The 71656-nt window shown below is 47.1% G+C and overlaps 1 protein-coding gene across 1 annotated transcript; it reads left to right on the plus strand.

The window, feature by feature from the left end:
- Nucleotides 1-14927: 14927 nt before the first annotated feature.
- Nucleotides 14928-55204, plus strand: PIGU (phosphatidylinositol glycan anchor biosynthesis class U). The gene is made up of 12 exons (XM_024195330.3): nucleotides 14928-15057; nucleotides 19280-19344; nucleotides 20691-20750; nucleotides 22139-22201; nucleotides 24157-24266; nucleotides 26327-26427; nucleotides 29098-29195; nucleotides 31501-31655; nucleotides 32863-33006; nucleotides 37556-37680; nucleotides 41018-41160; nucleotides 53111-55204. Exons 1-12 carry the CDS (start codon nucleotides 14928-14930, stop codon nucleotides 53222-53224), a joined length of 1308 nt encoding a protein of 435 aa, XP_024051098.2. The 3' UTR covers nucleotides 53225-55204.
- The last annotated feature ends 16452 nt before the right edge of the window (nucleotides 55205-71656 follow it).

Consider the following 71656-nt stretch of genomic DNA (forward strand, 5'->3'; position numbering starts at 1 on the left):
CAAGATGTGTGGGTGGGCTGAGGATGAGCCTGTGTTGCATTGAGGCAGCTTGAAGTTTTGTTAGCCTCCAAACCGGGTCCATGGTTCCAGGGGTGTTCTGATTTCCCTCCGCATTTCTTTTCCTTCCCATGGGAGATACAGCTCTGTCTGTCTCAGGCATGTGTTCCCATCCTGGCTTGTGAACACTAAGGAAAAGGAACTTTTAGTTTTAACAGATGCAGTGCCTGCTTCTCTTCCATCAATCAACTTCTCTTGGCATAAAATAAGAGCCCCACTGTGGCCAACGCTGAATTCCTTCTGTAGAAGAAAAAGATCCTATTTACCCTAAAACCTTCATTTATGGTGGAGTGGCACACACATCCCAGACATACATCTTAACCTTCCCTTCCGTTTCTGCTCCCTACTTCCAGTGCCATTCAGTGGATGACCCTCCACCTGAATAAAGGTTTCTACAACCCGGAGGCAGTATATCCATGGGGAGCATGGTAATTGCCATGCATGGTAATCTGCACTCAGGTACCCTGCTGCTGGGAGATCAGATAGACAGACAGACAAACAGTTCTGGGAACCTTCTGGATGAAAGATGCTATGGGAAGATAAAGTATTGTTACAACACTGGGATGACAGTCCTATAAATAACGAGGAGTCCTTGTGGCACCTTAGAGACAAACAAATTTATTTGGGCATAAGCTTTCATGGGCTAAAACCCACTTCATCAGATGCATGAAGTGAAAAATACAGTAAGCACTATATATATACAGCACATGAAAAGATGGGAGTTGCCTTACCAAGTGGGGGTTCAGTGCTAACAAGGCCAATTCAATTAAGGTGGACGTGGCCTATTCTCAACTGTTGACAAGAAGGGGTGAATATCAACAGAGGGAAAATTACTTTTTGTAGTGGCCCATCCACTACCAGTCTTTATTCAGGCCTAATTTGATGGTGGCCAGTTTGCAAATTAATTCCAGTTCTGCAGTTTCTTGTTGAAGTCTGTTTTTGAAGTTTTTTTGTTGAAGAATTGCCACTTTTAAGTCTGTTATCGAGTGTCCAGGGAGATTGAAGTGCTCTCCTACTGGTTTTTGAATGTTACAATTCTTGATGTCTGATTTGTGTCCATTTATTCTTTTGTTTAGAGACTGTCCACTTTGGCCAACGTACATGGCAGAGGGACATTGCTGGCACATTATGGCATATATCACATTGGTAGATGTGCAGGTGAACGAGCCCCTGATGGTGTGGCTGATGTGGTTAGGTCCTATGATGGTGTCCCTTGAATAGATATGCAGACAGAGATGGCAACGGGGTTTGTTGCAGAGATTGGTTCCTGGATTAGTGTTTTTGTTGTGTGGTGTGTAGTTGCTGGTGAGATACCCCAGAAGTCACCTACTATAGGACAGGCCCAACAAAGAAAGTAACAGAATGCCACTAGCCGTCACCTACAGCCCCCAACTAAAACTTCTCCAAAGCATCATCAAGGATCTACAACCTATCCTGAAGGACAATCCCTCACTCTCACAGACCTTGGGAAACAGGCCAGTCCTCACTTACAGACAGCCCCCCAACCTGAAGCAAATACTCACCAGCAACTACGCACCGCACAACACAAGCACTAACCCAGTTTTTTATGCTTTTGTTAAAAGAAAAAAAAGTTACACTCTGAATAAACTGCCTATAATGTAAATGCATTGCACAATACTGACCTGAAAGAGAATTATTCATGCACTGGGTGGTGTGGTTAAGAAGAGAGAGAGAGATGAATAGCATCTTGAAAAGGTGTATTTGTGTTTGCAGGCTATCTAGATTACTCATACTTCTGTACACAGCTCAATACCTTTCTTTTTCCATCTATCCCTCCCACTCACGTAACACCTGAAAAACTAGCTAAATTTTGCTAATAGTTGAAGAAGGCCTTGATGCTCTGCTCGTTGACTTTAATGACGTAAGATCAGGACCTAAATAATGAGCTGATTAATTAGTCCTTGGCAGCAGAATAATATAACTGCTGCACACACGCACAATGCAGGGAATGCACTACTCTGATAGCAGAACACTATAACTGCCCATGCTGCATACAAGGACTGCACAGTAACAATGCGTTTTCATTTGGAGCAGAAGAGTGACGAAACTTAACCATGAACTTTTTGGGAAGATTCAGATCTGACATTTCAGACACTGGGTACATCTTCACTACCCGCCAGATCGGATCGGCGGGTAGTAATCGATCTATCGAGGATCAGTTTATCGCATCTTGTCTAGACACGATAAATCGATCCCCGAACGCGCTGGAACTCCACCAGAGCGAGAGGCGGTAGTGGAGTCGACGGGGGAGCCGCGGCCGTCGATCCCGCGCCGTGAGGACCCGAGGTAAATCGATCTAAGATACTTCGACTTCAGCTACGCTATTCACGTAGCTGAAGTTGCGTATCTTAGATCGATCTCCTCCCCAGTGTAGACCAGCCCACTGAGTTGTGCCCTGGGATCACAACACCACAACCATCTTGCAAAATGTTTTTCGAAAACCTGGAGCAAGAATGCAATAGAAATGAAAAGTCATCTGTTCCAATCTGATTACCAGTGGGATTCTGGAACATGAGTGTGCGCTGTAACTTGCAGACTTACCCTGAGCTGATTGGGTCTACCTTGGACAAGTGACTTACAGCACTTGCTCTCATTTACCCTTCACTTGTGGAACTGGTAGGGTCAGTACAGTATTACTGCCTCAATTGTGTGTGACGTTGTTATGTGGAAAGGTGCCAATGGCTGTCCTCAGGTGAGTCTTTGATCCAGAGACACTCACATACTTACTCAGTGAATGTGCCCCGGGCTCTGACAGGCCCTAAGAGTCCATCCACACTTTGAGATGGGGGGTGTAATTTCCAGCTCGAGGAGACACCCAAACACTTGCCTGGGGTCTCAGATGGGGATGTACTCCGGGCAGCTACCCTCTCCCACCACCCACGCTGCGCTCTATTTTTAGTGCATTAGAGCTAACCCTGGTGTGACATTTGAGATTCATCTGGGCTATTAAGGGGGTCAGTCAACAGTGGCCTTGCAACTCTGGGTGCCTAGAGTGCTACAATGCTGTGGCTCACTGCCCTGACAACCTACTGCTATCTGACACGCATGGAGGTCTCAGCGAGGCTTCCACTGCCCAGTTGCTCTTTGCGGGGGGACCTCAACAACCCTTCCACCCCCGAGTTGTTCCCGCAACATTCTGCGGTGTACGGCCTCTCTCACTGTAGCACTCTCAAAACCTTATCCAGTTCACGGCTCCTTTAAAGAGACAGTACACAGCAGCCTTTTAGCTTACCTGGGGGTTAATACACTCCCCCCTTCAATCAGAGCACTGAGATGACTTACAGTAAAAGTCAAAGACGTTTATTAACAAAAGGACATAGGTTTAACTGGTACCGAGTAGAAGGAATAAGGATAGAAATGGTTACAAACAAACAAAAGTGAAAACATGCTACTAAGACTGAAACTCAACCTAACAAACTAGTGTCTTTTGTTCACAGATATTTCCCCACCATAGTCAATCTTCCAGCATGGCTGGCTAGTCCTTAGCCAGGATCCAAAGGCAGAGTTCACAGTTCTTGGTTTCTTTGTCTCCTCAGGCGATGGATAACTTAGGGGTTCTCTCACCCTCTCTATATAGTCCAGTAAACCTTAGACATGTGTCATCCAGAATACACTTCAGACAAAGGTTCCTTTCCCCTGCTGGGTGTAGACACCATGCTGGCTTCTCTTCCACTAGTGATTGGGGAGATTGGTCATCAATGCAGATGACCTTCCTGCAATCTCCAATACAAATGAATAGCCCACTGTCCTTGGCCACATCTCGCTTGAGTTTCGGCCCTTTTCCTTTGCCTAGTTTAAACACATTTTAGTCACATATTTCCAGCACATCTGTATAATTCTTTGTAGGTTAACTGTATACACACCATGCAAGAATATGAATGATCAGTGAGTTATTGGTTTTCCAATGATATATTACACACCACATTATGGATAAATATCATGACCACAGTGTGTGAGGTGCACTGAGATGGTCAGGCCAGCTGAGACTCACTGCTACATACCAGGGAGCTCCTTGCCTTCTGGCATTGGGGTGCCCTCAGGGTCACAACCGGTATGTCTCCTTGAGCTGGAAATCACACCTCTAGCCCAAAGTGTATACATACCACACAGAAGGAGCAATCAAGCCCCTTTATGTCGATGAGAATGCTACAAACAATGGAGGGACCACCCAAGGCAGACGGCAGGTTACAGCTAAATGGCGTGGGCAGCTTGCAAATGCAGGGGCTGGGATATGGGTTTTGCAGCCTGGGTGTGCTGGAGACAGAAGCCTGGAGAAGCAGCTCTGAGGGAGACCAACCAACCAGGAAAGTTGACAGCCATTTCCGATTTTGCTGCATTGTGACTGTGCTTGTTCCTGACTTTCAGTCAATATATTCAAGCGACTGAGAACTCTGAATTAGGAAAATCCTACTGGGAGCAACGCCCTCTTATATATCGTGATCAGCTGCATTTCTTAGCATATGAAATACCTAGGGATTCATTGCCTGTTGTCATGTGGCTGCCCAGATTGATAAAGGCAGTTTGCTCTATGCAAGTAGAGAAGACAGTGAGAGGATGGATCAGCTGCTGACTGAGTCTTTTAAGAAATAATATAATTAGGGTTTCTGGTTTTAGATTTTTAACCTATGAACACTGATAAAAAAACCACTTCTGATACAAAAGAAAAAGAAACTGTTGTATACCCAATAAACACTGAAAAAAACCTGGACATTTTTGTTGGCTTCACCACTTTCCCAATGCAGTTTGTATAGGCAATATCCCCGTTCCCTGGCTTGTACCTAAGGACTTGTCTAGATGGAGCAATAATGCAGACTACAGAGGTGTGATTTCTGAAGCGCACTGACCTGTTACACATTAATTGATCCAGTAGATTCTGCTGGTGCACACTAAAGGTGCTCTAGTGTACCTCAACGTAGTGCTGTTTGAAACAGTCTATGTGTATATACAAAGAGAGAGCCTTGTAAAATCCCAGGTTTTAGACACCTACAAAGAACTCAAAATTTGCTAAAAAATACCCCCCAAAAATGAAATTTATAATCCCTGAAAAACAGAAACCCTATACATATTTTTAAAACCTCACATTCATACAAAGTGATGTAACTTGTCTGTAAAAAAAAATGTCTTGGAAAGAATTAAGGCTGAAATTTTCGAAGCTCCATTCGGCAGCTTACAGCAACTTTTGTATTGTCCTTCCCCTAGCCCCATGTCCAGCATATAGCAAGGTATAGTGTGGGTAAGGGGGGGACACACTTATCTAAAGATCTCCAGAAGAACAGCCACAACGTTTTTGTGTGAACCTGCTTTCACACGCAACGATCCATATTTACACACACAAACCAGGTTCGTGCTTGTCAAACTACCCAGCATGTGTGTGGACAAGTGCCCACTTGTGCTTGCAAAAGTGCATATTGTTTGCACAAATGGCTGTGCTCACACAATGTTTATATTCAAGTTTACGAGCCAACCCATATTGGTCTTCAGGCACGTTGCTATAAAAAAAAGAGTTGTGTAGTAAATTCTATTATAGTCTATATAAGTTCTTACACCACACTCATCACTGTAGTATCTGAGCCCTGTCCTCAGTAGTGCAAGAGTGACCTTTGGCAAGTCACTTAGCCTCTCTGTGCCTCAGTTTTCCCATCTGTAAAATGGTGATGATGATACCCTCCCTTTGTAAAACACTTTGAAATGTACTGATGCAATGCACTAGATAATAGCTGGGTATTATATTATTATTATTAATTAAGCAATGTAAGCACATTGGTCACATTATTCGTTTTCTCATCCTCTCCCCAGCAGAGAAGTATGTGCAAGGGAGTGTCTTGTTTTGGTATGGACTTTTGTTTCTTTTTGTTTTTAAAATATACCTGTTGCTCTGTGTATATATTAGAGAGGGTAAGGTCAAAGAAATGCACCCAGCACTTGGAGCAGAAGTGCGGGAGGTTGGTAACGGGCCATAGTTCCTGAAGGAATTAATTCCACAATCTCGGCCCGGCCCATGGAGGACGTTCTGTCTCCCAAACAGACAAGCTTTACCATGATTGTTGAGCATTCTATCATGCCAGAGGAGTGGAGTTGTCAACCACAGCCTCTATCTCGGAGCTTTAGACTCTTTTTTAGTATCCTGGGCCCAAGCCATGACATGCTTTGAAAATAAGGACCAAGACCTTGAACTTGTTTTGACATTCTGTGAGAAGCCAGTGTAGGCAGCAGAAGACAAGCATGATGTGCTCATGGTAACCCATGTTGCTGAGGAAATGTGCTGCCACATTCTGTACTAGTTGGAGTTGCCTAAGCACTGAAGGCTTCATAGTGAGGTATATGACAGTGGAGAGGTGACCGAGGTCTGAATAAGTGAGGCCAGCTCTTGGTCCATCAGTTGGCTTAGGAGACTCCATGCCATCCTGAAGATGGTAGAAAGTGTTACTCATGGACACTGCTATGTGACAACTCAGCATCAGCAAGGAATCTAAGAGCATTCTTAAACTATGGATGGAATTGACCGATTGTGGGTGTGTCTCTTCAACCAAAGGAGGCTGCACTGTGGCTGCCAGCTCTTCAAAACACTTCCCGCTGCCCACCAGCATCCCCTCTGCCTTGCTTAAGTTCAGTATCAACTAGCTCTTCTTCATCCAGGAGCTGACTTCATTCGAGCACTGGGCCATCCTGATGGTTGTGGTATGCTCCTATGTGGTGAAGGATAGGCAGAACGGTGTGTCATTTGCATATTGCTGGCAGCTTAGTCCATGTCATCGGGCCAGTTCACCTGGCTGCATGTAGATGTCAAAAAGGACTGGAAAGAGAATTGATCCTTGTGGGACACCATTAGGCAAAGGGTCTCGGGGGGAGGGTGGGGGAGGTACAGTTTCCTATCACTACTCATTGCATGGGTTCCTCCAGCAGTGACTCAAACCACGTTAGTGCCTTACCGGGGACCCCTGCCACCTCTCTCAGGAGAGACAGCTGTATCTCATGGCCAACCGTGTCAAATGCGGCAGTGAGGCCCAGGAGGATGACAGGAGATCACCCATCCAAGTCACTAAAGCAGTTTCGGTTCCATGTCCTGGTCAGAATCCAGACTGTGCCAGATCTAGAATACAGTAACAACTTACATTAGAGGTAGTTGGGGAAGCATCAGAATCAGGAAAGCCATAATTGGCTCACTGAGGTGACACCCCCTCCGATCCTGCACTGAGCAGATCTTGGTTTATCTGAGCCAAAATATGTTAGTATAGCAAGGATGATGGAAGGCCAGCAAGAAAAGGATGGAAAGGTCAACAGGAGACCAAATTGGGCCATCCAGGAGTGGAAAACAATCCCATCGCAGTTAGTCTAGCACAGGGGTGGCCAAAGTGCAGCCAGTTAAGTTCTATCACGTGATCTGCATCCCTCCATCCTTCTGTATATGGAGATGTGGCCTGCCAGGATCAAGGCAAAGTATTCATTGCACAGCTGGGACCTGTAGTCTCCACCTTTGCATTACAAAGGAGGACAGCTGTGAAACCTGCCCCACTTTATGCGAAGTGCAGCCTTTGGTCTCTGGGCAATATCTCAATGTGTTCCTTGACTAATCCCACAAGTGCTTGAGATCTGCATGTTCTAATGCCTGATCCAGGACCAATATCCTAATGCCATTTAGCTTATGAATACCAAGGAGGCAGGGCCATCAGAATGTCCATAAGACATTATATATATTTTAACGGTCGTTTTGAGACAGATACACACGTGCTGTGACTAACATCTCATGCTACAAAGCATGTGGCTCTCTGAATAGCCCTGGACCTTCTCCTCCTGAAATTCAAACTTGAGCATTTTTATTTAATAGCCACTTTTTCTTTCATGTGCAGCAGTAAGATAATTAAGCCTCATTGTAAGCAGCCATTCTACAGTAATTACCCAGTCCTCTATGTGGCTACATTAGTGCCCCTTTGCGGCCTGAAACCCTGTATCTGTGTTTGAAATGTGAGTCTTACACTCAAAATATCATTCAAGGGGGTGGAGTATGCATGTGTCTGAGTGGTGGGGAGGGGAGATGATTTCCTGATAGGAAATTTGTCTCTTGGTAGGATTCTTCCACTATTATACTGGAGTGGCAGCACTGCTATAGTTCAAGTTGAGCATCATTTTCTGCTTAAAGTCGACTATTCCAAGTGTTCTAAAATGTACATACCAACTTGGATTGTCTTGAAATTTGCTATGTCTCGTGAGGGTGTGGGGTAGGGTTAGTTATCCAGATTTGGGGTAATTTTAGGAAGGGGTTCCTCAGATAGAACCCCCCACCCAAAAAAATCAGCTGTTTACAAAATCACCTGGTTCCTCTAACTTTTTTTTTTTTGCACACGTATGGGAATCCAGCCATGGCCATAATCCTCCCCAATTCATTTCAGTTGCTCAGGACTTATTTCGGCTAGCGCAGGGCACCTACTGCCCCTTTGAGGAAGCAATATTGGAAAAGTTATTAAGGGTAAGTTTGTAAATGTTGTTGCCATGAGCTAGATGCTCCTAGAAGAGGGAAATGTGCATGTGCAGCAAGACTAGGGCTCTGGTAAAGCTAGAGGATTTGCAGGCAGTCCCTTGTCAGAGAAACTGGGTGACTCATGATGACCTGCTGTGGTCATTGAACCTGAATTGTACCCATGCAGTGAGAGATCAAGCCCCACCCTGGGCAGCTTTCAGAGAACATGTGCTGTGCGCATTCTGCAGGGGCTTCTTTTGGAAGTTTTCCCTTGAAACCAAAATTTCAGATTGAAGAGCACTGTGTTACAGTGCTCTGAGATCCACAGACGGGCTCTGGTTTTACTTTAGTTAATTAAAAAGACAGAAGATGCTGACACACACACTAGTACTTTGCCCCTCACTGATGCTCCCGAACACTTTGGGAACAGAGCACATGAGCCCTGCAGGCCAAAGTCTAACGTCTCCTCTTTGCTATGGCTGAACTTGGTTTAAATGAGCAGTAGCAAACAGGAGCTATTTGCACCTGGCCCACACCCAAACACTGAGTTCACTTCACACAAACTGTCCCAGGCTTGCAAAATGTTACTACCCCTTTGGCCTTGCCCTGAGGATTCACTTACCCCTCACCAGGGCCGGCTCTAGCTTTTTTGCTGCCCCAAGCAGCACAAAAAAGCGCCGCCCCCGAGCCCCCTCGCCGAGCGCCAAGCCGCCCCCCCACCGAGCGCCGCCGGAACCCCCCCCAGCGCCGAGCCCCCGCTGCCCCCCCCCACCGAGCGCCGCGCCGCCGGAGCCCACCCCCGCCCCCTGCCGAGCGCCACCGGAACTCCCCCCAGAGTGCCGCCCGCCCCGCAGAGCTCCGCGCCGCTGGAGCGCCCCCCGCGGAATGCCACGCCGCGCCCACCCCGCCGCCCCTTACCAGGTGCCGCCCCATGCATGTGCTTGGGTGCCTGGTGCCTGGAGCCGGCCCTGCCCCTCACTGTCATGCCTGCCACCAGAAAGCTGCCAAGCCCCATGGCAAGAAGACATCCATATACATCTTCATTGACATGGCTCCCGGGCCCCTCCTGTTCCAGCACCCCTGCACATCCTCAAGGTCAAACCAAACCAACAAAGATCTTTAAAAGTGAAAAGAATTAGACAACGTGGAAAGCAGGGCTACCGATTTGAGAGGAAGGATTATATCATGTGGTATAGGCACTGAACTGGGACTTATGAGCTCTGGGTTCAGTTCCTAGCATTGCCTTCTGGTGTGACTGTGAGCAAGTCACTTGTGGGAAGTTTTCCAGTGCACAGAGAAATAGGTACCTGACTCCCACTGAAAGTCATGGGGCATTAAGAGCCAAACTCCCCTTTGTGCCTTTAAAATCTGTGCAACTCAATTCTCCATCTGTAAAATGGGGGTGATCATCCTTTCCTTCTCCCACCCATTGTCTGCCGTGTGTAAGACTGGGAGCTGGTTGGGAAAGGGACTGCCCCTTTCTGCATGTGTGCACAGTGCCTTGCACAAGGCCGATCCAAATAATAACTGAGGGCCTTTTCTCGCTAGGTCCTCAGTTCAAATGGGGCGTGGATAGTGACACGGTGGTGCTCAGAACAATGGCCTTCTCGACAGTATGTTTCTAGGCTTACCATTTCCCCCAGGGTGGAGCAATGAAGGGAATGCCAGCGTAGACTGGTAGCTGGTGTTTTAATCACTCTGTTTTCTAACCCTGCTAGGAGAAGAGCTAGAGGATGCTGCGGTTGAAATGCCAGCAGCTGTTAGTGATCGGTTTACACTATAGCTCCCATTGTTGCTACTGTCATTGGAGCTGCACCAGTAGTAGCGACACTGAGAAATTTTTAGAAAAATCTTTAGTGTAGACAAGGCTAAAAAGCACAGGCACCGACTTTCCAAAGACTTTCTGCTCCAGGCCCTGCCCTCACTCCACCCTTTCCCCCAAGGCCCCACCCCCACCCCCACCCGCTTCTTCCCACACATGCTCCACCCCCCTCCCCTGAGCGCGCCGCATCCTCGCTCCTCCCTCCCAACCTCCTGCACGCCGCAAAACAGCTGATTGTGGTAAGCAGGAGGCGCAGGGAGGGAGGGGGAGGCGCTGATCCGCAGGGCCCGCCAGTGGGCAGGAGGCACTGAGGTGGGTGGTAGGGTGCTGCCAGTGGGTGCTCAGCACCCAACATTTTTTCCCTGTGGTCTCTCCAGCCCCGGAGCACCCACAGAGTCGGCGCCTATGCTAAAACGTACAGCGTAAACACAGCCCAAGTGCATTCACAATGGTGATGTGAAGCCCTGTGCACCACTGCAGGCACTCTTGTGTGTGGCTGTGTGGTGCGTTACAGGCATGCTCGGCAGTGTTCACCAATGCTGGCAACACCAGAGTGCTCTCGTTTACACAAGACTAGAGGGATTAGATTAACAAACTCATTCCTAAAGAGGCTATAGCGAGTAGCCTTGCCTACAAGAGCTTTAAGATGAGATCTTCCATTTGTGGTAGAGTTAGGGGAACCCAAATGTAGACCAGCCACTGGCATTTTGTCTGGGCCTGCAAGCACTTCCAGCCACTGATGGTAGTGCAATGATTTTAACAAAAAGCTCAGTGCATACCTAGCCAGTCTGTAAACCTGCTCAAATGCTTTGGGATCTTGGGATGAAAAGTGCCCGATAAATGTCCGTTTTTAATAATATTGTAACATTCGTAGGTAGCAAACATTCTGCATCAGTAAGCTACACAACACGTTCTTCAGGAGATGAAGCACAAAATAACTTCCCCAACTGAGTGAGTTTCAAGGAGGAAGAAGATGATCTTTCCTGTACACCTGTGGCAGGAAACTGGGGCAATTCCCAAAGTCTTGCGAAAAGAACCATGGGTCTTTATATAATGACAGGTTTCAGAGTAGCAGCCGTGTTAGTCTGTATCCGCAAAAAGAACAGGAGTACTTGTGGCACCTTAGAGACTAACAAATTTATTAGAGCATAAGCTTTCGTGGGCATCCGAAGAAGTGGGCTGTAGCTCACGAAAGTTTATGCTCTAATAAATTTGTTAGTCTCTAAGGTGCCACAAGTACTCCTGTTCTTTTCATGGGTCTTTAATAACTGCAAGGGACCAAGGTGTTGGTTAGCCCTGGGATCTCCTACTGGAGGAGTATTTGAGCAAACCTATGCTCCAGAAATAATGGCTGCATTTGTCATGAATTACTCTTTTGACCTTTATCTCTAGCTGGTTTTTGTGCTCCAATTAAGTAAAAACTGCTAGGGGCATGATTTTCCATCTGACGCATGGGCTCGTCTCTGGGTTATTTCTATTCCCTCTCATCTCTCAGGGACGAGTCAGTCTGTGCTTCTGCTGCAGCGCACATGGTATCTCTGAGGCTGTCAAAATCAACATCAATGTGGTGGGTTTAATCACGACACTGTATTCTGGCTATTCAGCAAGGTAGGGTTCTTAGGCGATTGCTATCCATGAAGCTGGTTCGGAATTGTGTTATTCAGTTAGCAATCACTTCTAGAAAGGACAAATATGAGCTTGATGAGAAATCTCAGGGGAACATTGTTAACAAATGTGAGCAAGGTGCTGTGCTGCAAACAAAACAGTCAGCATTTTCTACTCGCTCTTTACAAATGCCTGCATGAGTAAATCAACTAGAATAAATCAAATCTGACTCACAGAATATGTCAGTCCTGATAAATCCTTGGGGCCATCTAGTCCAGTATGCTGCTTCCAGCAGTGCCCATGCAATCCCCAGTGCTAATAGGAGGCAAACTCTACAAATTGCTTCCACTGCCATCATGATGCACCAAGCCATCTGGTCCTTGTGAGGAACGTTTCCTGCCTGCCTAAGTGAACTGTGTTCCCCCTGAAGCATGAGAATGATAATCCTTATTATTTTCTGGCCAGATTGTATCTGCCATTGTACAGGCACAAAAGGGGGAATGTAACCAGGATGCAAGGAGCCATCTGCTCTTCGTGCACCCATGCGGGAAGCAGATGGACTATGGGGCAGATGGGCTAGCTTCCTTAGAAGTGCTCCATGCCCCAAATGGGGAGTGGCTGGATGTTTGCAGGTCCCTGCCTACCATATAATTATTACTATTTGTATTGTGGTAGCACCTAGGGGCTCTGATCATGAATGAAGGTCCCTCTGTTCTAGGCGCTGTACAAACATAGAACAAAGAGATGGCCCCTGCCCCAAAGAGCTAACAATCTACCTTCTACATCCATTAGCCTTTGTAGGCTGGTGGTGGGGAGAACGCATGCAGCACCCTTTTAAAGGATCTTGCCTCTGCTGACTTTGTCCCAGAAGCATTCTGCCTTTCTCAGCAACTGCAGGGGCGCAGAAATGGTGCATTTCTCCCTCTCCATCCGCACAAGTGGTTGAAAATCTACAATCTAGATCTGAAATTGCATAGCTACAGTACGAATATTGTGGTCAGGAATAAATTTATAAATGCAGCCGCATTATATGACCGAGAATTCCACAAGATGACTGGATGCTATGAAAATAAGTATTTTCTTTGACTGATTCAGTATTTTCTTTGACTGATTCATGTGAAGTATTTCTCTGTTTTTTAATATCTGAGTAAAATGGATGGGCTGAAGTTTTTACCCTGTCTTTCAGGTTTTTTTAATAGATTACTTAAATCCCTTCTTATTCTCGTTTCCAGACTAAATGATTGGTCTCATAGTTTTGGCAAAAGTACCAGAAAATTTAATCCAAAGAGCTTTCTTAACAAATATCCAGGAACATATAACATCAGAGTTTTCCATTTGCCAGTTATAAGCCTCTAAATTAAGAAAATATATCTTACTTATTAATAAAGGGCAAACTACCCGCCTTTATGTGCCGCTTCACAAAATGCTGAGATCCAATCCTAAATCACCAGTGGTCTGTGGAAGGATGTAACAGTACTTGGGTTTTGAGATCTGAATAAAAATTGGGCTCTTTAGAATCATTTCCTTCAAATATGAAAAGACTTGAGTACCTTGATTCAGCAAAGCAATAAAGGACATCATTTCCAAACCCTATACTGTCCCTGCAACATAGAGATGACAGGAATTAAATGGATTACACTGGCTGGCTGGCTGTGGCTTAGAGATCTCATCTATGGAAGGTCTGCAGAATAAGGACATGATGCCACCTGTTGTCAAAGCAGCAGCAATACACAAAGCTCTTCCAGCCCAGGTTTATCCTACAGGCAGATTGTTTATCAACATCTGAAGAATAAACTAGAAACGGTGGGTTTGGGATTTTACCTTGTAGATTCATTTTCTAGATGAGCCCCACCCCACACCTCACTACCACCAATTTTGGAATGAACTGGGTTTTTTCCCCACTTCCTTGTTGAGATTTTGGTTTCCCTGGCAAGAACTTGTACCGCTTTTACCAATCTAACCCAAGATTACCCGGACTGAGACTCAGGTGGGTTTACAGATTTGGGGGTATCCCACTCAGAAAACATATTTACAAGTAAGACCAAAATACTGCTGTATGTGAGAGAGAAACACAATGGGCTATGCCTAGCAGTACCCACACCAGCACCAGGAGAGCAGACCATGGAACTTCTTGGACAATGGTTCCCAAGACTCTAAGCCCAAAGGCCACTGTTCCAGATGCACACTCATACTGGTGAATGAAGGGCTGGATGGAGATCCAGGTTGCTGCCTGGCAGAGCTCAACCATGAGATGGCCTTGTCCTGAGCTGAGGGAAGCTATGTCCTTACTGGAATGAGCTTTCATACCCAGGGCAGAAAGGGAAACTCAAGCCAAACAGGTTTTGTTTGTCCGTGTGACCAGCGACTCATCTCTTGCTGACCTTAATACTTTCCCTCCTTTCTGGGACCTCTGAAGAGCACCTAGTCTGCGGTGGTCTCTCCACCTATGCAGACTAGAGAGCACTTTAGTGCTCTCACCCCACCTGAGGTATACGCCCCAGAGTCTTGTTGGGTGCAATGGGGCCAGGGGGCAGACAGATGGCAGCTGATTGCTCTGAGAACCTTGTTGAACAATAAGAACAGTGCAAGAGCCTCCCTAACTGCCTGGATACAAAATGTGTATCTGCATCCGATCTGCAGATAGGTTTGCAGGGCTCTAACCAGGGGCACTCTCCCTGGAAGCCCCTCGAGGCTGAGAGGTTCCCCTCCTGCCCTAGGTGTTGCAATCACACTCCGCAGAGATTGGGAGCAGCTGGTCTGGGGACCCCCACTATTTCGCATCCCTCCTAGGCTTGTCCTAATACGCTGCCCGTAGCTTGCACGAGGTCTCGGGAAGCGGAAGGCGACCGAGTCGCAGAGGATCCTGGGAGTTGTAGTCTTTTGTACGAGACTGACCCATAGGCGCCCCGCTCCTTAGCCCAAGCTGGGAACTACAACCCGCGCCGAGGTCGTTGTTCCCCCGCTAAGATGGCGGCTCCCTTGGTGCTGGGGATTCTGGTGGCCGTCACGGTCCGGGCCGTGCTGTACCGATCCAGCCTGGCCGGGTTCATCTCCGAGCGGGTCGAGGTGGCGTCCCCTTTAAATGCCTGGAAGCGAGGTGAGACCTGCGGGGTAGCAGGCCCCCGCCCGGCCCTGAGGGAGCAGCCTTCCCAGCCCAGCCCAGCCCAGCCTAGCCTAGCCTAGCCTTCCCCCCGGGCCCGGGCTCGATGAATGGGCTGCGAGACCTTGCCCCGGCCCGAGGCGAGCCCTGCAGGGCCGTGCGCCTCCCTGACAGGACGGGGCACGGGCTCCCGAGCGGCGCAGCGCTTTGCAGACAAGCAGCGTGACAGGCCCCTGCCAGCAGGACTTCCTGGGCCGGGGGGTTGGTGCTAAGTTGCGAGGGGCTAGAGCAGGGGTCGGCAACCTTTCAGAAGTGCTGTGCTGAGTCTTCATTTATACACTCTGATTTAAGGTTTCGTGTGCCAGTAATACATTTTAACGCTTTTAGAAGGTCTCTTTCTATAAGTCTATAATATATAACTAAACTATTGTTGTATGTAAAGTAAATATGGTTTTAAAAATGTTTAAGAAGCTTTACTTAAAGTTAAGTTAAAATGCAGAGCCCCCCGGACTGGTGGCCAGGACCCGGGCAGTGTGAGTGCCATTGAAAATCAGCTCATCTGCTGCCTTTGGCACTCATGCCATAGGTTGCCTACCCCTGGGCTAGAGCCTGCAAGATGTGGCTTTCTCGAGCTGGAAACCAGCGTGTGTGTTTGTAGCTGGGTGTGAACCCTTGGCATGGGAGTAGAGATGGGATCAAAGTACCCCCTGTAGGCAGGAGGCCAAGGCTCTTCCCAGAAGCAGAAGCCCTTGGACTGGAGCTAGCAGTCTGGGGGGGGGGGGAGAGACAAGAAATCATAGGGTACATCTACACTACAGGGGGGAGTCGATTTAAGATACGCAAATTCAGCTACATGAATAGCGTAGCTGAATTCGACGTATCACAGCCGACTTACCCCGTTGTGAGGACGGCGGCAAAATCGACTTCTGCGGCTTTTTGTCGGCGGCGCTTACTACCACCTCCCCTGGTGGAGTTAGAGCGCCGATTCGGGGATCGATTGTCGCGTCCCGACGGGACGCGATAAATCGATCCCCGAGAGGTCGATTTCTACCCGCCAATTCAGGCGGGTAGTATAGACCAGACCTCAGAGTAATTTCCTTGTTTCTGGTTCTTCTTATAAAACCCAATTCAGTGGCCAAAAGAGGCTTGATGCAGTCTCTTCCTTCCTGGTCTGGAACAGCTTGTGAGCCCCACCTCAGAATAGGCCAGTGTTTAGAGAGCTCTCCTGGAGGTGGAAAACCCTGTTAAAGTCTTTTCTCCCCCTCTGGCTGCGAGGAGGGGAGGCAAAGTGAACCTGGGTCTCCCACATCCCAGGTGAGTGCTCTAACCACTAGGATTAAAGTGAAAAGGTGGGCAGCACCACCTCCTCCTGCTATTTTGTGTGGCGCATGATAGGTGCCTAACTCAGGGGAAGCCTATATTACAAAATTAAGTTGACTTCAGTTATGTTGACTGGGCTGAAAGCTGGAGCCATGGGCTGATGTAAACAACACAGTCTACACTGACACTGCATCAACCTCACTACATCAACCTAAGCACAATGCCTCTCGAGGAGGTGGAGTTATTAGGTTGGTGACTTACATCAGTGGGAGCAACATTGTAGTGTAGGTGCTTATGGAGTTGTTGACCTAACTCTGCAGTATAGACCGGGGCTTGTTCTCGGAAGAAACACCTTAGACACCTAAGCTGCCTGACTCCAGGAGAGGGGTTCCTAATTGTGGATCCCTAGCAGAAAGAGGTGACTAACTCTGGCTGAGAGAGGAGAGTTTTAGGATACACCCCTCTTCTTGACATCTTCCATTGGCTGGCCAAGGTGGGAAGCCACAAAGCTTGCTGGCTTGTATGGATTGCATTCTATAGGTTCCTGTCTCTTCCTATTCGGAGCCTAGGTGCCTAACTCATGCTTTGTGGATCCCACTGTTGTTCCAGTGATTTTTCTAGTGCCTAAAAGTTAAGCACCACAACTCTCAGCATTGCAACACCTAAGTCCCTTTGTGGCTCTGAGCCCATATTCTTCAAGATTTTACAACTAGTAGATTTCATCCTCTCACACCTATTTTTTACTCATATATTGGAAGAGTAAAACAAGCTTTCCTGCTTTTTCAGCTCCTGGTTGGCTTCTTAACATTGAATGAAATAACCTTTGAACTAAACTAGTTGAATAAACAGAAATGAAGAAAATATTCTCTGTACCTGTGGAAGAGGATAATGCTGTCCAAACCTGGTTTAGCACTTCACCACACTGGTTCCAGGTGCTTAGCCAGTGACTTCCACCAGTTCAGTAGTTTGACTTTCTTTAAAACCTCAGCAGCAATCATGTACAGCTTAATATTATTTTTCTTTAATTTTAATGATTTTAAGAGTACAATAAGTTTTATGCCTTAACAAGTTGTCTTAACTTCATATTTAATTTTAAATTGCTTTGTTTTTAAAAGCAATAATATATTTACTTTTAAATAAAAAATCAGATTTATTTTAATTACTAATTATTTTTTTCATCCACCCTGTCCTGGGCCCAGCATGGAGGTCATTGAGAGCACAGGACAGTCTCAATTCCAGTGCCCACGCTGCAGCATCTCTGAGCTGCAATTACAAGGAAGATTGTGCTCAGCTCCAGGCTGGAGCTTGCTCAGTGCAGCTGGAATCTTTTGGAAATTTAGCTGTGAAGCTCTAGCAAGTTCTTACTGAACATATGTGATGATTTTTCAAAGGCTTATAACTTGGCCAACTGGTTCAACAAAAGACACATCCCTGACACTACGGCTCTGCTGCCAAATTTCAAGATGGTGCACTAAAGCAGGGTTCTCAAAGCCGGTCCGCCGCTTGTTCAGGGAAAGCCCCTGGTGGGCCAGGCCGGTTTGTTTACCTGCCACATCCGCAGGTTCGGCTGATGGCGGCTCCCACTGACCACAGTTCACCACTCCAGGCCAATGGGGGCTGCGGGAAGCGGTGCAGGCTGAGGGATGTGTTGGCCGCCCTTCCCTCAGCCCCCATTGGCCTGGAGCGGCAAACCGCAGCCAGTGGGAGCCATGATCGGCCGAACCTGCGGACGCGGCAGGTAAACAAACCGGCCTGGCCCACCAGGGGCTTTCCCTGAACAAGCGGCGGAACAGCTTTGAGAACCACTGCACTAAAGCATGGGGATAAGAACAGCCATACTGAGTCAGACTAGTGATCCATCTAGCTCAGTATCCTGTCTTCTGACAGTGGCCAGTGCCAGATGCTTTAGAGGGAATGAACAGAATAGGGCCATTTTGAGTGATTCCATCCCCAGGCATCCAGTCCCAACGTCTGCAAGTTGGAGGTTTAGGGACACCCGGAAAATGGGATTGCATCCTTGATTATCTTTGCTAATAGCCATTGATAAGAATACAGAGTTTCTCAAAGAAAAGGTCACAGGAATTTTTTAATGTGGGAAAAAGTACATATTTTTTCAGAAGCCTCACTCTTGGAAACAGCTGTACTGTTTTAGCTGAAATTTCCTCAAAACATTCAACCTGAGGTATGCACCCATCAAGGAAAATTTCAGCCCAAATGCTTGAGGTTTGGCCGAGTTGTAAGCAACTGGAAACAGGGTCTTATAATGGGAAGTGATGGGCAGCCTTAAAAATAGGCAGTGCTACCAGCCCCACCTATAATAATTATTAATATAATTTGTTTTGTATTGTGTACATCTGGTTTAGGACTGTAAAAGTGACATTTAGGGCTGTCCCATGTCTCTCTAGCCAAACACAGTAGTTCCCTTCAAAATGTAGTTTCCCTTCAAGATGTGCAACTTACTAATGGCTTGATGCCTGCTTAGGGAATGGAAGATTTTATCAGCATGGACTAGGTATTAGTTTTGTGGGTGTGGCTGTTATTTCAGAAGAAATGTAATGTGAGAAAATCAGAGACAGTAGCATGCCTTATCAATCAGACACATGACACATTCTGTGTACAGTTAATTGAAAAACATCCCAACTGTAATATTTTTAATTGCCTGAAACAAATGGTTAAATCATACCATGTGGTGTCAATTTTGACATATTTGTGTGGTAGAAATAAACCAGAAAATACCTAATTCTAGTTGCTCTGTCAGTTTTGTGTGATCTGTTCAGACAGAGATTCATTTTGAAATTCTTATGATCACAGATATTTTAAAACCTATAAATCTACCATTGTGAGATTTGCTGTGTCTCCAGTCCACAGAATCCTAATGTGGATATCTTGTGTGTTTCAGTTGTCGAAGGGCTAGCTTTGCTGGATTTGGGTGTCTCGCCCTATTCTGGAGATGTCTTCCATGAAGTAAGTGAATGTGTTTCATTTTTCTTCGGTAATAGTTCATATTATCTTATATACTTACACAGTGCCTTTAAATGTCCAGCTATATGTGTGTGTGCTACTGTGTGAATTTCAAAAAATAAATGACTTGATTTATAAACTTCAGAACCATGTAGTTGTCTGTGTAACAAATATATGCAGTGAGTAGCCCTGCTAAAAAGTAGCGTTCATGACAGCACAGCTGGCTGTTGCAAAATTAATTGACATTGTAACTGGTGATTATTACTGCATATGCAAAATTAAAACCAGGGGAATTCATTAGCTGCAAATATTCTGTTCACATGCAAATTTTCCTAGCAGAAAAGAGATAATAGAAATGCAGATATTGGTGTTATTGGCAGTCTGAAAAGAATTGTTCCGGACAGAATTGTTTTCATTTTCTAAACATAATGCACTAGTGTATCAAGACAAGAAACAAACATCAGGTTATGACACTCTTCACTGGAGTCATCAACATATCGGTGTTGGGTTATCCGTGATCATGCCTGTGCTGTGTGTCATCCAGGCTAGCACTAGTAACACTGGTACGGTTATCGGGTGGTGTGCTCCTACATGTCCCTACATTTTGCAGTAATATCAATGCCAGCTTTGATATCACGGTGCTCTTCCTGCTCCTCCACGTGAGGGCCTTCATCTTCCAAGCACTTATGCAGCTGAGAAAATTTGTGCACATGAGTAGTTGCTTGTGGACACTGCAGCTGGGAGGTGTGATTCCTAGCATGGGCAGACAGACCCACGCTAGCTCAGCTTGAGCTAACATGCTAACAATAGCATTGTGGATGTTGCGGCACTGGCAGCGACTTGGGCTAGCTGCCTGAACTTGGACCAGTGGATTGGGTGGGCTTGGATGTGGGCGGCTAGTCTGAGCTGCCACCCATGCAACAACATCCATGCTACAGTTTTTAGCATGGTAGCTCAAGGTGAGCTAGCGCAAGTCTGTCTACCCATGTTGGGAATCACACATCCCAGCTGCAGTGTAGATACACCAGCAAAGCTAATATGTGTAAATGCTTGCAAGATCAAGGCTATGGTCAGCTGGAGGACAAGGATTCAGAAATAAACCTGTGGTGCCAGCGTCAATGTAGTGACACTCTATAAACTGATTAATTCATTGCCTTATTGGGGCAACATTTTCTTTCCTTTTTAATGGCCTGATTTTGTGAATGCTACTGAGTATAGCTCTTAATGTTGTGAGTATTCTCAATGAAGTAATTACTACTTCTCATGGTACTAAGAGTTTGCAGGATTGGGGCCTGAGTTTGTAGGGGATTGACAAGATTTGATTGTGTCTTTCTCTTTCACTCTCTTAGACCCCGTTAATAATATACTTGTTTCATTTCCTGATTGAATATTCTGAATTGGTGTTCATGGTAAGTTTTGCTTCAATCTTTTTAAAAAACAAAACAACCCATTCCAGGAATGACCTTCTTTTTAAAAGCAAAAATATATTTGATTTTTTTTAATTATTGATTTTTATCCACCAAATCCTTAGCCCAGCTGAGGGATCATTGAGATCAGTGAGGTGTTGAGTGTGCTCAGTTCCCACAGCTTCCATTCACGTCAGTGAGAATTAAGGGCAATCAGCAGTTTTGTAGATTAGGCCCCTAATGAGCCCAAGAGATATTTAGAAAGGAAGACATGTCTATACATATGCATGCTCAGTTTGTACCTCCCTCTCCCTCCAAAAACTAATCTTCATTAGAACTTCCTGCCTGGCTAAATGTCATCAAGGGGAAAAACGGGGGCTTGACACAAACCCTTAACACTGACCTTAAAAGGTAGGGGCGGGGGAGTTTTGTGCCCTATAGCAGTGGTTTTCAATCTTTTTTTTTCATTTGTAGATCCCTAAAAAATTTCAAATGGAGGTTTGGACCCCTTTGGAAATTTTAGATATAGTCTGCAGACTCCCAGGTTGAAAACCACTGCTCTAAATAAATAGGGTACAAATTCTGGTTTTCCATTGCAAGTGACCTTTAGTGAAGAATGTAGAGATTATACTTTCGAATTGTGGGCTTCTCGTTGAAGTCAATGGCAATGCTCTGGGGAGTTCAGTGGGAGCAGAAGCAGGTTCTGTCTGAGCACGTTAGAGTTAAAAACACCTATGTGTGACGGTAAATTATTTTGTCTATTGCATAATACAAATAAACAAAAATCACCCAGCTAATTTGCTTCTATTCTCTGCAGCTCTGATGACAAAGGCAATCTAGCACCTCTCACAAGGGCTAAAAATTGATTATAACACATGTATGGCAACCATTTCAAATTATTTGCTATGAGCCCTAGACAATTGGTACTGTTATCTGGTGAGCAGTGGGTCAGTTCAGAAGGCTGCTTTTCTGGTTCATTGGTGAACATGTTCTTAGCCACATGTGCAGTGTCTAACATGCTGTCTCTGCTGTGGCTAGATCAGTGGTTCTGTAATTCTTGTCGGCCACTTGATGAGAGACCTCTATTTTGTGAACAATTTCTCCTCTTCCAGTTCCCCACTTCTTGCTTCTCAAAATATTCACTTCTCTGTACCCACCAGGAAGGGCTTAAAGAAACACTGCTACTCCATGGGCCATAGCTTAAAAGCCGCAGGGCTAGAATCTGTAAAGATGTTTCCACCTCACACCCTGACCTATTACCAATAGTTACTACGGTGAATGTTCAATTCAGAGTATTGGCACAATATCGCAGCTTTCTGTGGTGGTTGCATTTGCTACTGTTTTCCTTGTTTGAGAGACCAGTCAGTCTTTGTCTGCCTTCCTTTCTTTAGATAACTGATGTGCTGACTGCTGTTGCCCTCTACTTGGCCGTCCAGGACTTCAACAAAGTTGTGGTAAGCAGACTTGCAGAATCTTCCGGTCCTTGTTCTCTCGACAAGTGCAAGTGTATTTCATTAAATGAAAATGTGAAGCAAGTCCAGGTCTACTCAGACAATGCGCTTATCGATATCTATTGATTAGCAATAGCTACGAAATCAGCAAAAAGGTCAGCAAACATGGATGCAGAATGTGGGTGAGCCAGCATGGACCCTGTTAACTTCTGCTGTTACGTGTGTTTCACAGGGGGTGGCTTCTCAGCATGATGTAGGTATTGTGGTGTTACTCAAGTTAATGTAATGGCTGTGCACATCATAGTTTTAACGATGATCTCACATGCATACCTCCTTTTGTCTGAAAGGATCTTCAAGCATTTGAGAAACTGATATTGAAGTATACCTTGGAATCAGGTCAGCCACCAGGGAAATGCAGCCACTTCTGGGGTGAAACATGGCAGCTGGTTTACAATGCACAGTAATGGGATGCAATAATTTAAGACAGGAATTGAGGACTCCTTTTCAGTTGTAATGGGAATTTTAAGTGTGCAAAACTAATTACTGTTGTAGGAATTTGGCACAACATTGGGGCTCTCATTCTTAGGCCTGTTCGCACTACAGCTTTTAACCAGTTACTCACATGGCTGGCTTTGTGTCCACATGCAGCATGGTTAATTTACAGACCAAAAAGTACCTAACAGTAACTATAAGGTTTATTAGCCTTAAAGAAAGTTGTAGTTTGAGTTCACATAATCCAGAATGGTGGAGGATCGATAATTCTGCTGCACTGGGCAAGAAATCTGACACCGGAGTGATTTAATCCCTACCAATGCCTTCAAAATATTAATAAATGGAATTTGAAGCTAGTGACTCTCCCTGAGGAGGGTGTGCATTCTTTCATAAATAACTTAATTGAGGCAATCTTTGCAAATAGAAGACTCTGTGTCTGTAATGGCAGCACAGTGTTCCCTAGTATCATGCTGGGACTTTGATTCATTACCAATTTAAAAGGAAGGGTACTACCATTTTCTGCAGCACCTATGTGTACATTGGCAGTCTCCCATCTAAGCAGGGACCTGGCCTAACCTTGCTTAGCTTGGGAGAGCTGAAGGAATAATAGCAAAAGATGCTATGGCTCCTGGCGTCTAAAAATCCTCACCAGTAAGGCAGTTCTTCAGACTCTCTGTGGGACACTTCAGTAGATTTACAGATCACCTTTTTCACTTCTCTGGAGAACATATATTTTTAGTGGGGGATATATGAAATGTATTTTGGGTGCCCAGAGGAGATCTCTGACAGATGCTCTGAAGCAACGGGCATACACAGAGGTGCACAATCCTGAGTATAGCTTAGTGAATGACTTTGTTTGTGTAGGACTTAGATGTTACATTGGGGGTTACATTGGGGGTAAAGTTCACCATTCTTTGGTGACAATGCAGGATTTAGAGAGTGCACAAAAGCTGCCATGTTGCATTTGAAAACACACTGGGCACTCAAAATGTACATAGAAATGACTCTTAATAACTAATTCAATAACTCCCTCATTTCACACACAAATTGAGCAAATGTCACTATTGCTGTTACTAGGGGCAACAAAATAAACTAAACTGGAAGCTATTTTGGAACTATGAGCTGGAAAAGCCTTAGGAAATTGTCCAGGAAGTGCAAACACTTTGTTTTTATTTGAGCTCTTATATCTTCGCAGTGCCTCTTCTGACTTGCCTGACTTGATAGTAAAATCCGAGTCTGGCATTCAGTCATGTCTCTGCAACTTCAAGCAGAATGGTTTGGGTCAGGCAAAGTCAGTAGGGAGGGGAGTCAAAATTGGGCTTATTAAGCAAACCTTTGTTCTTCCTTAAGTATAAGGTGACTAGCATCTCTACATAGACGTCATGGTGATGGACATGGTTGCAGACTCTAGATAGATACAATGTATTTCCATGTCTGACAGCTTTCCGTCATTCTCTCTTGTTCAGTTTAAAAAGCAAAAACTCCTAATGGAACTGGATCAGTATGCATCAGATGTGGCCGAACTCATCCGGACCCCGATGGAAATGCACTACATCCCCCTCAAAGTAGCACTGTTGTAAGTATTGCTTCTTGCAAGCAGATGCAAGAAACTTAGATTCCAAATCCTCCCATGTTTTAATTTTTCTGTTTAGGGGTTTCAGCATCTTAGTTAAGTATTCTCTTTAGTTGCTTTCTCTTTCCTGGTACACAGAAAAAATGTGCCAAGCACTGTATCTCCATAGTCAAGTAACAGAAAGCTAATGCTTCTCCAAATTTATGTTTCACATAGTAAAATAAATTTTTCAACCCCTTTCTATTGGAATTGACAATGTACAGTCTCTAATATGGAGAGATTGTTGTCTCTCTGTTGTTTAGATTTCTGTTAAAAGCGCAATTTTGCCCATCTTCTAACTTCTTCAAAACTAAACCAGTGCATCCAAAATGTCTGTTGTGTTCCCCTTCTAGAAGAGAACATTTTTTTGAAAGTTTGGGGGCAATTGGGCAAGGTGTTCCCAGGACATGACTGTTTTGAAAACCCAGAAATTATTTTTAAGGGTCTGAGGTAATCAGTTTCCACCTAGTTAACTTTAATAACATCCCTCTGAGGCATTATAAGAAACCCCATTATTCAGACATGCTCTAAGTTTTTGAAGTAAGTAAAGCTCTAATTAAAACAAACAGTATAGGAGGCAGATACTCAAAATCAAAAGAAACAAATCTCTCTTTCCTGATCTGAATAAATCAGATAAACCTGGAGTCTGGAATTAATCAAAAGGGATCTGCCTCTTGGCTCTCCCTTACCATTGATGTCCTTTGATCAGAAGAAGGATTTTCATAAAAGAAACATGAATGATTCTTTCCTGTCCTGATATGAATTGTATAGGTCAGTAAACCACCACCACCCCACCTCAGGTGAGAAAGCTGAAGCTTTCCTCTTTTGTTTAAAAAAAAAAAGTTAGACTATTTCTCATTTTTATTACACTTGGTGCTCAATATCACAAAGGAATACCGGAATTGTATCTTAGCATAGCCTGGTATTTGAAGTAGCCATTAACTTCAGGCGTATGAAAAGGTCAACCTCAGACTGCGAGAACCCAGTAGTATGATAAATATTCATAGGAGAGAACAGCTGGCAAGTCATAATCCCCTCTCCTGTCTCCAGGGTCTGACATGTTACAATGGAGGTTGGTTGATCTGCTGTCTTACTTATTGAATCAATAATGTACAGAGCGTTTCTTTGCTCCTTGGAGCCCAGTTAAATTAGACTGCTGCATCATTCATTTCAAATTTTCAGAGAGGAGCTGGTATCTCTAAAGTATGGTTGCACTCTGAAGAGTGACTCTCAAAGAGCATTGTGGGGTTCTGTGTTTACTGTCTCTTGGTGATTACAGCTCAGATGTGCTCAATTTACAAGTAAAAAGATGGTTTATATTTTAAACTGCTAACCTTGCAGTTACCCTGGGATCTGAGCATCAGCCTGGATTCTCTGCTTCTCGCACGTCCCACCTGCAATAAACGTTCGTCAGATCAAATTAGGCCCTGCTGGCACCTATGCAGTCACGTTGCCTTCAGCGGGGTTGCACAGGTATAACTGACTGGGACATAGGAAACAGTTCTGTTTATGCACAAGAAGAAATAGAATCCATCTTGCTGTCTGTTTAGCCATGTTGGCCCCTCAGGGCTAACAGGAGTAAAAAATGCAGCAGGAACTTATTTTAGTCACTAAAGTCAGCATATGTGACTTTGAATACAAAGCTGGAGCAGACTGGCTGAGTAACATGGGCCATTTTAATTTGATCACTTTTCAGAACAGAATTGCATTTTAAATGGGCTCTTTTTCCTCTGCCATCTCCTGCTTCCCACTGGGCTCTCCCACGATCACCCCATCCTTCGCCATGACATGTTTATACACAAGTGCAGCATCTGATTTTGCACCGTTTGAAAGGCATCAATTCAGCTGGATCCCTTTGAAGTTGAGAGGAAAGCATACAATGTAAACATTTAAACAATCAAAAAGAAACAGCAAATCATTTTCCTTTGATATTTCTCTCTTTGCTATGGTATTTTTCTTTCTTTCTTTTCTTTTTTTTTTTTTTTTAATGGCATGAGTGTAATTGAGTTTTTATTCTTTTTCAGTTATCTCCTAAATCCATACACAGTGATGTCTTGTGTTGCAAAGTCCACCTGTGCCATCAACAATACTGTCATTGCATTCTTCATTTTGACTACAATAAAAGGTAATGCACTGGGAAAATCTTGCTCCGACTCATATCTTTCTGTAAATATTTGAACCATAAGCTATTGGAAATGCAGTTAATAGTAGACATATCACAGACTGGGTTAAGGCAATGTCAAAGGTCTACTTGGAATCACTGAAGCAAAAGGCAAATGCATAGTTAAGTACAAGGTCTGTCATCCCAACATGTATAAAAGTCTCCGGTCTTGTGAGGTGTGTCTACACTAAACGCTAAGCCCAGGCTTGGACTCAGGTTTGAGCCGAAGCCATCCTTCCAACCGCACAGAGACACACAGCCTGACTCGGATCAGCAAGGACTTGGGACCCTGGGTCCTAGCACCCTGGTAGAAGTGGGAGGGTCAGAGCCCGAGTCCTGCTGTGACTCGAGTCCATCTCCTGTCATTTTGCAGTGTGGACACAGCTCAAGCCACAGACCCAGGTCAAAAGGTCTGCATGGTGCAGTGTGGATGCATTGGCACAGCTGTGAGATTCAAGTCCAGCAATTGCAGTTATTTACAATGCAGTGTGAACACTCAAGCGCAGCCTGGGAAACGAGTCCACAAACCTGCATCCGAGTTTACAATGCAATGAAAACATTCCCTAAATATTGATTGATTCTTAGGCCGGTGCCCTCTTTTGGACAACTTTGATTATCTTTCTATTTAGAAACCAATCTGCCTCTATCTTTTATTTCTGAGGGGGCGGTGGGGCACTGTCGCTTCCTCTTTTTTTTCTTATTAAGGATATTTGCATGAGAGTTCACCTGCTTCTATTGTCTAACTCTCACCTGCAATCATAACCTTGTTTGATATCAGCAAATTGTGGTGTTACAAACATCTATAGCTTCAGAAGAGGGATAAGCAGCAGGAGCAGATGAACTCTAAAGGAACATTATGCCAGTGTCTCTAATTTTTTAAATAGTAGAAGATATAGAATAGATTACAGTAGGCTGGCAGCTACCTTAATCTCATAGCTGCAGCTAAATTTCTCTTTCCAGTCTAAGGTCCTATCAGCAGAGCATCTGGGCGGCTCTGTAATATTCACATAAGAACATAGGGATTTCTCTAGTGGTCAGTCTAGTCTGTTATCTTGTCTCCAGTAGTGGCCAGTACCAGATGACTCAGAGGAAAAAGGGACAAACTTCAGAATAAACAATTAGAAGCTAATATACCTGTAAGGGAAGGTTCTTCCTAACCCCTATTTGGTTAGTGGTTGGATTATGCCATTGAAGCAGGAGGATTTATATTTGAAACTACATTTGCAAAAATAAGTGAACAAGATCCACTTTGGTGTAGTGCTCTATAATTGTTCACCTACTTAGCAATACAGAAAGTTGAATAATTCCCAGTGAGCTACTCTGTAGCAGTGTTTCCCAACGACTGGTCCATGGACTGATGCCTGTCACTCAGATCTCCTTGACACAGTTTAGAAAGACAACAAGCCAGTCCCCGGTATCAAAAAGGTTAAAAAACACTCCTCTGTAGTAATTGTCCCATGTTCTTCTTTCCTGAATCGGTGTGTGGCAACCTCTAGTGTTGAAAGTGTGTTTAGGGGGAGAATCAGATTATGGGTAAAAGATTTTCTTGGGAGTTTTTTATGTAACGATAGATTTCTGCATAGCAAGCCTTTGCACATAGATATTTCTAATCTAACACTCACTGAAACAGAGAACAGGTAGGTTTCTGTCTAGGAGAATGTAATTGTGAAAGGAAGAGGATTCTTCATTTTAGAGATCCCAGTGAAGGGTCTGTGCTGCTCATTCTCTTAAAGAGGATGGAAGTGAAGGAGAGAAGCTTATTTGTGTTAGTGATGCGGAGTGAACTAGTGTGATCTACTGGTTAGCCCTTTGGACTGAGCCACGACTTTGGCTTTCCAATCCTGTCTTTGTCACTAACTTTGAGCAAATTAATTAGGCCAAAATGTTGAGAAGTAGCTCCTGGTCAGGGATGCTTCCTTTTATTGGTGTCCAACTGGAGATACCTTGGGCCTGATCTGAGCACCCACAATTCCAGCTGAAGTTGATGAGCAGTGTGAGTGCTCAGCAGTTAGCTCAGCCCAGAATGTCTCAAATTGGGCAACCAAAAATGTAGGCATTCAAAATTAGAAGTCACTTTTAAAATTTTTAATTAAGCTCTGTACCTAAATTTCCACATCTGTAAAATAGGGCTAATGCTACTTCCCTACTCAGACTTGTGAAGCTCAAGTAACGTTTGCAGAGCACTCTGAGACAGTCCAGTGAAAACGGGCTCTCAAGTGCATAATATTAATAGAACAGCTGCTTCATGCAGAAATGACTCCAGACTGCACCTTCTCCCACATAAATAGTGACTGACATCTATGTATGAGACTTGGGTTATATGAATCTCTCTAGGTAGATTATAGGGATATAAACCAATTGCATCAATTGCTGTTTCATGCTATTGACTCTTTGTCAGAGCCCTTCTTCTTGTCTCAATGTCCCTGTAATACAGAGAGGGACAAGCTCCAGAACACGCTGAAATAGTTATTTTTACCCCCTCTAATTGCTTGTGGAGTTCTGATGATCACAGCTGGTACTGTGCAGTAGTTCCCCCTATTTGAGCAGTGACTCAATATTTAAAGGACTGTTTGTTTGAATATGACCATCTTTATGATCATGGTTTGTTAACTGAGGTTTGTTTCCTCCCTGCAGGTAGTACCCTCCTCAGTGCTATATTCCTGGCCTTAGCAACATACCAGTCACTGTATCCTCTCACCTTGTTTGCACCAGCATTGCTGTATCTTCTACAGGTAAATATTCTCTTAAGAGTAATTGTATTGGCTGTAACCTCTGATATCCTATGCATGGCCAATTCCTATCAGCCAGCAATGGTTGTCCTGTGTCTAGGTGGAGGGAGGAGATACACTGTGAGATTCAGTGGCCAGTTCTCAAGATCTGGAAAAAATAATCTTATCCTTCCCCAGGCCAGTGGAGGTTTAACATCTTGCAGTAGTCATGTGGATAGAAGGAGGAAAGCAGAAACTCATTTACTCCCTGTCTGCAAATTTGCAGGCAGTTCTCCTTACTGAAACACAAAGCTGCGTTTGGTGTCACGTGACCACCAAAGAGAATTTTGGAGCAGCAGAGTTTCTTCTATAGTGACTCAGCATCAGTGCCATGAGGTATAGTGACAGTCCTTTTGCCTGAATCATCCAGGCCCAACAATGCACTGCAAAAGACAGTGATCATGTCTAACTTGCCCCACAGTGCTAGGCATGCACTTGTGGTACTTGCAAACATCTGCTTTCCCCAGCCTCATTCCTCCTCCATTTACAGAATGTTGATCAGATTGTACCAGGGATTCTGAAGAAGATGGTATCCTTAATTATTAATGGATGCCCAAAGCCCTGCAAGACGAACACTGAACCGCAAAGCAGTTTAATTTATCTTTACCAAGACTGGAAAGGGGTATTAAAGCAGAGGCAACTCTTCGCTAGTGATGTAAAAGACAAATGCATGCTGATAGCTACTGCTGAGAGCACAATGTTGTGGAATAGAGAGGATGATGTAAAGAGACTATTCATGTTCACTGGAAGAAGAGATAATTCATTGGAAATGGGTGTCTCCCTACTAATCTATTCTGTTCCTTTAGGTGCTTCTACCGTACCCATCACCACGGTATTCAGTATATCCCTTTCCTTTCCCTTTGTCTGGGGTTTCAGGTGGCTTGATACCTGTCTTAAGTCTTCTGCTGATATTGTGAGAGTTGACTGGAACAAGAGCCTAAATCATAAAGGTCCTTATGGAAACTGATCAGTTTCTCGTTTCATCTAGTTGGGAAAGCAAGGGGATGCTCCAGGGAAAGGCTATGGACACTAGTGAAAGGACTCTTACCCAGCATCTGTACAGAGATTTATAAGTAGTGTCTGAAAAAATCTTGCCAGGTCCCAGATGACTGTCAGTCATATATTTCCACTGACATGCCTCACTCTGTGATTTTACAGTGGATGTTCATTACAGAGTTCTCTCTCTCTCTTCCCTGAAGCCCATTCTCAATTTCTTTAACTCTGAAAGAAAATGGAGAAGAGTCACTTACACACTCTTCCTCCTTCCCCCTGTGTACATGTCTTTCATTTTTCTCCAAAACATCCAGGAAATTTCATTGTTGTTTTAAATCTTTGCCGTAATGGAGCATCTACAAAGTCAAAACTATTTGTTAAATCTGAAAAGAGACTGTGCTGTTGTTTGGGGAGCAGTGAGTTCCCTGCAGATTGTCCCAATTGTGCACTTCTCTTTATTTTAAGCAAAACATCTGCATGACGGTGGCAGAGCATAAGTATAGTGTTTCCAGAGTTGGTGACCTGTGATGATACACGAACACCTAATGCCTTTGGATTTATAAGGGGACTTTCAAAAGCATTCAGAGCTGCAAAAAGATGTCTGTTTATCAGGATTTGTTGTTGAACTTCACTGCCTCCCTTGTGAAGTTTGTACCGAATTAAATGGCTGCTCTCCTGCACTTTCTGTCTATCCTGCCAAGAAGTCTGTGTAAATTGGCTTGAGATGTTCCAGAAAGTTTTCTGATGTTAAATCTGCCATGGTTCAGAGGGACAGAGCACCCTTCCATCAGAGCCCTTTACAGCCTGAGTCAGTATTGCCTCTCAGGACCCTGGCAAGGCATGTAAAGTACAAATGTGGGTGCCAAATGGCAATGCAGCTTCACTGATTTAGAGCTGCTGAATTCTGGTGGAGCTTCTGTCAGAGGTGGCCCAGATTTCCAAACCTGGCGTGCTTGCTTGGCTGCACAGTTACCAACATTCTGCACATACATCAGGGAATCTCACACACACACACACACACACACCCCACCCCACACCCCGTTAGGGTTACTTGAATGTGAAATTACCTGACTTTTCAGGCACAGTTCTGAAAGTATTGGGCAGAGTGTGTGATTTGATTGGCCAAGGCAGAGCACATTGGAGCAGAGTGTGCTGAATGCTGTTACTCCCATTGTAGCAGGGCCAGTGTTTGCTGCTTTCTGTCAGCAGGGCAGGTCTTGTTAATAGAAGGCCACAGGATGTCCTCTTATTTTCCTTGTTTGTGTTTTGTTTCCAGCGTCAGTTCATACCAGTGAAACTGAAAAGCAAAGGCTTCTGGTTGTACACCACGCAATATGCAGCACTGTATCTCTGTAGCTTGATGGTAATTGTCTGCCTCTCATTCTTCCTCCTCAATTCCTGGGACTTTATTCCATCTGTGTATGGTTTCATGTAAGTAGTTGTAATTTGTTTTCTGGGAATGTCCATACTGTGATAGGCGTTATCCACGCATACGGGAGACACATTCCCTGTCCCAAAGAGCTTTCAGTCTCAGGAAAAATTTACCAGCAATTCAGGGGAAACAAACACACTAATAACAAAAATATATAACCCAAGTTCCATTAAACCATGACAGCAAGAATTAGAGCAGTAGTACTCAACCAGGGGTATGTGTATCCCCCCGTGTACAGAGGTCTTCCACGGTGGGACATCAACTCATCTAGATATATTTGCTTAGTTTTACAACAGGCTACATAAAAAGCACTAGTGAAGTCAGTACAAACTAAAATTTCATACAATGACTTGTTTATACTGCTCTATGTACTGTACACTGAAATATAAGTACAATATTTATATTCCAATTGATTTATTTTATAATTATATGGTAAAAATGAGAACGTGAGCAATTGTTCACTAACAGTGTGCTGTGATACTTTTGTATTTTGATGTCTGATTTTGTAAGCAAGTAGTTTTTAAGTGAGGTAAAACTTGGGGTACACAAGACAAATCAGACTCCTGCAAGGGGTACAGTAGTCTGGAAAGGTTGAGAGCCACTGATCTAGAGAAGACGAACTAGGTGGGGAGAAGATACTGGAGTTTCTTCAGTCTCCCTATAATTAACTAGAAGTGGATCTGTTTCTTGGCATGTGCTTTGGATTAGCCAAATTGACCGCAGTGGGTGTCACTGATGATGGACTCCACAGGAGTAAAGCTGCATGTGTGTTTAACTGTATAAAATGGCCTTAAAGTGACATTAAGGAAAAAGTTAGGTGCTGCTTGAGAAAATAGTGATCAGGATGTTTAAATATCTTGGGGATTATAGGTGTTCAATAAGTGGATGCAGCCTTTTCTTGTCCACTCTGCCCCGGTTTCATGTGTCACCTTCAGTTTTGTACTGCTTGATGAACTCTCTGACTAGTTAAATATGTAACTAGTGCTGACAGCTAGAAGCACTGACACCAACTATGGAGGGTGATTTCCCTCCCTGAGTTTTCTCCCCTTTGGTTTCCTCACAATGCATTCTAAGACATAGCCTCCCTTTCCCCTCCCCCACCTCTCCTTCCAGTAGCGCACAATGGTTCAATAATTTCATAGAAGCAAGTAAGTCAAATACCAACTGCTTTAAAATGTTACCTTGATTTTTCTCTTTAAATTTCAGCCTTTCCGTTCCAGATCTGACTCCCAACATTGGCCTCTTCTGGTACTTCTTTGCTGAGATGTTTGAACACTTCAGTCTGTTCTTCGTGTGTGTATTTCAGATCAATGTCTTCTTCTACACCATTCCCTTAGCAGTAAAGCTAAAGTAAGTGGGTTTATTTGCTATCCCTTTTGTCTCTGTGATCTGCCAGCCTAAGGAGTTGCTACTATTCTGTCTCTGTTGGCAGGAGTGGGAATGATAGAGACTTTCTCTTCTTGATATACTTCCTACACCAAAAATGATTTCAGCCCACAAAGCCCACTGTCATGTTACTGTCCAGTAGAAACCCATGCAGGTCCGTGTCAGACATCTGGAGCTGTGAAATGAAAGAGCAGAATTAGGTTTTTATCAACTCTTTCCTTCTCACTTCCTAAAGTGACAGTGTTCTTCTCTCAAGGAGGGAAGGGTGTTAAGCCTTTGGTGTACTGAAAATGTACCTCATATCCTTTAAGAACCCTGCATGTTAGTGCATTTTTTACTTGTTCCCTAGAATAGTGGGATGCAGCTTTTTTTATAGAGAAGCACGTTGCTTCATGTAACACTGGGATACCAGGATACCTCAAATATTCTGGGGAGGTAATACGCAGAATGGTTAGAGCAAGGGACTGCTTGCCAGGACTTCATGGATTCTGTTCCTGGCTCTGAATCAGCTTTGTGGCCTGGAACAATTTTGCTATCTCGTCCTGTGCCTCAGTTTCCCCATCGATAAAATGGGGATAAAAATATACCACCTTTAAGGCAGAAGTTGTGTGAGGCTCAGTCCATTAATGTTTGTAAAGTGCTTTCATGAAATGCTCTGTGCAAGGACAAAATCATCTTAATATCTGGTTTTCCAAGGAAGGAGCTGCTCTCATTGCCTGTGTCAAGGCTTGGGACTCTTGCTGCTCCTGTATGGGGAATCATGGGAGCTCCCACGCTTCTCCCCTCCTAGCATGCATCGTCCTCTTCTGCTATGGAGCTGTGAAGATAGTTTCATTGCAGATTGCCTTAGAAGTGCAGGCAGTTTTCTGAGATAATAGCTGATATGCGTTCCCCGCTCTGTTGGAGCCAGGCCATTCTCTCTCTGTCTGTCAGTCTGGAAGGCTAAGAATAGTGTGTGGTCATGGGTGGTGACAGGCAAACACAACTGTGTCCTGAGAATTCAGTGTAAGGAAACATCTTCATATCTCTTGGCTGTAAGGCATTAGCATCACTATGGGGCCACAGGTGCTGGAGCCAGGGGGTGGGAGGGAGTGCCGATGCCCCTCCACTTTTGAGAACTTAAGCTTGGCAGGGGCACAACAAGGGGGGACCCTTCACTTGGCCCTGGATCAGAGCTGGGTGGCATAATGGCAAAGTCCCTTCCCTGCTGGTATAACAGAGGGACAGCTGGGCCAAATTAGAGTGAGTGGCGTTGTGACCTGGCGCATAGGGTCACAACTCCAGTTGTTACCCCCATTTTTGCAGTCCTTTCAGCACCTCTATGCGGGGCTTCCCAGGACCAGCATTTCCCAAGAGGCTGCTGAGGTGAACCAGACCACTCCAGGATATTTCACAGCATCCTCTCTCCTTCTTCACCAGTACCCAGAATAGCTGTGGTGGGCCCATTCTTACTCACAGTTGTCTGGGAATGAACTGGCTGCTGTCTGTGCTTCAGGAGTCCTCTCTCCTTAAGAACATGTCAGTTCAGTTTCAGCCTCGCTTTTTAAATGTAGTATAAACAGCTCTAAAGACCAAAAAAGAGAGCTCTCATTGTGCCTGAAGCATGCAAGGTTGCCCAGTGCCGTAGTCTGAAAGTCAAATATGAAGGTCATTCTGGTACATTCAGTGTCTCTCTTCTTTATTTTAATTTTTCTTCAGTACTGCAAAGCCAGTTCATTTGTATTAAAAATAGGGCTGTCAAGCGATTAAAAAAATAATTGTGATTAATCACGTGATTAAAAATTAATCATGCAATTAATCGCACTGTTAAACAATAATAGAATACCATTTATTTAAATATTTTTGGATGTTTTCTACATTTTCAAATATATTGATTTCAATTACAACACAGAATACAAAGTGTACAGTGCTCACTTTATATTTATTTTTAATTATAAGTATTTGCACTGTAAAAAAACAAAAGAAATAGTATTTTTCAGTTCTCCTAATACAAGTACTGTAGTGCAATCTCTTTATCATGAAGTTGAACTTACAAATGTAGAATTATGTACAAAAGAAACTAAATTAAAAAATAAAACCATCTAAAATTTTAGATCCTGCAAGTCCACTCAGTCCTACTTCTTGTTCAGCCACTCTCTCAGATAAACAAGATTGCTTACACTTGCAGGAGATAATGCTGCCCACTTGTTTACAATGTCACCTGAAAGTGAGAACAGGCGTTCTCATGGCACTGTTGTAGCCGGCATTGTACGATATTTATGTGCCAGATGGACTAAAGATTCATATATCCCTTCCTGCTTCAACCACCATTCCAGGGGATATGTGTCCATGCTGATGACGGGTTTTGCTGGATAACAATCCAAAGCAGTGCGGACTGATGCATGTTCATTTTCATTATCTGAGTCAGATGCCACCAGCAGAAGGTTGATTTTCTTTTTTGGTGGTTCAGGTTCTGTAGTTTCCGCTCTTTTAAGACTTCTGAAAGCATGCTCCACACCTCGTCCCTCTCAGATTTTGGAAGGCACTTCAGATTCTTAAACCTTGTGTCAAGTGCTGTAGCTATCTTTAGAAATCTCACATTGGTACCTTCTTTGCGTTTTGTCAAATCTGCAGTGAAAGTGTTCTTAAAATGAACAATGTGTGCTGGGTCATCATCCGAGACTGCTTAACATGAAATATATGGCAGAATGCTGGTAAAACAGAACAGGGGACATACAATTCTCCCCCAAGGAGTTCAGTCACAAATTTAATTAATGCATTATTTTTTTAACAAGCATCATCAGCATGGAAGCATGTCCTCTGGAATGGTGGCCGAAGCATGAAGGGGCGTACGAATGTTTAGCATATCTGGCACGTAAATACCTTGAAATGCCAGCTACAAAAGTGCCATGCAAATGTCTGTTCTCACTTTGTGGTGACATAAATAAGACGAGGGCAGCATTATCTCCTGTAAATGTAAACAAACTTTTTTCGGAGCGATTGGCTGAACAAGAAGTAGGACTGAGTGGACCTGTAGGCTCTGAAGTTTTACGTTGTTTTGTGTTTGAGTGCAGTTACGAAACAAAAAAAAATCTACATTTTTAAGTTGCACTTTCAGGACAAAGAGATTGAAAAATACTGTTTCATTTGTTTATCATTTTTACAGTGCAAATATTTGTATTAAAAATAATATACACTGATTTCAATTACAACACAATACTATATGAAAATGTAGAAAAACATGCAAAATATTTAATAAATTTCAATTGGTATACTGTTGTTTAACAGTGCGATTAAAACTGCGATTAATCTCGATTAATTTTTTTGAGTTAATCATGTGAATTAACTGCAGTTAATCGACAGCCCTAATTAAAAACAAACTGTGCTCCAGAACCTGATGCTTTCTACACACTCTGTAGCCCTCTGTCTCGTGCTTGTAAGGGAGACAAGATGAGTGAGGTAATATCTTTTATTGGAACAACTTCTGTTGGTGAGAGAGACAAGCTTTTGAACCACGCAGTGCTCTTCTTCAGGTCCGACACAGCTACAACTACTCATGCTTGTAAAACAGGCAGAAAGCTGCACTGTGGAGATTCTTGTAAATATGTCTCTTACACATGTACCAAATATTTGCACTGTCATAAGTTCAATATATAGGTCATTATTTTGGCCTACAGGCCTTTGACTGTGACACATACTTTCATTCATGGAGGAAGAGGTCTATTTGTGGAATGTGATTTGTAAAATACCTACGCGTGTTATGCTGGTTTTGGAGTAGTTATGCAGGAAGCTGGATGAATATTTCTGATTGAGGAGCTGCTATATGCTTACCCTAATACCTATTGACCCATAGGTAGGGCTATGTGTCATACAGTAGTCAAAAACATGGACTTGGGAGTGGAGGGACAGCTGGAGGGGATGCTTGATCACAGCTGGCAGTTGAGATGGATCCTGCTGTGGATTGGACAGCAGGACACTCAAAGCCAGTTCTGTAAAGTAAAAGGTTCAGGAAAGATACTAAAGGGTTGTGATAAGAACTGTGCCATTCTGTTTGAGGGCAGCCCAGTAACTGTCTGGATTTCAGATGGGACTGTTATGACGACTTGGAATGTATACAGCTGCTGCTCTGATATGCCATAGGGTGAATCTGCCAGGCAGTGAGCTTCTCAAAACAGTCCTCATGGGGCAAAAGCATCTCAGAGTGAAGTAGCATTGGTTGCTCTTCCTACCACAACAACAGAAGGCAGCACTGGAAAGGCCTGGACACAACAGGATGATCGTGTGTATGTGCCCAAAGTATCCATGTGTAGGTACACGAATGCCCTGGGAATATTCCTCTCAAATTGGCTCAGTGCTTGCAGCCCAGCACACTGGGAGACTTGCTGGGCAAACAGAGCAAGAGCATGAAAGCTTGTAGTAGTCTGGCCACAGTATGTTCGTGTGTCCCTGCCGATCCTTGGCACCAGGTTCTAGAGACAAATGCTGCTCCTCCAGTACCTGTTATGTCCAGTCACTGCCTTTTTCCTTTCTCTAGGGAGCACCCCATCTTCTTCTTGTTCGTTCAGCTTGCCATCATTTCTATCTTCAAGTCCTACCCAACTGTGGGAGACGTAGCGCTGTACATGGCCTTCCTTCCACTCTGGAGCCACCTTTACAGATGTAAGTTCTTTGTGTTTGATTCTTCCCTCCCCGACACCCACCCCCACAGTCCCTGGGGCACTCTCAATCCAAACCTTTGTTTGTTGACATGGCTGAGGTGAGGGGCTTAACTAAGGTCAGCTCTACACTACAGGCTTATATCGGTATAACTGCGTCACTCGGGAGTATGCAAAATCCACACTCCTGAGCAATGTAGTTGTACCAACCTAACCCCCAGGGTCAACAGTGCTATGTCAGCGGGAGAGCATCTCCCATTGACATAGCTACTGCCTCTCGCGGAGGTGAATTAACTATGCCGATGGGAGAAGCTCTCCCATCAGAGTAGGAGCGTCTTCACTTAAGCGCTATAGCGGTGCAACTGCACCAATGCAGTGTTTTAAGAGTAGACCTGCCCCAAAACTCTTCACTGCAGGATGAAGCTAGGAAAACCAGATGTGGCCTGGGGCTGTGCAATACAACTGCATGCCACAAGGGGCACTGTCCTCCTTGGACTGTCCACTGTCTGGAAGGAAACAAGTCTGATCAATACAAACCATGAAGTGTGTGGGGAGATTTTATGACTTTTGTGAGCAACTTTCCCTCCTTCCTTGCCCAGGTTGTTCTGAGGATTAAATGCTTGTGTGTAAAGCTCTTTGAGATCCTTTCATTAAGGATACTTCATGAGTGCAAAGTATTTATTATCATATCATTGATATAAAATACAGGCACCCTTTGAATTGGGTTGGGAGTGTCTCTAATCTCAGTTTATGACTCTGGTAATCTGAGCACCAACCCTACAGTTAATTCAGTCACTAGAACCCTCCATTCTAACACTGTTAGTTCTGTGTTTTGTACAGTGCCTGGAACGTTGGTGTCCTGGTCCAGGATGAGGGCTCCTAGGTGCTACAATAATACAAATTATAATTCACAGTTGTCAGTTTGTTGTGTGTGAGATCACACACTCAGAATGTGTGCTGACGGGATCACCCCATTTAGCTAAGCCATTGCTTAGCCTCTCTTAGACCACAAAGACCCTTTCCAGCCCCTGAGCATTGGACTTGGTGTAATTGTCAGGTAGCTTGCAGCTCATTTTCACAGACTCAGATCCCATGATGTACCACCTCAGGGTGACTTTAAATGTCTGCTGAGATAATGTTGCAGCAGCTAATAAGCTTGGCAGTGTAACATTCCAGGAAGATTTGTGTTGCTTCCTGGAGTGAGTGGTTTGGGGTGGCTACAGCAGTCAGTACCAGCCAACCCTGCTTGGCTGTTCTTTGGATTGTGTCAATCCATTGCTAACCCAAACATGACCTCAATTTCCTTAATAAGCCATTTCAGCCTTAAGACAAAGGAGCCTAGTTAGGCCTGGAAATGTGAAACCTGCCATCTTTGTTTCCCTTTGGCTTTTGTAATCCAAAACTAGGGGGTTTGGTTCACAGGACTCACATCCTGGCCTCTCTGCTCCAGTTATTTCTATGAAGCTTTTGAAATCATTACAAATTATATGTTCTTTGAAAATCCAAGCTAATCCTGAGCCCTCAAAAGGGAACAAGAGGAAGAACGAAGGGGATTGAATGGTTGTCATGTAGTCAGGGCTTCATTGAAGTGACCCATGGTTGGTTCTCTGTGGCAGCACTAGTTACTAGTAGGTGGGGCTTTTTACTTCCTTTGAGGACAGCTGCTCCTCCAGTCTTGGAATTACTATAGCAGAGGATAAAACAGCCTTGATAATATAGCCCAGTAACTCCATCAGTTAGACTTGATCCCTTAGGCAGCCATGCCTGACTGACCGAGGCAGCACGTTTCCAAAACACCTTGGTTTACCATGGGTGTGCAGGGCGCTCCAGGTATGCACAGCCAAGGGACCATGGCTACCCAAGAAAGACAATCCTCTTTCAGTACCTCATTGGAGGTTTTGTAAGAACAGGTTAGACAAACACCGGTCAGGAATGGTCCAGTTCAGGGGTCGGCAACCTTTCAGAAGTGGTGTGCCAAGTCTTCATTTATTCGCTGTAATTTAAGGTTTCGCGTGCCAGTAATACATTTTACATTTACAGGGGCCGGCGGATGGAACCCCAGACTGGCAGCGCACTGAGTGGGGCCAGCACCTGGGACCCCAGGCCTGCAGCGGGCTGAGCGGCTCAGCCCGCTGGCAGTCTGGGGTTCCGTCTCCCGGCCCCTGCCAGCTGGGGTCCCGGCTGCCGGCCCGGGGTTCTGTCCATCCAGGCCGGCAGCAGGCTGAGCGGGGCCAGCAGCCGGGACCCCAGGCTGGCAGCAGTGTGCCACAGTAAATCAGCTCGCGTGCCGCCTTTGGCACACGTGCCATAGGTTGCCGACCCCTGGTCTAGTTATTACGTAGTCCTGCCTTAAGTGCGGGGGGTGGATTACATGGCCTGTTGAGGTCCTTTCCAGTCCTACACTTCTATGATTCTATTATCCTGCAATGTCCTATTATAGTTATAAGGGAGAATGGTCTGCATCCTTTATGACAACATTGACAGCCAATTGGAAAGCTCCCCTGGGTTCCAGGCTAATCCAAAGTGATTTGGGTACCTTCAATAATTGATCACTCCAGCTCTCCTGTAGGCAAGCACAGCAACCTGATTTGATGCTGAGGTGAGGTGCAATATCCCTCTCAGAGAATGAGCTTTAATGGCTCTTGAATAACTCAGAGACACTGCCCCCTGCTGCTGTTGTGAGGTCTCCTGCTTTTGCTGTTATCAAAGCAGCACTTCCTGGAAACCAGGAGCCGCAAAATGGGAGATCCAATTAAAAATTAAACAGGCAACATTCTTTTCTTTTAAAGAAAAATCCCAGTTGTTTTATTATAGAATGCAATAGCGGGTTTAATATAGCAAATATTTATCATTATGAAAGGTTGTGCTCAGGGCCGGCGCTTCCACTAGGCGACCCTAGGCGGTCGCCTAGGGCGGCAGGATGTGGGGGGGCGGCATTTCGGTGGCGATTCCTCTGGGTGGGAAGAAAAGCGGCCGCGGAAATGCCGCCGAGAATCAGGGCTGCCCAGAGGGGTTTCTTCCGCTCCGGGTCTTCAGCGGAAATTCGGCGGCGGGTCCTTCACTCGCTCCGGGACCTGCCGCCGAAGTGCCCCGAAGACCCGGAGCGAAAGGACCCCCGCCGCTGAGAACGCAGCTTCAGAGGAGGAGTGCTGCCACCTAGGGCGGCAAAAACCCTGGCGCCACTCCTGGTTGTGCTGGTGGAGAGAACCACCCTTTAATTAGTGCCTCCAACCTGCTGGGTGGCGCTATAGACATGCTAAGCACCATCCTCAGGTGACATAGGTAGGCTGCTTGTTAGTATCTCAACTACACTGTTATAATATCTTTGTTTTTTCTTACAGTCCTTCGGAACATCTTTATCTTATCCTGTGTGCTCATTGCCTGTTCCCTGCTGTTCCCAGTGCTCTGGCATCTCTGGATTTACGCAGGAAGCGCCAATTCCAATTTTTATTATGCCATCACTTTGACGTTCAATGTAGGGCAGGTTAGTAAAATGAGGCAATTGGCAACACTTATGCAGCACAGCTGGGTGCCTGGTAACATGACTGTCAAAGAAGCGATATCTGGGTCTGCTACAGCAGCAGTTCTCAAGTAGAGGTCTGGGGCTCCCTGGGGGGCCACGAGCAAGTTTAATGGGATCCTCCACAATAAACCGAAAGCCGGGCCAGCGTTAGACTCACTGGGGCTCGGGGCAGAAAGCCGAAGCCCAAGCTGTGGGCGGGCTGAAGCCAAAGCCCAAGCAAGTTCGCTTTGCTGGCCATCGTGTGGTGTGGGGCCCCACAGGCAGTTGCTCTGCTTGCTACCCCCTAATGCCAGCCCTGGCTTTTAGTCTACTGGATATGCATAAAAACAGTTGTGGCACAGGTGGGCCGTGGAGACTTTTATAGCATGTTCGGGGGGGCGAGGGGGCTCAGTAAGAAAAGGCTGAGAACCCCGGTGTTACAGAATATGGTCCATTTTGTGCATCCTGCACTGATTGTAGCAAGCGTCCTGGCTCTCTTGTCAAGCTGAGATCTGCGCTGCCAAGAGCTTAGTCACGAGGTTCTAACACATTAATAAGAAGCAGAACTATTCTGATTACTTGAACCATATCTTAATGTTCTGTCCAGTTTATGCTGCAAAAAATACAGCCTGTAGCTTGGAAATAAAGGAAGGATCCCAGGTGTCTGGTTTGGAAGCTGGCAGATTTGTAAAACAGCAGTAAAAGCTTGTATTTAAGTTAACGTCCTACACAGGAAAGTTAATACCCAAAAGTATCCAGATAATCTTCTTTCCTTCTCTTGAGCTCAAGTCCTGCAAGGTGCTGGTCATCCCCAGCTCCTGTTGACGTCACTGAGACTGAACATGCTCAGCACCTCGTGGGATTGAGACCCTTGTCCACAATTTCTGCAACTTGCTAATTTCTTTTTCCATTTTGTAAACTAGTATTTACTGGCAATAGACAGATCCCCAAACACCATCCACACTTCTCCCATTTACAGTTTGTGTGCAGAAAACTTAAAGGAGTAACTAAGCCACTCCATATTGCTGATCTTCACTGAGCCTTGCGTCAATTTCTTTGTTCGCCCTTTGAAGAAACTGAATATTCTTTTCATGTTAAAAATTAGACCACCTCTATCCCTTTGGCACTCTGGGGGGGTGTGCTTCACCTTGTACTAGACAGGCAAGCTTACTGAGAGGCCAGAAATGAGCCATTTGTGCAGTTAAAACACAGATTTATAAAGGGTGAAAGTTCTGAAATGTGAAAGCAAACGGTGGTAAGAGTGGGAGAGATGGCTATAAAGATACTGATCAAAATAGTATAATCAGTGGGTCGTAGGAGAAATCAGGGACAGATGGTGGTTCTTTAGCTCTCTAAATATGCACTTAGCTAATATGTGAGGGGAGCAGTAAAACTGCAATTTCATGTAGCTTTGTAATTGGAAAGAAAATGCACAGAGGGTTGTGTTCTCAGTCTTACTGGATCACTTCAGACTTCCACAGTTTTTTGTGCAATTTCTGTGCTCAGAAGTTTTGTCTGTCTGTTCTCCCAAACACCTTTCTGATTTCAGTGTCAGAAACAACCAACCCCTAGTGCAGTAAGCAGTTTCACCTCTTGTGCAGAGAAGTAAGTGTGCAAGGAAGGGCTGTCCAAATCAGCAGAGATGATTGGTCTGGAGAGAGGACCACAAGGTTGAAAATCATGAATTCCTGAATTTTGTTCCCAATTCTTCCTCTGACAGTAACTTTAGGCAAGTCATTTCCTTTCTCTCTGCCTCAGTTTCCCCCTCTGTAAAATGGGAATAATACTTGCCTGTCTCACAGGAGTGTTGCGGGGACTGACTTAAATTAACAGTTAGAAAGCACTTTGTGATCCTAGATGAAAGTTGTTGTGGACATACAGAGCAGGAGTGTTTGCGTGCTAGCTGAAAGGGTCATCAGATTTAAGACAGGAATCAGTGGCCCACATTGACTAATTTATTTTTCTTTCTGGTGGTCTGGGGAGACATAACAGAAGGGTTGGCAGGCCTCCTTCTTATGCTCCCACTAGTGCTTCTGTCCAAAAACAAGCCCAAACACAGGAGTGTGGCCTCAGTCAGCACCAGTGTCCGCCTGCTGCTGCTGCTAGATGTGTGTAGCACTTAGTGATGCTAAGGATGGTGATTTAATCATGCTGATGTTATAATGATCCCAACTAAGACTGAAAATTAACAGTTGACTGATGATCACTGGAGGAAGCGCATTTGTCTGCTGAATGGCAGACTCCAGCGGCACACGTTAACTTGCCCACCATCCCTACTGCTGAAGTGTAGCCTACAGGTCCAGTGGGACCTCCAATGAAGCAATAGTAGGCAGCAATCTTCTCACATCCTATGAGATTCTGCTTGTCTGTAACACAGCACCGTGAGGGAAATTGCCCCTATCGCTAGAAGGGATGGGTTTAGTTTGTGGAAAGACCCGTATTTCTGCTGGAGTCAGGGAGTTGGACTGCCTCAACAATGTTCACAATACGTGAAGTAGCAAATTAGAGCATTAGTGAGTCATCACTTTTAATAAAAGCAAGATGTTCCCTTTGCCCTTCAGGTCACAAACAGATGATAGAGTGGTTCTGTAGCTATCACTAAGCTCTCAGAGCTGCCATAGGAGTGCTGTAGGCACTCCTACTGGGTGCCTCCCTTCCCCCCCTCCCCCCCACAGATGTTTGGGGGGAGGGATAGCTCAGTGGTTTGAGCATTGGCCTGCTAAACCCAGGGTTGTGAGTTCAATCCTCGAGGATTGAACCATTTAGGGAACTGGGGTAAAAATCTGTCTGGGGATTGGTCCTGCTTTGAGCAGGGGGTTGGACTAGATGACCTCCTGAGGTCCCTTCCAACCCTGATATTCTATGATTCTATGTCCAGTGGATCCCTGTAGTCTCCCGGTTTGTCTTGGCCTACCTTATCCCCCAATCTCCCATGTGCTGGGATGCAGGGACCCTCAGTGGTGCTGTGCTTTGTGGAAGGTAGAATGTGTGGAACCCTGTACATGAACTCCCAGAACCCTGAACCTCCATGCAGACAGGGCCACATCAGTTCCATTGCACCCTGGCCCTAAGCCAGAGGTGGGCAAACTACGGCCCATGGACCACATCTGGCCCGCGGGACCCTCTTGCCCAGCCCCTGGCCCCTCCCCTGCAGTTCCCCCTCCCCCGCAGACTCAGCTCGCTCCGCTGCCAGCGCAATGCTCTGGGGTGGGTGTCTCTCCGGCTGTCCTGTTGAAGCTGTTCCACTTCGTATAAAATTCTTGAATGGCTAATGTGCCAGACGGGGAGAAAGAGAGAATGACCTCGTATCCTGGTAGTTAGGGTACTCACCTAGAGGGAGACCCTCTCCCATCCCAGGTGAGTGCCAATCCTACCGGGCTATTGGGCATGACATCACCATCTAGGCCTTCATTTCCTTTTCCTTTGTAAAAACAAAGTTTAAAATACCCAAAACGTTTTGTCTGATCCAAAATGGAATTTTTCTGACTTTTTCAATTCATTGAAAATTATTAAAAAATTTGGTTTGAGTTTGACCCTATTCCTGGAATTGACAGCAAACTGAAAAATCAGTTACTCACACAGCTTTTCTTGTCAGACCTGCTTTAAAAGGAAGGGAGGGTAGCACCAAAGCAGTCTTGTCTGTGACCTCAGCATTCCTGTTGGCGTTGCAAGGACTCCCTTCCTGTCTTGACTTTCAGGTTCTCCCAGTTGCAGTTTCAAAACTGGCGCATCCCTGGGCATTAATCATTCTGGCCTTCAGTGCTGCCCTGCAGATAGTATGTTGCAGTCATCAGAGGGCTGTTAATGACTGGCCAAGCTGCATTCTGGCCAGCCATCATCTTAAAGTTCCAAAACACAAACACACAATACCCATTAGAGCTTTAAACAGAAATAATTACTGTCCTGAAATGGGCAGTCCATTGGAAATCTCTCTTTTTATTTATTTTTGGGAGGGTGCTGTGTCTGCAAGGTATCTAGAATTATTTTGCTATTAGATTCAAGAAAACAAATTGGAATCCGTTTTTCTGGCTGGCACCTTCAGTTTGATCAAGTGACCTGTGTAGGGTCATGCAGCAGACGATACTACTTTGTGCTGTGATGTTGTTAGAAGGTCAGGCCAGTTCAGTGCTTGAATAGGAGACCTCCAAGGGATGCCTAGATGCTGCAGGTAGTGATGCTGGAGATGTGGGCCATGGCGACACTGCTTCTTTCTGAGTGAGTGCAGAACCAATACATCAACATGGTGCTAGGCTGTTGCAGGTGCTGTCGAGGTCCTGACCACTTGTGATCATTAAAGTTCCCATGGAAATCTTTGTACAGGGAACAGTTGTAAAAGTGATTTGGCCACATTCCAGCGTGGGTAATTATGTTCTGCTTTCTTTAAATCCCTTGTAGCTTCAGCAAGACAAAGAATTCTTCTTCACTTGCTAACCGGTTGTATAGCTTTGCTGCATGTTGTTAAACAGCTTCCTTGTTTCACCCTGCATCTTATCACCACTTCGCTAGTGGACGGAGTTATCCCTGTGTATATAGTCTCCATCTCTATTTCAGTTTGCAGCATGCCTGGGGAGCCAACAGGATGAAAAATACTGTGATAGTAATGCAAGAGCATGCATTGTCTGTGTGTGACCTTTGTTTGCTGAACTGCCAGAAACTCTTTTACCCCTCCAGATTGTCGCTGTGTAAACCTTTCTTGAGATCCTTGTGCACAGATTTCCTAGCCAGCGGTACAGCAAGCTAGCAAACCTTGAATTCAAGGCAACGAATTACTTGCCCACTGATGTGGTCTGGGAGGAGCAGTGGTTTTCTGTCATTTAATAGTTATCTTGAGTTGTTTTCATATAGACTTAGAAATGCAGCTGGCCAGTTTGGAAACTTCCCCCTCCTCAGCAAGATGCATTACCAAGAATAACAGCAGTTACATAAAGAATAATACCCAGGGTGGTCATAAAGCTATAAATACTACGTGTCTGCATCCATTGAGGTCAATGACAAAAGGGCCATTATGAGACTTTTGTACAGGCCTTATGAGACTTAAGTACAATTTCAAAAGAACCTAAGTTACTTAAGAGCCAGAGTCTCAGAGAAAATCAACAGGACTTGGGCGCTTTTGAAAATGTTTTCCTTAGTCATCTCATCACCCAGGAAGTATGTGTTTGTCATATGAGAACCATCTATCTTACAAAGTTATTTCTTTAACAAAGAAGGATCTTCCGTTTATATTGCATTAAACCCATTGATCAAATGCATTTTAACACAAAATAGAATACAAAGTAAATGTTTGTTTTGTGAAGATTCTTTCATCAGTATCCTAAAATGCTTTTCAGAGTATAAATAACAAGTAAAGACTGAGAGAAATCAGATATATTAAGCAAGGAGAAAAGATCCATTTTCAGGTAGGTTATGGAAATGGAGGAGTTCTGAGTGATCTTAGAGTATGAGTGGATGAGACATTGAGGTACAGGACTCCAGGGGCTGCATAGGAGAAGGCTCTTGCGTCGACAGCGGCAAGATTGTGTACAGACAAGATTTGCACAACTTTCCTTTTGTTATGTTTGTATTTCTTTAACTATTCTTCGATCAGTTGTATTTCACTTTAAGGCATAAAATGCATTCAGGAGGGCTTAGACCACTTTAATCCAAACTCTGCAGATTGCTGGGAGATTTCATCAGTTTTGAGGAGAAGCCAGAAAAGATGACGGATTTTTTTTTTTTTTTTTTAATTTATATCAGGAGCAAGTTTTAGGCAAAAATCAGGGGTGGGGAAGATTGGAACTTTCCCCACAAGTAGCAGCCTCTCACACTCTGTCTAGCTGAAGGAACAGTGGTTGGTTGTTGTGTGTCAGTATCATACGGGCTCCTAAAACCTCTACTGGACTGTATTCATTTTCTAAAGGAAGAATGAGAGCAATCTCTAAGCAAAAAGCCTAAGGCTAAAATCAAACAAAACATTGGAACCAGTTTAAAGCGTTTGCTGTCCTGCTCAAGATACATTAGAAGTTGCCTGTTATCCGCGTTCACATCAAATCTGTTCCCCGGGGTGCTGTCCTGTTTTAACCTGTGGGCTTTTTGTGTAAGGTGGGCGCAGCAGTTTTTCCACAAGCTGCAGCGTATCAGCATTAAGTTTAAAGGGTGTGGGAAATAAACCACCTCTTTGTAAGATCCCATAACTCTCTGGCTGTTTAACAAGGAACCTGTCGCTGTAATGTCACAGGCTGACTTCTTTGGGAGCCTTCACAAAAAGGAGCTGCTGCTAGCGCTTTGGTTACTGTCCGTGAGAGCAAAATGTCACCAAGGGCCGTAAAGGATAGGAAAGAAAATAGGGATTCGCAAAGGGTTGTTTCTTGTGTCCTTGTTTTTGGCATGCGTGATGTCATCATTCACAGTGGCGGGGAAGCCAGGGCATCTGCAGCTTGACTTGGCCAGAGCTGGTTATCTGAAGTGACTGGCCTTGCTTCTCAGAAAGGCAAAGGGCTGCGAGGAATGGCAAAGGAGCACAAGGTTGGGATTCGGGAAGCCCTAAGATCTAGCCTTGGCTCTGTCACAGGTGTTTTTAAGAATTTATGTGAGAGCAGCACCTAACAGCCCCAGTCAGGGCACTGTATGGTCACAGAGTACTGAGGAGTTACTGTAGCCAAATCGCTTCATCTCTTTGTGCCTTAGAGTCGTCATCTGTAGACTGTGGATAACAACGCTCACCCACCTCCCTTGAGAATGGTGAGGGCTGATATTCCGACCGTGCCTTGGCCATGGATAGGGCCATGGGTCTATTGCTGAGCGACTGGTCTTGGATTACTTTTACCATTATTTTGTGAACGTCAGGCTCCTCTTAGGCCTGCCTTTTCCAGGGAGAAGCCCTCCCCACTACTTGGGGTTGAGGGCTGCAGGGAGCTGGCCCACCCTGGGACTCTACCTGTTCTGTCCTCCTGTCAGGGCAGCAATATTGTTGTTTTCACCGTTACTCACATGCCAATCAATACCAGATTGGAGCTATTGTTGTATGCAAAAAGCTGTATTAGTGCAACACTGGGACTTCACTTTGATTTCTGTGCCTTTATAATCTGTGTTCCCTGCAGCAGTCGTAACTCAGACCCCTTCTGTGCATTAAAAAAGTTCCATTAAAATCAGCACTTCCCAAGAGATACCATACCATGCTGTCTAAGGTACCGTGCCTACCTCCTGTTCTAAGTATGCTGCTGTGTGGTAACTGATTATCGACTTTTTCTAAAGATGGTCACGGTATAAAATTTGTATTCTAGAAAGTGGTGACTCCAGGGCTTTTAATAGAGTTGTGCTGTTCCTGTTCCTGTGGGAAGCATGACTGCATGTTCCATGAGGGGGTGAAATCTGAAGGGAGGCAGGTGAGAAGTGCCTGTGTGATAGGGGACTGTGCGATTAGCGTGAAAGATTACCCACCCTGTGGCCACGTGCCCCCCCATCTGAGCTTTGCAGTGCCAGTCCCTTCTTGGGTCTGGCAGCCTTTTTGCTGTGCTGTCCCACATGGGAGATTCAGCCCCAGACCAATCTGACCTTGAAATTAATGTGTGATCATCAGAGTACCCACTCATTTGTATATTTATTTCAGCAGACAGCCTGGTTGGTGCACATTAAGATGCACTGTCACTAATAATAGTACCTAGCTCTGATGTAGCGCTTTTCGTCAGTAGATCTCAAAGCAATTTACAAATGAGGTCAGCTTCATTATCCCTATTTTACAGATGGGGAAACTGAGGCACGGAGCAGTGAAATGACTTGCCCAAGGTCACCCAACTGCCCTTTGGCAGAGGCGGGAATAGATCCTAGGCCTCCTGAGTCCCAGGCCAGAGTTCTGGCCACTAGGCAACACTGCCTCCCTCACCAACTATTCTGCCAGACCTCTGGGGCTCCTTAGGATGCCAACAAAACTACACATACAATCTATGGTGTAAACCAGTTACAACACAGTTGTCCCCATTCTGTTTCACAGTGTAGACTGGCCCTTACAGTCAGTCTGCCCTGTCATTAATAGCAAGTGGATGCTGCAGGCAGAGAGATGCACTCCCACATGGAGTGTCATGTTACACTTCCAAGGATAACTGAGAGGTAGAAATGCCATCCAGGGGCTCTCAGCTCTCTAGCATAGAGATGCTTTCTCATTGCACACATGATGCCGCTCTCAGAGTTGTTTGGCTGCAGCAGAGCTGTGTATTCACAGGAGTGCTCATGCTTTTAACAGTTGGAAGATGTGAATATTTCAGTCACGGGCCAAAACAAGTCTTGCAGCAAATGGGTGCAGTTGTGAGTGATTTATGGACTAACCTAGTGGTTCAGGACAAGGCAGATTTATAGACAATATTTTACATTTCTGTGGTGCCTCTATATGAGGCTGTTGAAGTGTTTTCCAGATGTTAATGAGTTGAGCCTCACCATCTCATGGCTGAGGTAATTAACCTCATGTGGAGAATCTGGGGAACCCAGGGGCTGTGACTTGCCTAGGTTCTGAGTTCTAGTCCTGGCACTGCCACTGGCTTGGTGTGGGGTCTGGAGAAAGTCACTTAACTTCTCAGTTTCCCCAACTGTGAAATGGGACTGTTCTGAGGCTTCATTAATGTCTGCACAGCACCCTGCAAAAGAACAGTATCATGTAAGTGGTAGGCATTCCTGTCATCACTGAAATGACCCTGTGGGGAAAACCTGAGGTGGCTGTTACTGGCAGCTCTGGAGAGAGTGGGACCAGTTGTCGTGTGCATCTCTTTTTACTAGTATATTGCAGTGTCTGACAGGTCACCCTTGTGGCCAGTACGACTGCAAACCCTTCCTGAGTCACTTTTCTTCCTTCCTCTGCCCAGGTATTTCTTAGCAGGATGCTAGGAGAGGGAAATGGCCTAAACTGAAACTCTTGTGGCTTCCCTGCTCAGGACTTTAACCAATTGAAAATCGTTAGCTCTCAAGGCTTAAACAAGTGGAGTTAGACAGAAACTCCCCCCAGGAGACGTTGCAGAGCGAAGGGTATTATTTTGGATTTTACACTTTTTCTTCTGAAGCATCCAGCTTTGGTTATTATTAGAGATGGGATGCCACGTCAGACAGAGCATTAGCTTCTTCCAGTGCAACAAGTCTGGGCCGTTGGGATTCCCTCCGAGATCTTTTTCAGCTTATTCAGACACCTTGTCCAGTTCTGGGAGAAAACTTCATCCGGTTCTCTGGGGTCAGTTTGATTCCAGATTTCATCACTCGGGTGTCTTTATTTGGCATACAGCAAAGCTACTCTGAGTTGATCAAACTCAAGTGTAGTGAGTACATAAGAACGGCCATACTGCATCAGACCAATTGTCCATCTAGCCCAGTATCCTGTCTTCTGACAGTGGCCAATGCCAGGTGCTTCAGAGAGAATGAACAGAACAGGTAATCATCAAGCAGTCCATCCCCTGTCGCCCATTCCCAGCTTCTGGCAACAGCGGCTAGGGACACCATCCCCGCCCATCCTGGCTAATAGCCATTGATGGACGTATCCATCAATGGTTATAGGGTGTACCACGCATCCAAGGTTACACAGAAATCCTTTCCCTTCATATACATTTACACATCTCATTGCATTTACAATATATTATATCACACACTTTTGGACTGTGGTTACTTTGCAGGAACCAGTCCCTGTGCAGCATGCTCTGTCCATGCATGTCCACGTTCAACCTACTCCTTACCTCATCTTTACATTCCTAACTAATCTTGTCCATTGTTAGTAAATGGTTCCCTGGGTGTTCTCCTTCTTATCTTAGCTGGCTCAGACATAGTGTGTGTTTCAACTTAATGATCTGTTTACCTCCCTAATTGTGTCCTCCAAGAAATGAGGCCCCCTTCCAGGAGTTAATTACTCATGTCAGGCCAGGCCTCAGCTACAAGGGGCTCCTAAAAGTTCCATATAGCTGGAGACGTTTGCAGTGACAATGGGTGGGAATTATTTCCCCATCTGTGCTAGAGAAAATAAATATTCCAGAAAGAAACCCCGTGGAAGGAGAGTGTGTATTTACTACACATAAGGTCCAGGCTTGCATCTTGGCATGTCCACGCATAAGCAAGGCTGTCAGTCTAAAGGGAAGATTAGTGGAAGCTTTGTGCTGGTGCACCTAATGAGTAGATTGCCTTCCTGGAATGTGTTGCAGCTATGGGGGATCACCTGTTGTCAGCATCCTTCATGCAAGGTAACACTGATTTCCCCTGGAACCAGAGAATACTAACTACAGGTGTCTTTGCCGGTGCCTTGGATGGGACTTAGAGCCTCTTTCGCTTGAGGCTATTGACACCTCCTGTGTTGCTGTGCCACTAGTGAGAGCGGCATGTCCAAACAAGATGTGCCAGAGCTTCTGCTTGAAGGAATCAGCCTTGACTGGGAACAGCATCCTCCTTTTCACAGCAAGCAGTTGTGTTGTTGCAGGGTTTTAGAGATGAGCTCCTTAAGCTGCAGATTTCTTCAGTAATAAAGAGTCAGGGTGGGGAAGGGGATGCAGAAAATGTAGGATCTGGAAGCAGAATTGTTTTCCAGAAAAAATTTTGACAGCCTTCCATGGAAGTGCTGATTCATCTTTGTGAAGTGAGCCCTGTGGGAGATAGCGGGAGATCTGAGCCTTCTTTCACACCTCACTTCAGGCACTGCCCCCCAGCTCCTTCTCTCCCAGCCTTGCCTCAGTTCTCTGCTGCCTCGTGCTTTCCCCTTCCGTCTCTGCCAGCCCCACTGACCACCCACACTTCCACAATCCCCTGCCCTTCCCACTCCATCAGACCTGCCCCGCCCTCCCATCTGCAGCCACATTACCTACTCCACCACCAAACTGCCTCCTGCTGACAGTGCAGCTCCCTTCCTACCTCTCCAACCCAGCCCATCACCCCATTCCCTTGGTCCAGTCAGCACCCAGGACTGTCAGATAAGATTCCATCTTGAATGAATTCACGGAGTAGCATAATGAATGCTCAGGAAGTGCTTTGCAGCTATGACACGCTGTTATTTGGTTGTTATAGTGATAGCTACCCCGGTTCAGTGCTATAAAGGCCTCCAGCTCCAGAATGGGTCAGGGTCACTGGTGAATGTGACTGCTTTTGTTCCCAGGCGGACTGGATCCAAGTGCTGATGGGCAGATATGGGGACAATGGGATCAGTGGATGAATGGCAAGTAGGTAAATAACAAATAGTGTTTTAAGAATGATCAAACTTTGGCACTCACTGTTGTGGGAGCTGCCCGGGTTGGCAGTTACAGAAAACAAGCCCTTCCAAAATGTTGGAGTTTAGGCCTTCGCCCCGGAACTGTTCATTGAGTTAGCTCTTGAGTTTTCACAAACAATGGTGCCTTGTACTGTACACTTGTACAGGACCCAGCACAATGGGGCCTCACTGCAAAATAGAGATTCATTTGGGAGGAAGGGTAGCCTAGTGGTTAGTGCCCAGGACTCCTGTGGTCTCTTTCCCACTCTGCCACTGACTTGCTGTAATAACCTGAGCAAGTCACTTAGGCCCAGATTTTGAAAGGTGTATAGGCATTGCTCCGCTCAGCATGCAACACCTAAATACCTTTAAAAAGCTGGGCCTTAGTCTTCCTGCGATTTACCCATCAGTACAATGTGTATTGGTAGCACTGAAGTTCTAAAGCCTCTATCTCGTTTCCTTTTGTGTTAGACCCTGAGTGTTTGTGGCTTTTCTTCTAGTCCTTCCTAGGCTCTTGTCCTTTCTGAATAAAACAGTCACTCAGAAGTGATCAGACTTTAAACTAAAGACCATTAGAAGTGATCAGCATGGGGTTCTGAGATGGGAGAGGTCGGATTGGGTTGTGTTACTGCTCTCCTGAATGAGAGATGAGGCTGGGAGTGATATGGGAAAGAGAGCTTTGCATCAGTGGTCTGTAAAGCTAGCTAGTCTTTGGTCTGAAGTGTCACTTACACCCTGTACATTTCACTTCTGCAGATCCTGCTCATCTCTGATTATTTCTACGCCTTCCTCCGGCGAGAGTACTACCTCACTCACGGACTCTACTTGACAAGGAAAGATGGGACGGAGGCCATGCTGGTTCTGAAATAATCACCCTGCCCTGCATGACTTGGGGAATGGACTTCTATCTGAAACACGCAAAGCTTGGGGTGGGTGGGGAGGGTTCCCTGAGAGTGGTCTGACTGGTGGGAAGTTACCTACTGCGGTGGAAGAAAGGGCTGAGGTTTGGATGGGAGTACCCTCATTGGCAGTGACGTTGAGGTCAAAGCCAAGATCATAAGAACTGGCCAAAAACTGCTGCTGCTAGGGCCACGTGGCCTCTGTCGAAGCACCTCTCTTTTTCCTTCGCTGTGCTTTCTGCTATGACACCAACCATCAGTTTCGGGCAGTCCAGCAGGGATTGGAGCAGGTAGCTGGGCTGACGTCAGGGCTGCATCTCAGGCCTAGAGAGTTAAGGCCATAAACCCTTTAATTTATTATCATCACTTGTGGGGAAAACCACTGGAGATGTGTGTTTCTCTTTCGGGAACTGACTGCCACTGGAAATCTCTTTGTAGACTGCTTTGGTTCCTCCTCCTTCATTGCTTTCCTCAGCGATGCTCCCGCTTGGCATGCAGCAAGCTCTGGGGACTTAGCTGTGACTGACTCAGACACTTGTTCCTTCATTCTGTCGTTGCGTCTGGAAATCAGAGAGTTTCTTGCACAGTGGACAGCTCCTGCAATGAATAGATGATCCATTGGCTTTCCATAGCAAAGGGAAAGCGATAGCATGAACCATCTGGGAGGGATGTACAGGAAAATCACCAAACTGAAATACAAACCACCAGGAAGACTGGGAAGGGAAGTGAGTGCATGGAGAGGGAGGGTTGGGGATAGTCTGGGGGTTTCCCTTTAAGGGAAAAGAGAGACTATCCCTTTGGAAGCTAGACAGCAGCATTGTGAGGTTTCAGGGGAAAGGACAAAATAATAGAAATAACATAGCATCACTTATTGAATCCATGTGGAGGATGGCTGCATGTGGAATACAGAGTGTCAGCCCAGTGCTTCAGTTTCCTAGGAAGGTCCCTCCCATTCAGCCTACCCCCTCTTATTATTTGGGGCTTGTGTTTAGATCCTGGAGCTGCCCCACTCTGGGATTTTGGGAGACAGGCCAGGAGGGAGAATTCCTCTATCTAGAAATACAAATCCAAACTGGAAGGAGCCTTTTAGTACTTTGGGGTGCCTGGGCTCCAAATGGGCTGCAGCCACTTAGCAAGAAGAGACATTTACCCAAAGTGTTATTCCCTCGCACCTAGAGCAGCATTAAAATGGGGCTACGCTCAGAAAAGTGACTATGCAAAAATGGCATCTTACTCCCCAGCTCTGGTCTCTGTGTGCCAGAGCCACACACTTTAGGGACCAAGATAAGTTTTGCTGCTACTATTAACTCTTCAGACCTGACACAGCTCCAAGAAACCAAGCAGGATCCTAGCCAGGGTCCTTGGCACTGATGCTGGCAACACAAACCAGAGAGAACCCAGCTCAACTCTCAGATCCCAAGGGGGTGTGAAGGGCTGCTAATTCGAAACCCCCTTTCATCGTTTTACTTTTAAACCGAGCACGTTCAGCAGAGAACGATTGAGACACAGTCATACCCTTCCTTCCCCCGGCCACTTTTACAGAGTCACTCCGCTGGACGTGGTGCCCTTTCTCCTACATTTTCTGTCTGGTTGAGCAGTTGTTCCAATGGCTTTTTGTAAGAAAACGATAAACTCTTGCCTTATTGCACTACTGTTGGCGCTTGGGCGGGTGGGTTTGGGCTGAGTCCAACCTGCTGTACACAACACCCAGCCGCTCCCGCGTGGGAATCCCCGGGAAGAGAGAGGCTCCTGATCCTGGCTGCAGAAGGGCACTCAGAACCAGCTCTCCCCTCGGCGGTCAAGTGTTCGGGGCACATCACAAAGTGAATAATAAATCATGCAAGTTTTAAATGCTTTCCGAGTGCTCTGTGCAGCAGTGATGCTGGGGGGCCGAGGGGCTCCTTACCCTCTGTCCCAGCCCATTGTTTTGGGCTTGTGCTTGGAGGAAAACTCCAGGGTCATTTCCTGTTTAAATAAATCCAGGATTCTTCTTGTTCCAAGGCCTGAACTGTCTTAAATTGTGGTTAATGTAAATCTGGGTAAGGAGCCCAGAGGCTACTCTATCTGGCAGGAAGGGAGCAGGACCAACGGTTTGGTACTGTGCACTTCCGGGAGTGAGGCAAGCAGGTGGCTTTGGGCTAGATTCTCAGCCAGTATAACCACGTGCAAGCCATGGTGCCAGCACAGCTGCTTAGGCCAACTGAATTTGCACCCTTGAAAGTTGTCTGAAACTCGGCCTTCAAAGTCATCAGCTTTTCCTGATCTCCGAGGGTGAACTGGTTAGTCCTGCCCAAATGGCAGCCTCCAAAGGCCAAGTCAGAGCAATTGATGGCTGGCGATACTGCCGTGGCAACGGGGTGCCCGAGAGTGCTCTTTGGGGGTGAGACTTGGGCACTTTTAGAATGACATGGTGAGTGAGGGGATAGTGTTTAGTGGAGCAGCTTCTGCTGGGGGGAGAGACAAGCTTTCAAGCCACACACAGCTCTGATAAAGCCATTAGTTAATGTAACTGACAGTCTGGCTTCCCTGCCTAGTTGAAATGTGTCCCAGTTTTACCATGGGTCTCCCCCTCCCCCCCTTTTCATCCTCTTAATCCTAATCTCGGCTGGCACGCGGGAGCCCTGGAGCTGCAGTGTCCTGCCATGGGCAGTTGTCATGGCAGCAGCCACTTTCTCTCCCATGTGTTGCAGGGTCTCAGTGTGGGATAAATGAGGTTTGTTTTGTTCCAAAGCGGATTGCCTGGCACAGGGGCTTCTCCTCATGAGGCACCTCCCCCTGCTTGTGGAAGGCAGGATCCTGAGTTCAGACCCAGCTGCTCTCGTGGATTATATAAAACCTAGGGCCATGGGCTGACCCTTTGCTGATGCTTTTTTAGAAAATATTTCTGCCCGTCTTGGACATCCTTGAGGTTTTCAGAATTAGACACACATGGAAGCCCAGCAGCCTCGATCTCTTTCTGTCGGATTACCCAGAATGGGCATGTTTCCTCCAAGACCTGGGGCCCATCTGGGCTGGAGGGAGGGGCGAGCTGTGGGTATGAAACTGCTTGTATGTGTGTCTCTTGGGGTCAAAATCAGAAACACCCACCCTCTTCCCTTCAGAATGGCTGAAATCTTAACTGAGATAGCTCCAGGCCTATGGCTGGGGTCACACGTTCGCAGGCTTGGCTTGATTGCTTTAAACCCCCATCGTGTTGCGGAAAAGGTTCTATGCAGCCTGTTTGACTGATGCTGGAGCTGGCTAGCTGAGTGTTTGAGTGGCAGCTGCCAATCTGTGGGGTGCAGGCTGCCATCTGGCTGGGACTCCCCCATCATGGAACCCGTAATGAATTTTCTCTTGCAATGACATTTTTGCTGCTTTCAGCTCCATGGCCTTATACTGGCAGGTCTTATTCTAGGCAGCTACGTTAGTTCCAGCATTGGAGGGTGGATTTGGAATCTCACTTGCAGTCTGGTCCTCACATCTACATCTTGTGTAATTTGACAAAGTGAGTGATTTAACATTGGTGCCTGAAGGTCCCAAACTGCTCTAGGGACCACTGGTGGCCTGCAGAGAGCTGGCTAGGGGCATGGCACTCGTTGCATTTGAGCTTGGAGCTTTATACTGATGCCCATCACCATAGTCTCTGGGCATCTTCCATGTTAAATCAATAACATATTAAACCAATCCCTAATGGACTTCAGGGAGTCTCTGGCCCATCTCCCTTTATGGGGTCAGAACTCACCGTGGAGTCCTAGGTGCTGACTCTGTGAGTGCTCTGGGGCTGGAGCACCCACAGAAAAATAATAGTGGGTGCTCAGCATTGAATGACCTTTCTGTGGCTGAAATGAGCCTTTCCTAGAAAGAGCCCAGGCTCAGCCGCACCAGGAACCAAAGGGCCGCTCCAGCTGGCCTCCCTGGACAATGGGTAAAGCAGGAGGTAGAAGGACCACGTAAGGGCCGTGTCCTGGGAGTGGCCTGAGCGTCAGAAGCACGACGCAGAGCTGAGCTGCTGTGGCGATGAGCTTACAGCCTGATTCCGCAAGGGGAGGAAGGGCCAGCTAGTGCGTGTGTTCATTCAGCAGCAGGCAGTGTGGCTAAAGGGACACCGCCAACATGAAAATGAAATCCCTGTGCTGCATTAACAATACCCCCGCATGTTTGAAGAGCACATCCCATTTGTATTTCACCGTTTCTCTCCTTTTGGTACAATGGGCCTGGTTCTCCTCTTGCCTCACACCTTGGATCATCCTTCACACCAGTGCAAAGGGACTCGCTTTCCAGTCAGAATCCTCCAGTCCTACAGTTGCCAATTTTGATTGGACGTATTCCTGGAGGTTTCATCAAATGACATAATCTTTAATTCCTGGCGCCTCCCGGACAATCCTGGAGGGTTGGCAACCCTATCCACACCCTCCCACCACTGATGGCTTCTTGTAGCCACTTGGCTCAGGTGTGGATTACAGCACAAGGTACCAAATGGTGCTAGCCTGCTTGGTTTTGTTTTGGTTCTGAGCAGTTTCACTTCCTAGGCTTGCTGCACTGGCTCCCTGTAGGGAGGGGTAAAGAACAGTTATTCACCTTCTCATAACTGTTGTTCTTCGAGATGTGTTGCTCATGTCCATTCCAATTAGGTGGGCACACACCACATGCACAGTCGTCAGAAAGGTTTTCCCCTAGCAGTTTCCCCATCGAGTTGGCTGTGGAGCCCCCTGGAGTGGCGACTCCATAATGCTCTGTATACGACCCGGTGCCTCCTCAGTTCCTTCTTGCCGGCTACTCTGACAGAGGGGAAGGCAGGTGGGTTTGGAATAGATATGAGCAACACATCTCAAAAAACAAGTTACGAGAAGGTGAGTAACTGTTCTTTCTTCTTCGAGTGATTGCTCATATTGATTCCAAGTAGGTGACTCCCAAGCCTTACCTAGGCGGTGGGATCGGAGTTATGGAATCGCAGATTGGAGCGCCGCTCTGCTGAAAGCTGCATCATCTCTGGCGTGATGGACGATGGCGTAATGAGAGGTGAACATATGTACTGAGGACCAAGTCACTGCCCTGCAGATTTCTTGGATCGGGACTTGGGTCAGGAACGCCGCCGCTGAGGCCTGTGCCCATGTGGAGTGTCCTGTAAGTGCCGGGGCTGGGATCTTGGCCAACTCGTAGCAGGTGCGGATGCAGGACGTGATCCAGGAAGATATTCTTTGAGATGATACCGGGAGTCATTTCAGCCGGTCAGCCACCGCTACGAATACCTGGTTCGACTTTCTGAACGGCTTAGTGCGTTGGATGTAGAAGGCTAGCGCCCTCTGAACATCCAGAGAGTGCAGCCTCCGCTTACTGTTACTGGCATGAGGCTTAGGATAGGAAACAGGCAGAAATATGTCTTGACTCGTATGAAAATGTGACATGACCTTAGGAAGAAAGGCCGGGTGAGACCTAAATTGCACCTTATCCTCATGGAAGACCGTGTAAGGTGGGTCAGAGGTGCGGGCCTTTAACTCAGACACCCTGCGTGCTGAGGTAATGGCGACCAGAAAAGCTACCTTGCACAACAGATAGAGGAGGGAGCAAGTCGCTAGCGGTTCAAACGGGGGCCCCATTAGTTTGGAGAGGACCAAGTTAAGGTCCCACACAGGGACTCGCTGTCTAATCTGGGGATGGAGGCATTCCAGGCCCTTGAGAAAATGTCCCACCATGGGGTTGGCAAATATGGAGCGTCCAGACACTCCTGGGTGGAAGGCCGAGATAGCAGCGAGGTGTACCTTGATGGATGACGCTGCCAGGCCTTGTTGTTTTAGGGGTAGGAGATACTCTAGGATGAGTGGTATAAGCACCTGGATTGGAGGGGTGTGATGCTGGGCACACCAGCAAGTGAACCTTTTCCACTTAGCTAGATAAGTGGCCCTGGTGGATGGTTTCCTGCTGCCAAGTAGGACCTCCCGTACAGGTTCCAAGCACAGAAGTTCCATAGGGTTTAATCATGAAGCTTCCAAGCTGTGAGATGGAGAGACTTAAGGTGTGGGTGGAGCAGATGACCGTGGTCCTGAGTGATCAGGTTGGGGTGGAGTGGCAGTGCAATCGGGGCATCCACTGACAGTTCCAAGAGCATGTACCAGTGTTGCTGAGGCCACACCAGAGCCACCAGAATTACCTCCACTCTGTCCCTGCAGGCCTTGAGAAAACCTCGTGCACCAGACGGAAGGGGGGAAAGGCGTACAACAGGCGGCCTCCCCACGGTAGCAGAAACGTGTCCGTCACTGAGCCTGGGCTGTGATTCTGGAAGGAACAGAACATCGGGCACTTCCTGTTGCTGGGGGTGGCAAACAGGTCGACCTGGGGAAACCCCCACCTTTGGAAGATGGAGTGTTTGACGTCCAGATGGACTGACCACTCGTGATTGTGGAACGATCTGCTGAGGTGGTCTGCCAGGTCATTCTGAGCCCCTGGGAGATAGGACTCTTCCAGGTGAATGGAGTGAGCTATGGAGCACTCCCAGAGTCTGAGGGCTTCTCAACACAGAGGGGAGGAACGGACTTCACCCTGCTTCTTGATGTAAAACATGGCAGTGGTGTTGTCCAATCTCACTGCCACGCACTGGCCTTGTAGCTGGGCCCGAAAAGTTTGGCATGTTTGGCGTACCGCCCTGAGCTCTTTGATGTTGATATGAAGGGAGAGCTCGTCCCAAAACCATAGTCCCTGCGTTTGTAGATCTCCCAAATGCACACCCCAATCCAGAGCTGATGCATCCGTTACCAAGGACAAGGCGGGCTGGGGGCTGTGGACAGGGACTCCACACACCATCCGAGGTTCAAGCCACCATTGGAGGAACTCGAGTATGTGCTCTGGTACTGTCACTACTAAGTCCAGGTTGTCGCGTCCCGGGTGATAGGCCGACGCAAGCCACACTTGCAGGGGTCTGAGCCTCAGCCTGGCATGCCGGACCACGTAAGTACAAGCTGCCATGTGGCCGAGGAGACATAGGCAACCCCTTGCAGTAGTAGTCGGGAATCACCTGAGGCCTTGAATGATGTTTGACGTGGCTTGGCATCGTGTCTCCGGCAGAAATGCTCATGCCTGCAGAGTCCAGCACTGCTCCGATGAACTCTATTCTCTGGGTTGGAGACAAGGTTGACTTGTTCACGTTGAGGAGGAGGCCCAGTCTCTCGAAAGTGGATCTGACGAAACGGACCTGAGATTCCACTTGCTCCCTGGTGCGCCCCCTGAGCAGCCAGTCATCTAGGTAGGGGTATACCACACCTGCCTCCTCTGGAGGAAGGCTGCTATGACCGCCATGCACTTGGTGAACACTCAGGGGGCTGTTGATAGACTGAATGGGAGGCCCATGAACTGATAATGTTGTTTGTGGTCGACCACAAACCTTAGAAATCGCCTGGGCGTGGGGCAAATGGCTATGTGAAAGTACACGTCTTTCATGTCGAGGGCAGTGTACCAGTCTCCTGGATCCAGGGAAGGGATAATCGTGCTCAGGGAGACCATACAGAACGTCAACTTCACCATGAATTTGTTGAGTCCTCACAGGTCTAGAATGGGTCTGAGACCCCCGCTTTGCCTTGGGGATTAGGAAATAGCGGGAGTAGAATCCCTTTCCCCTTAGCTCCTGAGGAACCTCCTCCACCACTCCTATGGCAAGAAGCGACTGTACCTCCTGGATAAGGAGTTGCTCGTGAGAAGGGTCCCTGAAGAGGGATGGGGTGGGGGGGAGAGAGGGGAGGAGCAGAATTGAAGGGAATATCCCACTTCTTCCGTGCGAAGAACCCAGCAGTCTGATGTTATTTGGGACCAAATGTGGTAGAAGTGAGATAGACGATTCAGAAAACGGGGAAGGGTCCGGTGCTGAGACAGGTGCTTTGTCTTCGGGCACACCTTCAAAATGACTGCTTTGAGCCTGATAAAGATTTAGTCGGGCCCTGCCCTGCCCAGACTGAGGATGGGATGGCTTGCGCCTGCCATTTCTGCCCCTGTGTCTGTAGGGATCCTGCCTTGGCCAAGGAGGATATGATCGCTGTTGCTGCGGTTGGAGCTTAAAGGGTTTTCTTTGGGTTGCTGGGGTGTGCATACCCAAGGATTTCATTGTAGCCCTGGAATCCTTTAGGCTATGCAGCCTGGAGTCTGTCTGTTCAGCAAACAGACTAACCCCATCAAAAGGCAGGTCCTTCCTAGTTTGTTGAACCTAGGGCGGGAGCCCCAAGGCCTGCAGCCATGGGCTATGCCTCATGGCGATTCCTGAGTACAAGGTGCGCACGGTCGAGTCCGCAGCATCCAGTGATGCCTGTAATGAGGTCCATGCCACTGCCTTGCCCTCCTCGTCAATAGCCCCAAACTCCTCTTTGGACTCTGCTGGTAAGAATTCCTTAAACTTCAGCATCGAGTTCCAGGAGTTGATGCTGATTGGCAATCCTGAGTTGTAATCCCCCTGTGGAATATACTTTGCGTCCGAATAAATCCAAGTGCTTCATGTCCTTGCATTTAGGCACTGGGGCTTGCTGTTCCTGCCTCTCCTTCTCATTCACTGCAGCCACCACCAGGGCACAGGGTTGCGGGTGTGTGAATAGGTATTCGTACCCTTTAGAGGGGTCAAAATAGTTCCTCTCCACCCCCTTGGCGGTGAGAGGGATGGAAGCTGGGGTCTGATAAATGGTCTTTGCATTGGTCTGGATAGTTTTGATGAGTGGTAGAGTGACCCTAGATGGTCCCTCCAGTGCCAGGATATCCACCATAGGGTCCTCTGACTCTACCACCTTCTTGGCCTGCAGGTTCATATTTCGTGCCACCCTGCGTAGGAGTTCCTGGTGGGCACAGCTAGCTATAGGGGGAGGCCCGGAGGTGGAGGTGCCCGCCACAGCCTCGTCCGGGGAGGAAGACGAGGAGGCCAGAGGGGGAACTGGGTCCTCCTGACCTTCCTGGTCCTCCGGTACCCCCTGTCCTGCCTCTAATCCAGGGTCAGCTACCCAAGGGTCAGGATCAGGAACAGGGATGGGTTCTGGGCGAGGTGGTAGGGCTGGTAACTCCTCTGCACCCCTCGGGAGCCCCTGGACTGAGTGTCCTGGGCCTGGTGGTATGCCCAAGGGGTCCAAAATGGCCACTGCGCTGGCCCCCGCCACGGTGCGTGCCATGGTCTCATACCCCTGTCTGGTCTGCCCCGTGCCGGCTTGCATCGGGCCCATGCCGAGGCTTTAGACCCCGTCTCTGAGCCCGAAGATGTGGACCTAGACTGCGAGACCAGGATGGTGCCAAATGCTGTTGGGTTGGGGAGCGCTGCCGCGAGGCTGGGGAGTGGTGCCACGAGCGGGGTCTGCGCGGTGACCTGGAACGGTGCCGAGATGGACTACACCAGGACCAGGACCTGCTGCGCGATGGCGATCGATGCCGTGATCAGCCCAGGGACGCTGAGTGGCGCCGGGACTCCGAGCAGTATCTTGTCTCTGGTGGCACCAAGGGGCGGAGCATTGCAGGCTTTCCACGGGAAGGTGCTGTGGCATCGGGGGCTTGGTGTGAAGGGCCGGAGACACAGTGCCATCATGTTTATGATGCCATCATGTCAACTGCCTTCCACCCAGACACTCGCAGCCTCAAATGTGTCTGGGTGGAAGGCAGTTGTACCTCCTCCACCACCTGACATGGTGAGTCCAATTGCACCGAAATCAACGGTCCCACTTGCGGGACCGAAGTCGATGGTGCCGGCTCTGAGGTTTTCGGCAGTCGGAGCTCCTCCTTGGGACGCACCCCATTGGCCGGTTACGAGGGGTGGGTCCCAAAGTTGGGGAACCATTCCTCCCTTGTTTCTGACCCAGGGAATGTGACTGGGGCCGAGTCCTCTCTGACTGTTTCCGCCCTGGAGAGCGGGTCTTGTCCAGAGTCCTTCCATGGTGTCGTGTCTGCCGCTGCTGGGACACTACACACTGATGCACTCAGCGCCAGGTCCTGCCACCCCAATGCTGGTTGTGGTCTAACTGCTGCCTCCACGAGGAGCTGTTTCAGGCTAAAGTCCTGCTCCTCCTTCATTCTCGGGAGAAACCCTTTGCAAATCCTGCACTTATCCACCTCGTGTGTTTCCCCCAGACACTTTAAGCAAGCGTCGTGGGGGTTGCCCATTGGCATAGGCTTGTTGCAGGACCTGCAGGGTTTGAACCCCTGGGACGTAGGCATGCCCTGAGTTCCCAGGGAGAGCGCAGTCAGGTTGGAGGGGAACCCCCCACCCCGACTGAACTATTAACACTGCACTACACTAATAACTAACCAAGGAAAACAAACACTAAAGTAGATAGAAGCTAGGGAAACGGAGAGCTTGCTGAGCAAGATGCCACAGTTCCAACGATCGTCACTGGCGGTAAGAAGGAACTGAGGCAGCGCCGGGTTGGCAGGGTCATGTATAGAGCACTATGGAGGTGCCACTCCAGGGGGCTCCACAGCTGACCCAACAGGTGCTGCTAGGGGGAAAACGTTCCGATGACTGTGTAGGTGGTGCGTACATATCTAATTGGAATCGATATGCGCAGTCACTTACAGAAGAACCAGCAGTGTCCCCCAGGGGTCTGTACTGAGCTTAGTGCTGCTCAACATATTCATAAACTACCTGGGAAAAGGGGTAAACAGTAATATGGCAAAATTTGCAGCTAATACTAAACTATTCAAGATAGTTAAGTCCCAGACAGGCTGCGAAGAGTTACAAGGGGATCTCACAAAACTGGGTAACTGGGCAACAAAAAGGCAGATGAAATTCAATGTAGATAATCGCAAAGTAATGCACATTGGGAAACATAATCCCAACTATACATACAAAATGTGAGGTCTAAATTAACTGTTACCCTTCAAGAAAGATCTGAGAGTCATTGGGGATAGTTCTCTGAAAACACCTGCTCAATGTGCAACAGCAGTCAGAACAACTACCAGACGGTTAGGACCCCTTTGGAAAGGGATAGAGAAGAGAGAAAATATGCTAATGCCACTCTATAAATCCATCCACACCTTGAATACTGCAGTTCTGGTCACCCCATCTCAAAAAAAGAGATTAGAACTCAAAAAGGTACAGAGAACGTGTGACTGGGGCAGCCCGCACTGGTAATGCCAAGGTCAGGGCAGACTCCACAAGGGAGAGCAGATACTCCCAAGACTGGTGGGTAACACTGAAGTTAAACCTCTCAACCAGTCACAAACTGCGCTTCTGATCCCCCACACTGGTTATCCAGTAGCAAAAAAGAAATTTCCCAACCCCCTTTATTGCATTCCAGTCTCTGGCTCCCAATCAGCACCTAGGCCCAGTACGGTGAGACGTTATTTTAAACTCTGCTCACAGAAGGGCAACAAACATTATTAAGGGTGTGGAACAGCTACTGTAGGAGGAGAGATTAAAAAGACTGGGACTTTTCAGCCTGGAAAAGAGACGACTAAGGGGGCGTACGATAGAGAGCTATAAAATCGTGAATGGTAACAAGAAAGTGACTAAGGAAGTGTTATTTACTCGTTCACATAACACAAGAACCATAGGTCACCTAACAAAATTCATAGGCAGCAGATTTCAAACAAACATAAGGAAGTAGTTCTTCACAAAATGCACAGTCAACCTGTGGAACTTGTTGCCAGGGCATGGTGTAAAGGCCAAACCTATACCTGGGTTCAAAAAAGAATTAGGTTATGTCTACACTACAAAATTAGGTCGGATTTATAGAAGCCGGTTTTATAGAAACCGGTTGTATGCAGCCGATTGTGTGTGTCCCCACATAAAATGCTCTAAGTGCATGAAGTCGGCGGACCGCGTCCACAGTACCGAGGCTAGCGTCGACTTCCGGCGCATTGCACTATGGGTACCTATCCCACAGTTCCCGGAGTCTCCGGCGCCCATTGGAATTATGGGTTGAGATCGCAATGCCCGAATGATGCAAAGCAGTGCCGCGGGGGGTTCTGGGTACATTGCGTCAGGCCCCTCCCCCACCGTCACAGCAACGGCAGACAATAGATTCGCGCCTTTTTACCTGGGTTACCTGTGCAGACAACATACCCGCTCAGCTCAGCTCACCGTCACCATATGTCTTCCGGGTGCCGGCAAACGTGCGACTGCATTGCTACACAGCAGCAGCAGCTTACTGCCTTTTGGCGGTAGACGGTGCAGCATGACTGGTAGCCTTCATCGGTGATTGGGATGCTGGTAGTTGTGGGGCTGGCAGCCGTAGGGCTGCATTGCACCAGCCCCTTGCTTTTTGGCAGTAGATGGTTTATTACAACTGGTAACTGTCCTCGTCGGACAAATTTACATGTTGCCTGAAATGCTCATAGATTATTGTAGCCTGAGCCCCTTTACCAATCCTTCTGGCTACTGTACAGCATATATTGCTATACAGCAGCAACCTCTTGCCTTTAACCGTCCTCGTTGGACGATGATGGCTACCAGTCGTAGTATACTATTTTCTGCCAAGTATTGTCTGCTAAGCACCCAGAAAAGGCCGAGGGCGATCTGGGTGCTGGCAGACATGTGGCTGGCACACGTAGGGTTACATTGCTACCAAGCACCCAGACAATGCCGAGGGCTATCAGTCATGCTGCACTGTCGTCTTAAGATGTAAAAAATAGATTTGTTCTGTATTCATTTCCTTCCCCCCTCCCTCCGTCAAATCAACGGCCCGCTAAACCCAGGCTTAGGAGTTCAATCTCTGGGGGGGGGGCATTCTGTGTGACAGTTGTTTGTATTTCTCCCTGATGCACAGCCACCTTTCTTGATTTTAATTCCCTGTACCTGTACGCCATGTCGTCACTCGCCCCTCTCTCCCTCCCCTGGTCTTTAGATACTAGTTTCACGCCTTTTTTCAGACCAGACGCCATAGCTATCACTGGGATCATGGATCCCACTCAGATCACCGCGGCAATTATGAGCACTCTGAACACCACGCGCATTGTCCTGGAGTATATGCAGAGCCTCCTGGACATGCCAAAGCAAAACCAGGACCAGCTGAGGAGGAGGCGATTGCAGCGCGGCGACGATAGTGATGAGGAAATTGACATGGACCTCTCACAAGGCACAGGCCCCAGCAATGTGGAAATCATGGTGTTACTGGGGCAGGTTCATGCCGTGGACCGCCGATTCTGGGCCCGGGAAACAAGCACAGACTGGTGGGACCGCATCGTGTTGCAGGTCTGGGACGATGCCCAGTGGCTGCGAAACTTTCGCATGCGTAAGGGCACTTTCATGGAACTTTGTGACTTGCTTTCCCCTGCCCTGAAGCGCCAGAATACCAGGATGAGAGCAGCCCTCACAGTTGAGAAGCGAGTGGCGATAGCCCTGTGGAAGCTTGCAACGCCAGACAGCTACCGGTCAGTCGGGAATCAATTTGGAGTGGGCAAATCTACTGTGGGGGCTGCTGTGATCCAAGTTGCCAGGGCAATGAGAGACCTGGTGATATCAAGGGTAGTGACTCTGGGAAACGTGCAGACCATAGTGGATGGCTTTGCTGCAATGGGATTCCCAAACTGTGGTGGGGCGATAGACGGAACCCATATCCCTATCTTGGCACCGGCGCACCAAGCCACCGAGTACATAAACCGCAAGGGGTACTTTTCAATGCTGCTGCAAGCCCTGGTGGATCACAAGGGACGTTTCACCGACATCAACGTGGGCTGGCCGGGAAGGGTACATGATGCTCGTGTCTTCAGGCAGTCTCTTCTGTTTCGAAAGCTGGAGGAAGGGACTTTCTTCCCGGACCAGAAAATAACCATTGGGGATGTTGAAATGCCTATCGTTATCCTTGGGGACCCAGCCTACCCCTTAATGCCATGGCTCATGAAGCCGTACACAGGCAGCCTGGACAGGAGTCAGGACCTGTTCAACTACAGGCTGAGGCTAGGTCTACACTACAGCGGGGTTCCGACCTAAGATACGCAACGTCAGCTACGTGAATACCGTAGCTGAAGTTGCATATTTTAGGTCGGCTTACCTGGCGGTGAGGACGGGGGAAAGCCGACCGCTGCCGCCGACTCCGCTGCCGCCGACTCCGCTGCCGCCTCTTGCCGAGGTGGATTTCCGGAGTCGACAGCAGAGTGATCAGGGATTGATTTTACCGCGTCCTCACGAGACGCGGTAAGTCGATCCCCGATAGACCGATTGCTACCCGCCGGATCGGCGGGTAGTGAAGACATAGCCTGAGCAAGTGCCGAATGGTGGTGGAATGTGCATTTGGGCGTTTAAAAGCGCGCTGGCGCAACTTACTGACTCGCTCAGACCTTAGCGAAAAGAATATCCCCATTGTTATTGCTGCTTGCTATGCGCTCCACAATATCTGTGAAAGTAAGGGGGAGACATTTATGGCGGGGTGGGAGGTTGAGGCAAATCGCCTGGCTGCTGATTACGCGCAGCCAGGCACCAGAGCGGTTAGAGGAGCACAGCAGGGCGCAGTGCGCATCAGAGAAGCGTTGAAAACCAGTTTTGTGACTGGCCAGGCTACGGAGTGAAACTTCTGTTTGTTTCTCCTTGATGAACCCTCCGCCCCTACACCCCCCCACCCGGTTAACTCTATACTTCCCTCTAAACCAACCACCCCACCCTCCCCTACTACCCTCCCCCCTTCGAGCACCACTTGCAGAGGCAATAAAGTCATTGTTACTTCACATTCATGCATTCTTTATTAATTCAGCACACAACTAGGGGGATAATTGCAAAGGTAGGCCTGGATGGGTGGGGGAGGAGGGAAGGAAAAGGACACAGTGCACTTTAAAACTTTAAAACTTATTGCACTGGAAATCATCTAGGCTGGAGTGATTGGGTGGCCGGAGGCCCCCCCACCGTGTTCTTGGGCATCTGGGTGAGGAGGCAATGGGACTTGGGGAGGAGGGCTGTTGGTTACAGAGGGGCTGTAGCGGCGGTCTCTGCTCCTGCTGCCTTTCCTGCAGCTCAACCATACGCAGGAGCATATCACTTTGATGCTCCAGCAGCCGGAGCATCGACTCTTGCTTTCTGAGTACAAGTTGACGCCACTTCTCCTCTTCAGCCCGCGTTTCAGCACGCAACTTCTCCTCTTCAGCCCGCGATTCAGCACACCACCTCTCCTCTCGCTCATATTGGGCTTTTTTAAAATCAGTCATTGACTGCCTCCACGCATTCAGCTGTGCTCTGTCAGCGTGGGAGGCAGTCTGTAGTTCAGTGAACATTTCGTCACGCGTCCTTCGCTTCCTTCTTCGAATATTCACGAGCCTCTGTGAAGGTGAAACATTTGCAGCTGGTGGTGGAGAAGGGAGAGTTGTTTAAAAAAGATACATTTTATAGAACAATGGGTACACTCTTTCATGTTAGATTTTGCTGTTCACATCACACAGCACATGTGCTTTCGTTACAAGGTCGCATTTTTCCTCTTATATTGAGGGCCTGCCGGTTTGGTGTGAGAGATCACTCACGCAGTGCCAGGCCACAGATTTCAGCTTGCAGGCAGCCATGGTAAGACACAGTCTTTTGGCTTTTTTAACCTTGTTAACAAGTGGGGATGCTTTAAAACAGTACTGCTCTCATTAACCATACCAAGCACCCGTTGGGTTGGCCATTTAAAATGGGTTTGCAATGTAAAAGGAGGGGCTGCGGTTTCAGGTTTAACATGCAGCACAAACCCAACTAACTCCCCTCCCCCACACACCCAATTCTCTGGGATGGTCACTTCACCCCTCCCCCCCACCGCGTGGTTAACAGCGGGGAATATTTCTGTTCAGCAGAGCAGGAAGGGGCACCTCTGAATGTCCCCTTAATAAAATTGCGCCATTTCAACCAGGTGACCGTGAATGATATCACTCTCCTGAGGATAACAAAGAGCGATAAGGAATGGATGTTGTCTGCATGCCAGCAAACACCGGGACCATACGCTGCCATGCTTTGTTATGCAATGATTCCAGACTACGTGCTACTGGCCTGGCGTGGTAAAGTGTCCTACCATGGCGGACGGGATAAGGCAGCCCTCCCCAGAAACCTTTTGCAAAGGCTTTGGGAGTACATGAAGGAGAGCTTTCTGGAGATGTCCCTGGAGGATTTCTGCTCCATCCCCATACACGTTAACAGACTTTTCCAGTAGCTGTACTGGCCGCGATTGCCAGGGCAAATTAATCATTAATCATTAAACACGCTTGTTTTTAAACCATGTGTAAATATTTACAAAGGTACACTCACCAGAGGTCCCCTGTGTGCCCTCAGGGTCTTGGGTGAGTTCGGGGGTTACTGGTTCCAGGTCCAGGGTGACAAACATATCCTGGCTGTTGGGGTAACTGGTTTCTCCGCTTCCTTGCTGCTGTGAGCTATCTATGTTCTCTCCATCCTCATCTTCCTCGTCCGCCGAACCCGCTTCCCTGTTTCCAGCGAGGGACTCATAGCACACGCTTGGGCTAGTGGTGGCTGCACCCCATAGAATGGCATGCAGCTCCGCGTAGTAGCGGCATGTTTGCGGCTCAGCCCCGGACCTTCCGTTTGCGTCTCTGGCTTTGTGGTAGGCTTGCCTTAGCTCCTTAATTTTCACGCGGCACTGCTGTGCGTCCCTGTTATGGCCGCTGTCCTTCATGGCCTTGGAGATCTTTTCTAATGTTTTGCCATTTCTTTTACTGCTTCGGAGTTCGGCGAGCACTGATTCATCTCCCCAGATGGCGATCAGATCCCGTACCTCCCGTTCGGTCCAGGCTGGAGCTCTTCTGCGATCCTGGGACTGGGACTGGGACTCCATCACGGTTACCTGTGCTGATGAGCTCTGCATGGTCACCTGTGCTTTCCACGCTGAGCAAACAGGAAATGAAATTCAAACGTTCGCGGGGCTTTTCCTGTCTACCTGGCCAGTGCATCTGAGATGAGAGTGCTGTCCAGAGCAGTCACAATGAAGCACTGTGGGATAGCTCCCGGAGGCCAATAATGTCTAATTCCGTCCACACTAACCCAATTCCGACCCCCTAAGGCCGATTTTATCGCTAATCCCCTCGTCGAGGTGGTGTAAAGAAACCGGTTTAAAGGGCCCTTTAAGTCGAAAGAAAGGGCTTCGTAGTGTAAACGTGTCCAGGCTTAAGTCGATTTAACGCGGCTAAAGTCGACCTAACCTCGTAGCGTAGACCAGGCCTCAGATAAGTTAATGGAGGATAGGTCCATCACTGGCTGTTGCCAAGTTGGTCAGGGACGTAACCCCAGTGTCCCTAGCCCCTGATTGCCAGGAGCTGGGCATGGCCGACGGGATGGATCACTCAATGATTACCTGTTTTGGTCATTCCTGCTAAAGCACCTGGCATTGGCTACTGTCAGAAGAAAGGATACTGGGCTAGATGGACCTTTGGTCTGACCCAGTATGGCTGTTCTTATATTCGTATGTGTTTAGGTTTCCAGCTCTTCTGGGAGGGTTTGACCAGAAGGAGAGTGCCTGGCTGACACCTGTATGTTTTTAAGTTCATGAAAGCATTATTCCTATTAGTGTCTGTAAAACCCCCTCATTTAGAGCCTACACATGCTAGCCTGGCCCTTGGTAAAAACTGCTGTAAAACTCTCTGTGCCTCTCCCCTCAGCACCCCTCAACCAATGGGACTGTGTTGTTTTAATGAGGCGAGAGCAATGTGGGGGGAACATCCAGACACAGCTCGTAGCTGAGAGGGGGACCAAGCCCTGTGAAAGGGTTACCTGGGCAGCATTAGCTGGCTGGTAATAAAGAGGTGCAGTATCGGGAGGTGGCCTAAATGCTCCTAGGGCTGCGTGGGGCTGGCTGTTCTCAAAGCTCATTGGCCTGCACAGCTTCCCAGACTGCTAGGGGCAGGGCCTTTTACTCACCCACTAGGGGCTGTTCCTCCACTGAAACCTAGCGGGGCCAGCAGCACGCCCTGCTGGGCACTAGCGCAGCCCTGTCAAGCGACACAGAGCAGGCGCAGCCTTGTGTGGCACTGCACCTGGCCACGTGGGCTGCCTGGCAGCTCATTTAGACTCAGCAAAGCGCAGGCCTGGGTGAAGGGCACTACCATTGGCTGCTCCCCTGAAGGGAGTTTGTCACTTTAGACCAGAGGCTCCCAAACTTATTTGGCCTACCGCCCCCTTTCCAGAGCGCCGGGGGCAGGGCGGCGAGCCCCGGCGGGGGCTTGGCTCTTCTCCCCCCTCCCCCCCGGCAGCCAGAGCGCCGGGGGCAGGGCGGCAGCCGGGGGGAGGGCGCGGGGGGGGGAGGGCGGCCAGAGCGCCGGGGGGAGGGCGGCGAGCCCGGCTGTGGCCCCGCTCTCCCCAGCGGCCGGAGTGCCGCGCCGCCCCCCTCCAGGTGCCGCCCCAAGCACCAGCTTGGGTGCCTGGAACCGGCCCTGGTTCTGACTGTGCCCTTTGGGTGCTATCACAATGTAGAGTTTTACTGGGCTTTCCTCTCCCTCCCCCCCCCCCAAAAAAAAGAAGCATGAGGCAACTGCCCCGGCACAGTGAGTTGGATGGGAGACATGCTGG

The sequence above is a fragment of the Terrapene carolina genome, unplaced genomic scaffold (genome assembly GCF_002925995.2).
Source record: "Terrapene carolina triunguis isolate 2854851 unplaced genomic scaffold, T_m_triunguis-2.0 Scaffold233, whole genome shotgun sequence".
Lineage (NCBI taxonomy): Eukaryota > Metazoa > Chordata > Testudines > Emydidae > Terrapene > Terrapene triunguis.

What these genes read in the sequence shown, in the direction of transcription:
- PIGU (XM_024195330.3), top strand. Translation starts at nt 14,928, where the DNA reads ATGGCGGCTCCCTTGGTGCTGGGGATTCTGGTGGCCGTCACGGTCCGG. An exon ending in AGGACTTCAACAAAGTTGTG is followed by an intron (nt 22,202 to 24,156) that starts GTAAGCAGACTT and finishes TCTCTTGTTCAG; the next exon opens with TTTAAAAAGCAAAAACTCCT. An exon ending in TGACGTTCAATGTAGGGCAG is followed by an intron (nt 41,161 to 53,110) that starts GTTAGTAAAATG and finishes TCACTTCTGCAG; the next exon opens with ATCCTGCTCATCTCTGATTA.